Genomic DNA, 51,720 nt, shown 5'->3' with positions numbered 1-51,720 from the left:
GGCTCAGGGGAGACCCAAGGAACTCCACGTGTAAGGATCAACCTGAGGGAGAAGGCCAGCAAGACTTAAGAAAGGGGACAGAGGGAAATCCTGAGAGCATAGTGTTTTGGAAACAGCAATAAGTGTTCAAGAAGGAAGAACAGTCAGAAATATCAAATGCCAGAGCGAGGAAAAGTAAGATAAGTGTCCCTTGGACTTGGTAACAAGGGAGTTAGTGCCCTTGATAAGAACGGTTTCAATGAGTAATGAGGGCAGAAGCCAGGTGCACTGTGTTGAAGAATGAAAGGGAAACACAGAACAACAAAACCAGACCAACTGAAGTTACACATACCGGGGGTGCCAAAAGAAATGTATACAAGTGAACACTTCGGTCAATGTTGCTCAAGCAGTAGTTTCCCATAATCAGAAGCATCTGGACCCTGATGGTAACCACTTTGAGCACCTCTAGTCATTGCAGAAGTCACACGTGACTTTTTTTTAATCTTTTGTTATCAGTATATATTGAGTATTACAATTTTAATAGTTTTTTCCTTTCTTAAAATGTGTATACTTTTTTTTGGCACCCTCTGTATATATAGCAAAAGTTCACAGAAATGCATAGAAATGATACCACACTCAGGAAAGTGGTTGCCTCTGGGGAGAAAGGAGAAGGGTGTGATCAGAGACAGGTGCCAGAGGCCTCAGCTACAGGGTAAGTTTTCATTTCTTAAGCGGGGTGGTGGAGACACGGGTGTTCATTATATTAATCTTTAAACTTTTTGTATGGTTGAAATACTACACAATATTACATTTAAAATAACTTAACAAGAGTGAATGATGGAGATACACAGGATATTTGCAAAATGCAAAAATCACCACATACTAACTGTAAAGAGAAAAAAAATGTGTCTTTTCAATGGATAGATTTGGTAGTCCCCCCTTAACTAACAGTCAAACTCAGCCATCACTAATATGGGCCAACCTCCCAGTGTAATGCTTTTAAAGCAGCACCTCTAAACTATTCTTCTCTAGAATATTTACACTCTAAAAAAACCACTGGAACCAGGTTGTCCAGTTTGGGAGCCACTAGGTACTGTGGCTATTAAACAATTAAAACGTGTGTGTGTGTGTGTGTGTGTGAGAGAGAGAGAGAGAGAGAGAGAGAGAGAGAGAGAGAGAGAGAACAAAAGCAAATTTAGCGAAATATTATAGAATCTAGAAACTTTGGAGTATTCATTGTACCAAGCTTTCAACATTTCTACGTTTGAAATTTTTCATGACGAGAAGTTGGGGAAACAAGACAAAATAAAAAAGGAATGAATGGAAGGTGAGGCAATTGAGACAGTAAGTGGAGCCAACTCTTTGAAGAAGTTTGGTTATGAACTGAAGTGAGAGAGGGGACAGTAGCTAGAGCAGGCATGTGGGGAATAAGGAAAGTGTTTTTAAAAATAGAGACTCGAGAAGGTTTAAATGCTAAATGGGAAATAGCCAGTAGAGAGGGAGAGAATGGAAGATGCAAGTTATTCTGATCAAATTTCTGGCTCATGCCTGGGGACAGACTCTCCCAAAGAGATTCAAGAGATCCCCAAGAAATGCTCTAACACCCTCTCCCTGTCCCACACCTCCTCCCTATTCCCAAGCTTGGTGAGGAAGTAATCTTGGTGGTGACACCTAGTGGATGAATAGGGCACTGCTTCAATTCTTCACTCTCCTCTCTTCAGGCACCTGCTCAACAGGGCATCTTAACTAATTTGCTGGTCAAAGGATTGTCACCCCTTTGTTCATTGCTAGACCAGCCTAAGAGGTACAATGCTACTAAATAAGGTCATCTTCTCCCCACCCAGCCCACAGAACCCTTGAACCATTTCTTGTGTCTCTCGGCCACGCTCTACACAAGAGGAAGACTACAGGTGGGGGGGGGGGGAGGGGACCGGAAAGGATAGTCCTCCCAGGTACAGTCAAGCTGCCACTGCAGCCTGGTAAGCACAGGGTGGACGTTTCTCAGCTATTCAAGATTCCAGGATTGTGCAGAACTTAAACTGTGGCTCCAGAGTCAGAAAACTGGATTCAAATCCCTGCGAGCTGTGAGACTCAGGGCTGGAAACTTGGCCTCTCTGTGCCTCTGATAAGCAATCTCTCAAGGCCTCAATTCTCATCTGGAAAGTAGAGCTTATGGAGCCAAAATCTTGGATTCGTTGGGAATCCAAGAGAATGCACATAAAGCCCAACATAGTGAGTGACAACACTCTTCCAAATGTCATCTCTTTATCATCACCCCTAAAAGACGACGGATGGGTCTAACGATGCTGAGCAGGGGACAAGCAGAATAACCCATAGCCCTTTTTCTGCCCTACCTAACTCCCCACTTCCACACGTTTGCCATCAAACCCTACATTGCTTCAAGACCTGGGTCACCTCTTCCAAAAAGTTTTCTTTTATTGTGCCCCATCCACCATCCCCAGACTGGTAAAGAATCTCCTTGGCTTAATTCCCAGAGCACTTATCATCTTATGTCTTGTCCCACTCTACAGCTCCTATTTCAACCAACCTAATTTATTAATTCAGCAAATATGTATTGAGTGTCTTCTCTGTGCCAGGTATTGTTCTAATTACCAAATAGTGAACAGGACAGACTTGGAGCTAACATTCTGGTGGGAGAGTAACCATGAAGCAAATACACAAAGAAGTATCTATAATGTCAGGTAGTGATGAGAGCCTTGAAGGAAATACAGGATAAGGGGATAGAGAGTGAAGGGTGGGGTGGGGTGGGGTGGATCAGAGTGGTCAGGAAAGGCTCAGGGAAGAGCAAAGGTAAAAATCCCTGAGACAAGAATGGACAGTAAAGTGATGAGCGTGGCTGGAGTGGAGTGAGGGGAGAGGGGGTAGGAGATGGGGGCGGAGAGAGAGGAGTTTGATTTTTAACCGAAGTGTTATCAAAAACAGGGGAGTGTTATAATCTGAACTGTTTTAGTTGAGGTATAAAATAACTCCAGTGAAATCTATAAATCTCACATGAACTACTCAGTGACCACACACGTGTAACCACCCCCCAGGTCAACCTACAGAACATCTCTATCACCACAGAGGGCTTCTCCATACCCCTCCCCAATCAATACTCTCTCCCATCCCATTGAGTATCTACTATTTTTACTTCTAACCCCATAGATTAATTTTGCCTGATCTTGAACTTCTCTTAAATGGAATAATACAGTATGTAAGTCTTATGTGTCTGGCTTCTTTTCCTCGGTATTATGTCTGTGAGAGTCATTCATGCAGGTAGTCGTCATTGGTTCTTTTGTGTTGCTAGGTGGTATTGCACTATAAGAATATTCCACAATCGATTTATCCATTCCCTTGTGGAAGGATTCTTGGGTTTTTTCCAAATTCTTTATCGTGAATAAAATGGCTATGATCATTGGTGTACGTGTCTTTTAGTGGACATAGTTACTAATTTCTCTTGGGCATACACCTAGGAGTGGAAATGCTAGGTCAGAATTGAGGTATACATTTAGTTGTAGTAGATTCTACCAGACACTTTGCCAAAGTGGTTGTACCACTTTACACTCCCACCAGTGGTATATAAAAGTCCCAGTTGCTCCACATCCTCACTGACACTTGGCATTGCCTCTCTTTTTAATTTTATCCATACATGATCTGATTTAGGTTTTTAGAAGAGTACCCTGGCTGCAGTGTGGAGAACTCCCTGGTGGAGTTAGGGGTGGGTTGGAGAGAGGCAGCTGAGAGCCCAGGTAGGAGACTCAGGTAATCATCCATGGAAGACATGAGAGTGGTTTGGACTCCGTGATAATAAAAGAATCATAGAGAAGTGGAGCAATCCAGGATATATATAGGATATATCCAGGATATATTCTGGAATTGCAGCCAAAAGGACTGGACAATGCGATGAGGGAGGGATGAGAGAAAGAACCATTAAGGGTGACTCCTATATTCTCGCCTAGAAAACCTGGGTAGATGAGACGGTCATTTCCTGAGATGCAGAAGATTGAGGAAATAACGGCTATAGGACGAGGGAAGGTCACGGGCTCGTGTGCAGCTGTGTGAGTACACGATATCGCCTGGAGCTTAGATGCCCCACACCTTAGTACAACTGGTAAATATTGGTTGTGTGAATAGTGCTTGCTGTCTGTAGTGGATGGATCTGGGTTAGAGGCCCACGTCCAACCCCTCATTTTCCCTGTAACTTGGACCTTATGTTAGGACTGCCCAGCCTCCATCTTCCTCCTTACAGTGTTAGAATTAAACAAGATCACATATCTATGGCACCTGGAACATGTAAGAACTAAAATGTGTACTCTTCCAAGTTCCAAGTGACCTGTCTCATGAGGTTGGCACCTTTCCCTCTCATCCACATTTTCAAAGTCACTCCAGAACCATCCTGCTGAGGGGCCCAGTACACTGAGAGGAAGTCCCCTCTCCCTCCATCCGCTCTTCCCCAGCCTCAAAGAAACAGAATGGAGAACAGCAGGTGGGTTGATTCATAGACTTTATCGGCTTTTTCTCCACCCAGCAGTTTCTGCAATGACAACTGAGCCTGTACAGTACACACGGTTCACTCTGTTAAAGCTATGGGCACAGGGACGGGGCGGGGAGGCCCCTGGGAGGGAGGCAGCAGGGCAGGTGTCAAGGCCATGGGCAGGCAGCAGCCAAGACTGGACCAGTGGGCCCCAGTGTCCAGGATGGTCGTGGGAGCTGGAATAAGAAGGCTGCTGAGAGGGGTCAGGGCTGCAGGGAGAGGAGGGCACATCTGCTATTGCAAGGAGGACGCAGGAAGCATGAGGGGGGCCTTGGTCACTGTCTGTAAGGGATGGAAGGGGGTGGGACACAGCGTCTGTGTATGTGGGGCTGGGGGTGGGGAGGAACAAGACAGGCCGCTGTATAAAAGGGACTGTACAACATAACCTATGATACATTGTTTACATATGATACAAGGCTCTTTCCCTCTTTGAGTTTTAAAAAATAAATTTACAATTCCAGAGCTTTTGGTAAAAAATATATACACCCTCAATGCAGGAGTAACAGCTGCTTTTGCTGCTGCTGCTGCTGCTGCCTCTTCAAAAGGGAAAGAGGTGGTGCCAGAAAGGAGGGTGAGGCTGTGCCAGGAAACCTCACCCAGTAGCTGCCAGGAGCCCCTGCAACCCCTCAGCCCTAGAGGCCCTGATGGGAGAGGGAGGGGAGACAGAGAGGTAATGAAGGCATCGCTAGAGTCTAGTCTTCCTTTACAGTCTCCGCCGTTCCCTCCTCCCACTTTGGGGGTCTACCTGCCCCAGATACAGGGGTCCACCCCACCCTAACTCTGATGAGGGGGACCAAGGGGGTGTCAAGACTGGGAAAGGATAAAGATCATGTTCTTGGTGTCAGACATAGAGCCAGAAGGGGGACCATAACTCCCTTCTTAGCAGGGAGACACCCCAGAAGCAGGAGTGTGGGCAGCAGGCGCCCCTAACTCCTGATTCGGCCACACCCCAGCCCACTGTAACACAGAAGGAGGGCCCTATAGGCAGCTTAGGCCTGTGTTTCCCTGAGCATCTTTTACCCTCTCACTGGAGCCCACCCAGGGACCTTCGGAAGGCCTGACTGGGGGACTGCCAAGGGCTGGTGGGTCACCCCTCCCACCTGCTTCTACTCCCTGTCCTCCTGAGCAGCTTTGCCCACAAGCCTGGGGATGCAGGGCAGCATGAGGAACCGAGAAGGGAGGTGGGGGTGCAGAAAGCACCGACCCAGGGGCAGAGTCAGTCGACTAGGGTAGCACCAAACAGAAGGACCACCCCCAGCACACACAACACCCTCCCTCAATTACCCGATGCACTCCTGCTCCTTCAAGAGCAACACATGCACACGCACGCACGCACACAGACACGAGGGCAATATAATATGGGGGGGTACGTCCAGGGGTCCCAGCACTGACGAGGAAGAAGGCGGACAGGTGGTGGAGAGGAAGGCTGCCAGTCCCTCCCCCAATTCCGTTCTGCGAGATGGGGGGTGGGGTGGGCTTTGCTTCCTGCTTGGGAAGAGGAGGTTGGAAACTCCTATCTCAGAAACAGACCTCGATGGGAGGGGACAGAGGAAGGAACTCTCTGCCCCCTTTCCCTGCCAGGGCAGAAAGCAGCAGAGTGTGGTTTGGGCTTGCAGGAGCAATGGGGAGAAGACTTCAGCAGGATGAACAGGCTTATGCGTCCAGAGGGAAAGTCCATCCAACTCCTTCCTGTGGGGCGGGAAGTTGCTCCAGGGGAAAGATGTCAGAGGTGGGGTGGGACATCGTGCAAAGTGCTTGAGTGCCAGGTGCCCGAGAACCCTGGTGGGGGCCGACTAAAACCTGTGTTCTCACTGACTATTCGCCTCCAGCTTGTAGGAAAGCTCGAAGAGGAGGTTCTGGTTGTCGATGACTTGGAACTGGCGCACGTAGGCCTTGGTCTGTAGGTGATGGGGGGACGCCTCCATATCCAGGCCTGGGGTATAATGAGAGACTGGTGGTCAGGCTGCCAGCCTCCTTCTTCCTCTACACACACACACACCAGCTGGAGGAGAAGGGTGCAGACTGGGAAAAGTGTTGGGCAGAAGGGCCCCCGGGGAGGTCGAAGGAGAGAATGGAGAACTGACAAGTAGCAGGAAGTAAACATTTGAACAGGGAGTTCTCCCTGAACCCTCCCGCTGAGGCAAAGCTCTACCTGTAATACTCTCGGAACTCTGGGTACTCACACAGGGGCCGGCTCCGGTATTTGCGGACTGTCCTCACTTTTTCAGCCACTGAATGCTGGGAGAGGACAAGGAATGAGCCCTGAAAAGGGCACAGAAAGACACTCCCCCCCTCTTATGCTCGCCTTCCTCCAACCTCCAACTCTGTTGGTTTTACTTTCTCCAGTCCCCAATTCTGGAGGGTCTCTGAAAGACCAAAGAAGTGGGTGTAACAGGGTGCCAGATGAGGCGGAGGTAGCAGAGTTGCCCCCCAAGCTGCCTGCCAGATCTGCCACCCGTGGGCGGGTTGCCACAGCGATGCCACCAGGGAGATAGTCGGGAGTCTGTCAGGCAAGCTGGGCACCATGGAGAAAGGCTGCTGTCTTTAGGGGGGTGCCAGGAGAGGGGGAGGATGCCAGTCCCCCACTTACAGGACTGGGGTTGGCAGTGCCACTCACCAGCTTCTCAATGTTCACCAAACCATCCACAAGGGTCTTACTCCCCTCATGTAGGAAAGTCAGGTCTAGGGGACAGGGAAAGAAGCAAGTGAGTAAAAGAGAAGGTCCCCTGGACTCCACCCAATCTTGGGGCTCCTCTCCTCTGGGCACTCAGAGCTGCGCAGGGAGGGGGCTGAGAGTCAGAACTCGGGCATGAAAAATGTGGATGAGGAGCATAATTTGGGAAGACTCACCTTTGAGAATCAGAGGCACAAAAGGAATCACAGGGGCTTTCATCTTGGAGATCACTTCTCGGTAGCTTTTGTGGTTCCTGCAAGGGTCCTGGCATTCCACAGCAGAGGGAGAAAGGGACAGATAGGCCCAGTGTACCCAAAGGCATGAAGGATTCCCTCCTTCATGCCACTGCGCTAGCTACATCTCCAATCGATAGGGGTGTGAATGGGCATCTAGCTGGGGGTGTGCTGGGGAGAAGCTTGACTGCTCTCTCTGCAACTCCAGGGAAAACAGGGTAGCAATCCTCCAGCATGGTGGGGAGGAGGGGCGGGGGTCCAAAGCACTAAAACCCTTGAAAGGGAAGCTTGAGAAAGGTTTATGGGAACAGAGAGACTCTGAGGTGCAAGTCCAGGGGCAGAAAAAAGAGCCAAACCCACTCACTGTCAGGTTCTCAAATTTGCGGAACAAGTTCTTGAATTTCCCTGGCAGCTTCTGCAGAGTTTGAAGGAAGGAGAAGAAATGTCAGAGTGGAGCTCCTAGGGTTTCATGGGAGCTTCTGACTAATCCCCAGGTGTTAGAGGGGGAAAGCGCCTGAGTGTCTCGCAGGGGACTGGGAAGCTGGTGGATGGGGCAGTGGAGTCACCCTTGGCTGGATCTGGGGAGCTGGAAGCAGCCCAGAGGAATGAATTATTCTGGGGAAACGGAAGCCTCTGCTTATGCATATGGCATGCACAAAGGCGCCTCACTGAGTGCTGGATGAAATCCGGCAGCCAAGTCGGTGACCTGGCCTGGGATGCCTGCCCTCCCACTCGGGCGGGATTCCGAAGACGAATCCGCACCAGGACAGGGTCCATTAGCCGAGCTGTGTGCCCTGGACTGTATCTGCCAGAAGAGGGCGCCTCCTTCCAACCGGGACGAGCCCGGGATGTCAAGACTGAGGCTGGAGGCCAAGGTCCCCAGGTGGGCCAGCAAAGGTGGGAGGAGAGGAAAGGGAAGAGGTCGCATCACCTCCCAGGTGAGCCGCAGGCGGCTGACCGCGGCGTTGTCCAGCCCCATGACCACGGCGTAGAAGGACAGCAGGTCCTGGTTTTGCTTGCAGCTGCGGGGGTGGGAGGCGGGTCAGGGGGCGGCCAGGGGGCGGTGGCCACGCCCCGACGCTCCGGCTTCCCCTCTCCCGCCCGCCGCACTCACATGGCTGCGATCTTGATGAACTTCTTGAGCAGCTGCGCGCGCTTGCCCGCGGCCTCGCAGAGCAGAACCTCGGTGGCCACCCAGTGGGTGACTTCGCTGCAACGCTGCAGCAGAAGCTCCAGGTTGGCCGTCTCCCGGCGGCCGCGCTCCCCGTGGAACACGTAGTCCACGAACTCCAGCTGCACCCAAGTGGCGGAGGGGCGGCCAAGGCGGAGGGGGTGTGGGTGGGAAGATGGCAGTGCCAAGCGGTGAGGAGGGAATAGCAGGAGGGCGGGGGTGGGAGGGGTGGAAAATAGAAGAAGAAAAAAGCGGGGACAGGACAGGATGCAACAGAGATGGGGGGGGGAAACAGCCAATATGAATAATACTCTCCCATCTATTGAGCATTTACTAGGTGCCAAACGCTTGAACCATCTGATAGACATTATTGTCACTGCTTGATTTTATTTCCTTAATAGAGAATATTTTTTAAACACTAACGGTGAGTCGGGTTCTGTGTAAGCAGCGCTTGGGCCCTGAACCTCCCTGCGAGGGGGTCTCTGTTATTTTTCAGATGAGGGCCCAAAGGCTTAGGGAGGTTCTGGCAACGCCCTGACAGAGGGCAGACTGCAAAGTGGACATTCTCACCAGGGGCTGCAGCTGCACACACTGCCACCCTCCAGCCCCCCCCCCTCCCCGCCCAGCCGCAGCCTCAGCCCCCACCTCGTGCACACATCGGAACAGCTCCCAGTGGAAGGCAGTAAGATGGTTGGCAATGTCCTCGGGCTCCACGCGGTGAATCTCTGTGTCTCCAGGGGAGACCTGGATTTCCTCCGGGAGAGGCACCTGACGGCAAGCAGGGGCACAGGGCTGGGCTCCCGCGTGGGCGGGTGAGTTTCTGCTCCCAGCCCCTCCCAGCCCTCACTCCCAGCCAAGGCCTTGCGAAGGCCTTCTTACCAGGGCCTCATAGCTGTCCCGGGTGCAGGCAAACAGGTGGCTGTTGATGCCCAGCGTGGTGAAGACACAGTCTTCAGTCGGCTGGAGAAGGACCTTCTCTGCAGAAGAACGAGCTGCTCTGCCTCAGCCCTGGCCACCGGCCCCCTCACATACCCCAGCCACTGTCACCACCCCATCCAGAAACTCCTCACCCCGCACGGACATATTCGAGACTAATGGGTCTCATATTATCACCAGTTTACGCCATATTTTTCTGAAATTTTTCAAATAATGATTTCTTTTGCATTTTTAACCTCTTTTTTGCTCCCAATGTTTTTCACAGCTCTCCTCTCATCCTTTCATCCCTGTGACACTGGAAAAGCAGGATTTTTGTCCCCATCTTAGAGTGAAATAAGGCTATGTCTACTACATTGCAGGCTTTTTGCCTTCCCACAGGGATTGGAGGCCCACCCTGTGTCTTCAGCCTCAAAAACATAGATCCCGTGGTACTCAATGGGGTTAAAGGACTAGATCCCAAGGTGAGTAAGAGGCAAGCATCCAGATCAGCATCCAAGTGTCCTGGACCAGTGCTTCCCAAATTTTAATGTGCATAGAATAGCCTGGGGATCTTGTTAAAAGGTACCTTCCAATTCAGCAGGTGTGGAGTGGGGTCTGAAATACTGCATTTGTAATAAGCTCCCAGGTGATGCTCAGGCGTGGTCCCAGTATCACACTCGTAGGAGCCAGAGCCTAGAGGTCAGTCTTTACCCTGCCCCAGGGCACCGGGCTTGTTTCTCTCCCCAGCCCAGCTTTTCCTGACCCTCACCTCCAGAGGAGGCCACAGCTACCAGGATGAGGGAGTCCTCACGGCCCGCAGGCTCCTCTGAGTACTGCAGTTTCTCCGTCACAGAGCCCAGAATGTCCTGCACAGACGCTGACAGGCGGCTTCGTATGGTCACATAAGAGTGGTCAGGCATGTAGACCCGGCAGAAGACTGGATAGAGACAGGAAGGTCGCTGTTTGTCAGATGGCAGAATGGCAACACTGGCACAGTCTCCTCTAGGGCACGTGTGTTCCCCACCCCATCCCACCCCTAACCTTAAATTGGGGGGTTAGCCTCTGAAAAAGGTGCTGTGAAAGGAGTGGTTCTACTACCCGGGGAGATTCCACGGAAGGTGCCCAAGAGCCAGAGACCCTGCAGGGACCCCTGAACCACTCAGGAAGCCCTGCCCCTCCTAATGCCCACACTCACTCTCATCGGAGCCCCGGAAGGCCACTCGGGTCTGCAGACAGGAGTCTATCCGACGGAAGTGGCGGAAGAGTGGCTTCACCTGCTTGCTGGGTGGCTGGGTCTCCTCTGGGATCCTGGCATGGACACAACTGGGCATCAGGAAGCTCTGCCAGGCATATGGAGTTCCAGGCAGGCAACATTAAGCAGGAATGCCAGAACTGGGTCAAGGATGCACTGGCATCAGGTTCATTCAGAGAGTGGTGAAAGAGGTCAGAAGAGAGGACAATGGCTAGCAGGGGACAACTGTCCAAGTGACCCAAATCCAATGCCACCTCTTCCATGAATTCTTCTTTGATTCACCCCACCCACCAGGAAAGTTCACGTTTTCCCCCTCAACTGCTATAGGACATTGGGCTAATTTGTTTATGTTCGTTCACATCTTATCTCTCCTACAAGATTGAGAGCTTTTGAGGGCTGCGATTAGTTTTTTCTGATTTTTCTTTTTTCATCCTCCAGGTCTAGCACATTGCTTAGTACACGGCAGGTGTAGGTCATCAGCTGTTTGCTGAATTTTGCCAACAAGGACTTTGCAGTCTGGGAGGGAGAGCGATGTGCATCCAGCTACTTCTAACACAAGGCAGGAGGTGTTAGGTGATATAACAAAGGTACAAGGAGAGTTATGGTGGTATGGGGGAGGGAGAAAGCTACTCCTAAAAGGAGTATCTGGGAAACTTTCATTGAGAAGACAGCATTTGACCTGGCCCTGGAAAGACAAGAAGAGAAGGGGGTGGGAGGAGGTCCTTCTGGAATAGACCGTATAAATGACAGCAGGAAGTTGGGAAAGCGTAAGAATTCAAGGAATGGGGTGTACAAAGAGAGTGTCATGGGTATAGGAGGATGTGGGAGAGGAAATGGGAAGGATTATTTAGAAGGCAGAACGGGAAGGGTGTTGAATGCTGTGTTAGGATGTTGCAACTTTGTCTTGGGGAGCCCTGGATGTTTTTGGAACAGGAGCATGATGTCTTCAAGTTGGAAAGATCTCTCTGGTGTCAGCATAAGAAGGGAGAGGACACAAGACCATACATTGAGACTCTGGATAGAAAGCTGTGACAATAATCCAGGTGAGAGATCATGAGACCTAAACAAGGGTTGTGGTGTTGGGGACGGAGCGGAGAGAAACTGAAAGGGCCGAAGAGATGGATGGATGGATTGATGGATGGTTGGATGCAGTGGTGTCCTGAAGCTGGCTCACACTGGCTCATGTGAGCAAATGGTTAAAGTTGGGGGTATTTTGCCAACTGGTTTTTAAATAAAGCCATTAAAAAATATATGAGCATGTGTGTTTCTAATCTTACAGTCAAAATATCACCAAAAAAATTAGTTTCCTAATTGTTTTACTACATTTTACTATTATCTCTGCTCTTCAGGATATTTACATCTATGATACTTGTAACGGTGAAAATACTCCATAATGGCCTGGTACTGCACATCTCTTCCCAACTGCACATTCAGTGATGTCATGTCATGTTGGTAGCTTGAAATCAGCCATGGTGACAGAATTTACACCATTGAAATCATCAAAAGCTATAAATCAGGGCTCTTTTTCCTGAAGTGCGCATTGTTACACATTTATCAGTACACCATTGGATCGACAAGTAAGTGGATGGGAGAATGGACAAAAAAATGCCTGAGACAGTGCTTTGTGCTACTCTCCAGTAAGAGAAAGGGACTGAAATAAAGCCATATTGGAGCCAAAAGGCCAGAGGCAGCCCCCGTAAGAAAGGAACCTAGGGGACTTCTTTCCTGTCCCCTTCCCCAACCCATTCCCCTCACTTTAGCTCCACGGTTTCCACAAGCTGGTGCAGCCTCAGTGTGTCATCTCGGAGGTCCTGGTAAAGGGACTCATCCTTCATAATCAGCAGGTACAGATCCTGGGGAGAGGAGGAGAAACGTGAGGGCAGGGCTCTCATCCCAAGCATCACTCTCTGTAAGGGCTGGAGCAGGGTCTCCATGCCTTCGAGTATAGAAGAACCATATAAGTTAAGGCCCACTGGCATCTTTTTCTTCCAGCGTCCAGCTTGATGGTATGGCTCCTTCAATGGGGCCCCCTTCCAGACTTAATAGCCTGCTCACCCGCCTTCTCTTCCCAGGCCCACCTTGATGATGCGGCCAGCCCCCTCTTCCTCCTGCAGCAGTCCCTGGTAGGTGTCCAAGAAATGAAGGAGCATGGCTAGACAGGCCTGCTTCCGGCCCAGCCCCTCAGGGCCCTCCATGCCTCCTGCCCAAACAAAGCTGACCCCCAAGTTAAGAAAAAGCCCTGGGCAGGCAGACCTGAGGAAACTGGGAAGGAAGATGGGAGGCTAAGCTACTTCCAAATATTCTATAGGTTTGGGGCCAGGGAGAAAGGAGATCCAGGGGTCCTTGGAACCAAGATCCCCTCATGACCCAGCCCAGGTTTTTGCTGAGTAGGCAGGGATGGCACCCACTTGACCACATCCAAGCTCCTGCTTCTTTGAATTTCACTTGAGGATATCCTGGCTGGACCCACCCAACCTCTGACCAGCCCATGCCTGGAGCTCATAGCAGGCTAATAAAAGCCAATGGTGCTTACAACAAACCTGACCATACCCCAGTGTAAGGCCTGGTGTTTCGAAGAGAGCCTATGATATTCTACTCAGCCTGACATTTATAATTAGGTCTTAAAATAACTCAGTGAGAGGCCCTGTGCTTACACGAGACCCTATGAATAGCCCAGCCAGTGACTTGTCTCTAGTAGACCCTAATGAAGCCCAGCCATGACCCGATGTTTACATCAGACCCTGTAATAACTCACTGGGCAACCAGATGTTTAGAGCAACAATTCAGGGGGGAGAAAAGCACTCTTAATAGAATAATAACACCTTACATTTATATAAGGCTTTGCAATCTCCAATGCACTCCCATACCTATCAGATCCATCTCCACAGCAGCCCCGCAGGTAGGCAGAGCAGGTGCTATTCACCCCCATTTTACAGAAGAGGAAACTGAGGCCTTGGAAGTTAAGATGATCTGCCCAAAATTGGTGAGTACAAAAATTGGGGCTGAAACCTAACTGTGTCTTCTACGGGAGAGCTTAGGCCCTGACATCACATGAGGGATGGGGGTAGTGGCTCCCTCCTGACCTCCCCTTTTGCTAGCTCCACAAAAGGATATTACTGGTGTAGCTCCTGCAGAAATTTCTCCGTGGGGAGGAAGAGAGAATGGGTGAGGACGATATCATCCAGCAAGATATCTGTAGAGATCAATTGGCACCACCGATGTCAGGAGGGCACTTCCAGGACCCAGCTTGACACTCACCACTCCCTTCTCTTGACTCCAAGGGTGAGTTTTCGTTAGCTAGGCTGGAGCTCCAGCCACCTGCCCCATCATGCTCTACACAAGCGTGCACACACACACATGTGTGAAGGTTCTGGGCAGCCGCTGCGGGGGTGGGTTTGGCAGCTGCCAAGGCAGCTGGAGGGAAGGAGGGGGCACCCTTTGATGACCACGCCCACTTCAAGCTGGTCAGCTATTACACCAAGCTTGATATCTGCCCCACAAAAGAGGTAGCCCACAGAAGGGTCTCTAGACAAAGAGAACTTCTCAACAGAGGTCGGGGTCAGCAGGGTGCGCGCGCGTGTGTGTGTGTGTGTGTGTGTGTGTGTGTGTGTGTGTGTGTCCCTCCTCCCCTCCCCACTCCCTACCTAACAGCTTTGAGTTCCAACTAGGCAGGTGAGAACCAGCCCCATTAAAAGGGGGAGGGAGGACTGCCATCTCTTTGATCCTAAAGAGAAACCCTGTGTCTTCTGGATGCCCAGAGATGGAAGGGTTAATGATGGAAGGGTGGAGGGGCGTGGCTCCTCCCACCACACTTTTCCCCCTCCACACCCCCATCTGGGCCTGGCTCAGCCAGTCAGCCAGGTATAAGGTCGCCCTGACTTGCAGCCAGCCCTGGGGTGGGGCAGGGCAGCCTGGCACACACAGACAGGCTGGGTGCAGCGAGGGAGCCAGGAGTCCTCACAAGGACAGGTTAGGGCCAGGTCCCCAGGCACTGCCCCAGGACAAAACCACCAGCCCCTGGCCTCCAATTCTAGCCAGGAAGGTGGAGGAAGAAAACCAACAGGAGACCCTTTACTTCAAGTCTTTCATCTCACAAATGAGAAACCAAGGCCCAGGGACTTGCCTAGAGCTAGACTAGAACCTATACTCCTGAGACTTTGTCCTTTTCTCAATATGCCTGAGGTGAGCAGAGTGTCAGGATAGAGCCAGTGGTCAGATGGGGCTACTTAGATGTTTGAGAGACTGGCTACTTTGGGGTAGCTTCTGTCAGTCCTCTGCTCCCACACACCCTGGGAGGGAACCAAGATGGCTTGAGAACATTGGTTATATCAGAGAATATCAGAGTGGCAGGTTAAGCTGATTCTCATTCACTCTGGGACTGGTTTGGGGTTCCCCAAACCAGTTACTCTGGGAATCCAGCCGCCCAGGCCAGATAATACAGGTGACAGTCAATTCAGGAGTCCCTCCCCAGATAGACTGAACAGAGTCTGTCTGTGGCACCAGGCACCAGAAAGATAGTTTCTCCTTTTTCCTCCTGCCCAGCTATCCCGCTGTGTTCTTAAAGTGATCCCGAGAGCCGCTCCCCCAACCCTGACACCCAGCTCCAGGGATGGGGACTAGGAATAGGGATGCCCCACATCCTTCCTATACCCTTTATCTCACAGGAGAGCTAAGCCAGAGCAAAGGAAGAGGAGCACAGGGCAGAGTGGGGGAGATGCTGCTGTGGGGGTTACAGTTTGGCGTCTGTCTCTTCCAAGACAGGCTCAGGTCCAATGCACAGCCTCCCCAGGGAATGTGTCATAGAGACACAGGGTGTGTGGTGTAGGCGGGAAGTTATGGTTAGGAGAGCTGTGTGTGTCTGATATTTTTCTAATTAAATCCAAAAGGTGTCAGCTCCCCAGGGCAGCTACAGCCTGAGCCAAAGGAAAGGACCTGGGTCTTGAGGAAAATCTAGAGGAGTGGAGCCCCCTTCCACACATCTAGGCTAGGGCTCCCTGCAGAGGTCTGAGAGGAAAGTGTGAAACCCCCAACCAGAACTCCCAGTCCCCAGACCCTGCTGGGCTTAGTGACATTCTGAGAGGCAGACCTAAAGACCAGCTAGTCTTCTACCTCACCCACTAACCAGCAATTTGGGGCCTCAATTTCCTCCAAGTTTCCTTAGGAAGGGTGCTGGTGGGGAGTGGTGAAATAGCATCATCGGTTAGGGAATAAGCCTCTCAGGGTGTGGTTATTATTTCTGAAAGAGGCCGTGTGCTGAGGCCTGCCACTGGAAGGGCGGGAGTTGGAGAGGCTCAGAACCCCCTGGGTGCTGCAAGGGCCTGATGTCTGCTCAGCCACCTCTCCCCCAACAATACCTCTGAGTCAGCCCCCCAACCAGAATGCCTCCCTCGCCACAAGCTGCTAAGGACAATGCATCCCTTTGCCAGAGCCCAAAAGGCAGCTCAGGCCTTGTGCCTGTCTGGCACTGCCCCACTGAGTGGGCCAGCCCTTTGCTCTAGGCTTCTAAACAGAATCGGGGACTCCTGGAAGGTCTTGCAGGGTTGGGCACCTCTGGGGGTGGAGGGGTAGTGGCTCGGGCTGCTCTGGGCAGCTTCCATCTTAGTGTGTCAGGCTCTAATTTTGGGCCCCAGAAGGAGATCATCAACATCAGGGACTGTGGATAAAATGAATCTGTGGATAAAATGTCCAGGGGAAAGGAAGGGTGGCTTAAAGAGAGAAAGGTTTAGCTTCTCCAGCTGTGGGTGAGGCTGCTACAGGGAGGAAGGTGGCACTGGCATCTCTCTTCTGCAGAAGGGTCTGTTCCTCTGATGGGCCCCTACCCCGCTTCAGCTGACCACTCAACCCCGCGTCGAGTCTCCGGCATGGAGCCACCCCTACTCTCCAAGGGCAAGTAAGAGGAACCAGGTGGCGACCCCCTACTCCGGGAGGGATGAGCCGACTCCTTACCTGAGGCGGCGCTGTCCCTGGTGGCCCCTCCCGCCAGTCGCTCCAGAACCCGGTTCAGAAGATGCTCCGGCCGCTCGGGGGCGCCCAGAGGAGCCCAGGGCGGGGAAGTCAGGGGCTCGCCGGGGGAAAGCTCGTCCGAGGAGTACGAGGATGGGGAACGCAGGGGCCCCCCGCCCCCGAGCGGCCCGGGCCCCGGCACCTCCTCTAGCTGCAGCCAACAGGGTCCCCCGCTGCCGAGTTCCTCCGCGACCCCCGCTGGCTCTCCCCCTTCCTCCTCGAGGGGCGGCTCCAGCCCCGGCTCAGCGGGGGGCTCCCGAAGGAAAGCTGGGAGCAGCAGGCGAGACACACTCTGACGCCGCTGCAGCGGCCGCGGTCCCCCGGCTGGACCGCCGCCCCCACCAGGTCCCCCACCCCCTCCAGGCCCGCCGCAGCAACCCTGACCCCCGCCGGGACCTCCCGCCACGGTTCGCCCCGCCAGCTGCGACGTCTGTTTCTTCAGAAATTTCTCCAGTGGCTTCATGCCTCCCCCCCCCCCCCGCCCCTCTCCTAGGGGCTGCCGGGGGACCCAGGTGTCCCAGGCGCGGGGGGGGGGGGCGGGGACAGGATGCTTAAAGCCGAAGGGGCAGAGCGGAGGGCCGTGCCAGGCGTTAGTCTGGGGGCCAGAAGTGCCCGAGGCTCGCTGGCTGCAGTCCAGTGGCCAGTGGCCGGGGGAGGTGCCGGAGGGAAGGGGTGCCCGTTCTTAGAGGACCCCCATGCCGGCTGCAGGCGGAACGCGGCCCGAAGGGTAGGAAGGCTGCAGGGCCAGTGCCCCGGCTCTGCGCTCCAGGGCCGGGCTGCGGCGACAGAGACAGCGGGCGGAGCGCAAAGCTGAGAGGACGCGGCAGCAGCGGCGGCGGCAGCGGCGGCTGCGCTCCTGACGGGGGGAAGGTGGCAGAACTGAGACCGCACCCCCTCCTCAAGTCCCCGCCCAGTCCCCGCCCCTGCCCTTACTGGGCCCACCCCCTGGGCAGCGCAAGGCTTGAATTTGGGCGTTGGGGCTGATCACGAGAGCAACAGTTAGGGCCTGAGTGGGACTGGGTGGAGAGTTCAGAGCAGATGCAGAAATTAAGGGCGAAGGTAAGGGAGTGATACACCAACTGAGAGGGATTCCTGGCTCAGGGGCTTACAGGGACTTTCTAGGGTCATTTCAAGGAACCAGATCTGCAGTCTGCACACCTTGAGTCACTTACCTGTACTCAGATGAGGCCTACAGATTGCTGATTGGGTGTCTGTCACTCTCTACCCGATAGCGTGCTCTTTTGCCATACTCACAGGACCATGTGGTCTTTATCTCTTCTTGCAATAAGGCCTGGGAAGGCCTTGGTGGATTGGCATTGGCCCTGGGGGCAGCACCCGTCTGCCCTTTCTCGTTGGGCACAATGGATGGTGCCTGGCCTGTGAGAGGCAGGTCCTGGCAGGCAGGTAGGAGCCGGGCGGGAGCAGCAGGTTGTGGCAGGTCTAGTTGGGGTGAGGAGAAGAGACAGTAGGTGGGGGGAGGAGACCAGGAGGACCAGGGCAACTAAGCCCAGCTGGCAGCAGGAAGCAGGGCCATGGAGATGGATGACAAGTTCCAGAACTGCCGACTGACACCAAGCAGAGCGCCCCCCAGAGTTGACACAACCATGGAGTGGGGAAAGTGATGTCAGATTCGCATTCCAAATAATCCTTATTCCTGATGCCTATACCAGGAGCATTCGGTCCCTAAGGGTACACTGCCCCAGGAGGAGGGGAGAGGGATAAAGAGACACACTCAGTGTAAGCACATCAAGATTAAGGTAACAAGGTGGGGAGTGGCACCAGGTTCCAGATGGGCTGAGTCTCTTTGGCCAATGCCCCACCTGTTTACTGAGCACCGACCAGGCAGAGACAGGAATGCTCAGGGCTGGGAGTGGTGGTGGAACTAACCAGGGTGTGCACCACACGTGTCAGTGTGTGCACAGCTGGTCCTGTGTGCTAGAGCATCGTTCACAGAAATAAAGCTTGCACACCCATCTGTTTGTGGATTTGGAAAGGGAACAGTAAACAAGGGAGAGCACAATTTTGACTAACAAGCTGGAATAGAGACCCAAGTACCAGCTTCCTGGGCTCCCTTTATTAGATACCCCAATATCCCTGAGGTTAAGGGAAGGAAACTGGCTGGAGTGGCTTGGAGCTCTCCAGACATTTTATGAACCAAATAAGAAGAGGGGAGGGCTCCACTCCCAGCACATGCCACAGTTACCAGATTAAGCTGGTTGCCTTGGTAACCTTCTCTCTGGGCAGGATTTGGGATTGTCAGGAAGGGGAAGAATTGGGGGGTGTGGAGGGTGTGGGAGCTGGAAATAAAAGGGTCAGGAAGACTTCTGGAAACTGGAAGCTTTGGGTGCAGGACTCCAGGACCTCTCCCACTACTCAGGGGTATCAGGCAGAAATTAATTCAAGACCTTAAATCAGGGAGGAAAGCCAGCATCAAGTCACGGTCCGTCTTGAGCAGCGGTGGTATTTGCCCCAACTGCACACTGAAATCCAGGGGAACTTTTCAAAAATACTGATGCCCAGGCCACACCCCAAACCAATAAGTGCTATCTCTGAGATGGGGCCAAGGTATATGGTATTTTTTGGAAGATCCCCAAGTGATTCAAATAGCCCGTGTTGAAAATCATTGCCCTAGAGGGACATCCCCATCCAAGTGGGCTGCAGATGCTGGGAGACAGCTTTGAGATTGTTGTCTTTGCTGTTCTGAATCACTCAAAAAGTAACTGATCTGTGTGCTGACTCCAAGGGGGAGGAGGGCTAGCAGGGCACCTACACTCTATCATGGAAGAAACTGAAATTGAGGGAGAGATGGAGGCAAAGAACTTTTGAGAAATCAGCCCATGGATTCTAGAAGGGGATGCGGCAAGGCTGATCTGTCTGCCCCTTATACTCTTTCTGCCCACTGAGGCAGGCTGGGAGGGCAGAGAACCTGGGGCCTTTGCTGAGCTTGAGTTTCTTCTTGCTGAGCCAGTTACCAGGGCAACAGAGAGCCATGGGATCTGAGGAAGCAAGAGGCAGGGGTGAGGGGGAAGCATCTGAACATGCTCAATCCTCCTGCCAGTAATCCAATGCCAAGGGTGTGTGGCATTCTTTGCATGACCCCAGATCAGGCCCATGGATACCCATCACCCTGTAGGGGAGAAAGGAAGCAAACCGACATGATTTAAACAGGAATTAGGGATGGGGGTCATGAGAGTCATAACCCTCCAGCCATAGAAGCAGCACCAAAGGTCATAGGGAGAGTCCCAACTGTCATTTTAAGATGTGCCACGATGCCCATGTCCCCAGTGCACAAGGATTTGTGGGACTCAAGAATAGATGCTGTCAGCTGCATATTCAATTCAATTGCTCCCCCCACTGTGGACTGTCCCCACAGCACCCAGGATCGGGAGGAAATAGTCAATTCCAAGTTACAAACTGCCCTGTGCTCATCAGAGGCCAAGTGGCCGAGGTAACTGACAGCATGAGCTGCAGCTGGTGGTCTTTCACTTGCCCCTCCTCTCTCCCTGTACTAAGACTGACAGAGCCTCTCTCAGACTGTGGTCCTTGGCACTTCAATGTCAGCATGAGTCTTCACTTTTCAAGAAGCTAGCTAGCTACCTGCACCTCCCTCAGCGAGGACCTCGTACAGTAGTACTGCCGTGTGGCACATTACCTTGGGAAACTTCCATGCCTAGCACAAAAGGAGGCAATAGGGATACTATGTGCATGTGGGTAAGCAGCAGCTCACTACTTTTTGTCCCTGACACTTCCAAACTAAGGTACTGCATGATATCCTGGTGTCTCTGTGGCAATGTGGCTAGGAGATAGTGGATGGGAGTACAGACACACAGGGCCTCACAGGCGCTCACAGGGGCTCCTCACCTCTCTGGGCTTCCATTTCACAAGTCTGAGCCAGCTCAAGTTGTGACTGTGACTCGGAGGAGTCAAGGAGTCCTCTTCCCTCCCTCCAAAATCAAAACTCATGCAAAACACTGGCAAAAAAGCCAACTTTACAGTCTAAATTTTATTCAAGTCACAACGCTGATCACAAATATGCACCCTTTAAAACTGTAACAAAAACAACACACACGGAGAAATTCTTGCAACGAAACACAGCAAACCAACAGAGACAACTGTCACAGTGTCTTAAGGTCTGGGAATCCGGGCATGCTGCCCACAGGCTTGAAGAGAGACATATTCAGGTTTAAGGCAAAGGGAACAGCCTACAAAAGGCACAACCACCAGCTACCCTTGGAAGAATCTCTTAAAGTTATTTCCTCCTTGAGGGTTACAGCTTGAGTGCCTCTCCCACCTCCCCACCACACACCTGTGACTCAGAGTGGGCAGGCCAGCTGCTAAAGAGAAGGAAGAGAAATAGTGACATTACTTGGAGAGAGACACAGTTGTCACCTTCTCCCTCAGGTTCTATAGAAAGACAGGGACAGCGGCCAAGTTACCCCTGGCAGACAGAAGTGCTGCAATAGGACTCTCTTCCACAGAGGCAGCAGAGGAGTGGTTCAGCGTCATGGACAGGGAAGAAAGGAGAAGGGAGCCCTTGCCCCCAAAGTGACTGGCTTCCTTAGGCCTTAAGCCCAGGTGCGGTATCTTGTATTTGCAAGGACAGTAGAACTTGAGGAAAATAAGGTAGTAACATCTAAACACCTATAGCAGGAGAGACATGGAGAAGACCTATTACGAAGGACAGGGTAGACTGCTTGCTGTATACTATTTGCCTCCAGAGATGCATTGGTCCACAGCAACTGGAAATGGGGTGTGATAGGAGGGATGGAGAAAACAAAGGCAGGGCCCTCTAATTCCACTTACCTCAAAGACTGAGCCCTGAGGACTGTGTGAATACATATCCCTAAGGTGCAAAGGCTCTCACTGCAACCTCCCTTTCTCACAAAAACGTCTGGTTTGCCATCCTTCCCTACTGCAAAGACTCTGTCTTCAGTAGAGGCCTGAAGCCTATCAGTGTACAGGAACTGATGGAGGCTCAGACTCCTAAAAACCGAAATCAAGTAGGGCTCCTGCCACACACTTTGAGCTTTCCTCCATAATGGGACACTCTGTGCAGTCAGCTATTTCCATAGAGTTAGAGGAGTTAAGAGAATCCAAGTATATAATAACAAAAGCCAACCAAAAATGAAAGGCCAGCTCTTTGCAGACTTGGTGGGAAAAGAGTAGCTGTGCAGGAAAGAACGAAAAGCAAACCAGAAAAATGAACTTACTCATTTAAAAGGAGCAGGGGAGGGAGGAAAGGAGAGGGAGAACGGAGATATTGATTGAGATTAAAAGAACATTAATTTAAGAATGGCAAGCCAGGCTTTAAAAACAAACATCCTAGAAAACAAAACAAATAAGAAGGAGCCTCCTTCCCTGGGAGCTGAAGACACTTGAATTTCCAAAGAGAAAGTGAAGAAAAGTCAAAGACCTGGGCTTCCAGATGAGGACTCAGAAGCTTGGGCTGTCTGCATCTCTGCTCCTCTGAGCACAGCCAATTCAAAGAGTGGAGATGAGAGGAAGTCCACGTGTTTGTCCCTTTGTCTAACAGAGCCTGTCCTCAGAGGAACACAGGGGTCCTCTTCATTCAGCTGCTTGCTGGCAGGAGCCACCCTCTACCTTTGAAGCGTTCCTGGTAGTAGACAGCCAGTTGTATTTCTCTTCTTCCCTCGTTTCTCACCTCTTCTGTTCTGACTGGGGTGGAGAAAAGGGAAGAACCACCAAAGTGTTAGTGGACCTTCTGGGTATTTACAAGCTGTTTTCAAAAAGCCACATTCTATATAATGTTTGAAAATAATGTCGCTAAAAAAACCAAAACAAAACCCCCATGGTGTTTCTCCTTCATGACCTTTAGAATTGGCTCTGCTCTAACACGTCAAATTTAGATTTCCTCTTTCCTTAATAAAAAAATGCAGCTTCCCAAATGAAATTCTGCCAAGTTAACAACAGTTTCTACTTCAACCCTGATCAATGCATTTATGATTCAAAGAAACCGGCAAATTTTGGACTTCTTTAAGCCTCCCCTAAAGATAACCCATGATTACACCTTAAAGCATTAATTGGACAATGGTTTGTTAAGCAAGTAAGCATGAGCATTAGTTTTAAGAATGTTGTAGGAGTCATAGTAAGTTGTGCACTTACTTTTATATCATGTTAGATTTAACTGGAACCCCTGCTTACAACCTGAAATAATAAAGTTGGAATTTGTTACCAGGTCATTAAAAAAATTTTAAAAGACCGTTTTCCATAGAAACACATCCAGAAAAGGAGGAACATCTTATGGAGAAAAGGCAAGCTCACTGACGTAGGCGGTGCCCTAAGCATGGGAAGAAGCTCTCATACCTCAGGTGGTGGGGGCTTGATGGTGACTGGCTGGGGAGTCCTCCGGGGTGGGGAGGGCTTTGGCTGCACTTGCTGCTGGGCGGGGTTATAGTAAGTCACGCCTCCATATACCTGCGATGGGGCCTGGACACCCCAATAAGCCAGAAAAAAAAGTTAGGAATTAATCGAAACTATAATGAACAGAATACGTTATTCAGGCACAAAAATAAGAGTATTGGGGAATTTATAATTTTTAATTCTCTAAGCTGCCCCCCTTTCAAGTAAAATGATTAACTTCAGCCTTAGTATGTCCTAATTATGCTCTGGTTCCTACTTCTTCAAAATACTGCCCAGCTTTCTCTAATTCCTAGCATCAGCTGACAAACGGAAGACACTGAGCTCAGTAGTGACACTCCAGATACCACATGGTGTCAACCTGCTGGGAGTTCAGCACTACAGGGAGGGGTAGGGCTGGTAAGTAGAATAGTTTCTTTATGCAGATGAATAAATGGCCACCTAAGATGAACTAAAACACTTGAATAAAATACCATTAAAGAAATGAAAATGAATAAACAGATGATGGGCATTACATAAGCTGCATTTCCAGCTTTTGACCACTAAGAGGCGTCCTGGCACCACATGCAAATCAGTGGCACTGAAATAAAATGTTTTCTCAAATTTCTTGAACATTCTCACCATACCATATTCTGTCTGATTTAAAGGATGTGTCTAGAAAAATCTGCTCACCAGCCATCTCACCTGCGTATTGGGATACAGATGAGGAGGTGGTGGGGGAGGCAGTGCCCCTGGAGCATAAGGATAACTGGGATTACCAAAGTTCACGACGCCTGGAGCAGAGAAGTAAGTAGGAGCAAGCAACTGCTGAGGTGGTGGCTGTCCTGGAGACATGGACACGGGTGGGGGGTAGAGGCCTGGGTTGGGCAGAGGTGCTGGTGTCTGATGGGGATGTAAACCTGGACGAGGAGAAGAAAACAGAAACTGAAAGATAAGCTATAACACCATTTCCACGGGGCGGCCTGGCTGGACTGCTCAGCAGAAACAGGCTCAGGATGGCAGTCCTCAGGATGGACCCAAGAGGAGTTTGTTGCCCAAGCAGCCGGAGTGGCCAGCCTCATACGGAAGCAGCATAGAGCTCAGGAGGACGGGCTTTGTAAGCCCCCAACACACATCCTCATGTACTGGAAGCATACAAGCAAAGGTGTAATGCTTACCTGGGTGGGGAAGGTGCATTTCTGGCTGCACAATCATGCCCTGAGGAGGCAGTGGGGCAGGGCTGTCACCATGGGTATAGATTGGTCCCTGGAACTGCACTGTAAGATATCACATTGGGACTCTCATAAACCCTCACTCTTCCACTCTTCATATCACATGGACAAGTCTCCTTGTCCCCCAAACCCTTTAAAAGATGTTCTCAATTTTTCATGTGTAGAGAACAGCAACCAGACAACGACAACCACTGTGAGAGGTCAGAAAGGAATTCAGGAGGCAGGAGGCTGGTCTCCTTAGCTCACTTCACCCTGTCAAAAAAAGTACCCCGACAATAAGAAAAAAACTCACGTGGATCATAGTAATGTCCTTCCATGATACTGATATGCACGGGAGGGGCAGGCGGCTCCGGCACAGGTCTTTGCCGCTGAGATGAATAGCGTTTGGCTCGCCCACCCTGGACACCCTGAAATAAATAAAGAGGGCTGAGCAAGACTTCCAGAAGCTGACTCTCATATCAAGTTCCATCCTCCTTTAGGTGCAAAACACTTTGTACATGGCAAGTGTTTATAAAAAACATTTGCAAAACAAATTGAAAAAAATCAAGATTTGAACCTAAACCCTCACTCTACATTTGTAGAGATCCAAATTAAAAGAGTCATGGGTCAATCAATAGAAAAACTGACTTCAAGACCTTATCTTGGTTGAAACAATGAACAAGCTATTACATCCAGCCCCCTTCCCATCCTCCATCTACCCCTCTTCCCCTTCTGTACCATTTCTTCCATCCGGTTAAACTGAGGTGGAGGTCCTGCTCCCATGTGTATATGGTTGTGCATACCTGTAATATACAAAAAAAAAAAAAAAAAAATCACTGCTGCAGAGTAGACAGATGTGTGGGACTCAAAGATACTATCAAGAAAATGACAGAGTGAAGAACCCAACGTGAATGGCTTTCTGCTTTTAAACCAAAAAACTTCCTTTTAAAACATTTGTTTCCTGTCAACACCAACATTTGGAAATTTGCCCCCACTGCCCACCATTTTAATATAGCAATAAAGCTTTTGAACATGAAAAAAATTTACTTCAGTGAGAAAATACAAGTTCAAATTTTCTCCACCAAATATTTCCCTGTACAGAACCCCTGGGAGGTTACAAGTAGCTCATTACATTATCAAACATAGTGAAAAATCTCAGCCCAAAAGTTTCTGAGCAACAAGTAGACAGGGGAGGGATGTTCTGTAAATCTCCCTGGTTATTTCTGGCCACAGGGTCTGAGCTGGAAGTTTGGGAAGAGATTCCCCTCTGGGTGAAAATGGCTCAGGACAAAAAAAAGGACTACATCCTAGAGACTGTCTTCCAATGGTAACAAGACTGGTAGGACGGTGTACTCCTCTATCCAAAGATAAACTCCCGATTCCAGTTTAGGCTACTTTGGTTTTGGTGTTCAAAAACCATGTGCACCAGAGAAAGATGCTGAAACTCCCAGTCTGTATGAGGATTTCCAATCTTTGTTCAAATTAGGTTTCAGAAACGAAGGAAAGAGAGCCTTTGATCGATCTGGTTGGAGGAAGACAAAAGGACGGACAAAAGGGGTGACACCTAGATAGGTCCTAGTCTCTAGAACTATGCTGTCTAATGTATTTGCTAGCCACATATCACTATTATTTCAATTAATTAAAATGAAAAGTTCAGTTCCTTAGTCACTCTGGCCACGCTGCAAGTATTCAAAAGCACCATCATTATGGAAAGGTCTATTGGGCAGCCTGGCTCTAGAGATTAAGGAAATCAGAGAGGCTTTCCTTTCAAAGAGATTAGAAGACACTCATCCAAATTCAAATGAATAGGTTTCTGCCTTCAAATTTTAACCATTAGCTTAAATAACAACAACACTGCTTTCTCAACTCAGGAGCTCATGATTGATGATTGATCAGTTAATAGCAGGCAAAGTAGTGGGGTAGTCTTGGGTAACATATAAAACTGCTGAGATCCTTGCATGAGTATACATAGGAATCCATCTGTTTCTTATAGTTAATGAAAACACAGGTATTTGTCACACACCACATCCCTGAGAGATGTAAGCCCCATGCCCCTAAACCCAACGATGCAAAGGAAAAAAACCTAGTTACTAACCCTAAGGTACCTACCCCGAAGTTCACGTGGTTGCAGAAATGAAGGCTGCCCTGGACTCCAATTCTGTTCTGTTATATTTAGTTGTGCCACATCTTGCTCAAGTCCACCTGTAGTAGAATCCACTGGAGTCTCCCAGTTCCCAGTCTTAGCAGGTGGAGGAGGAGCAGTTTCTGGAACTGGAGGTGCTGGGGTCAGGCCTTCGGGTGCAGGGGGCACCTCCTCTGCAACCTTCACTGCATCTCCAGCTTTGATTCTGGTTCTTCTCACCCGGGAATAGGATTTCTTCTCAATAGGCCTGTCAGGGGCTGGTGGCGTAGTGTCAGGAGCAGGAGCTGGTATCTCTGAGGCCGCCTCTTCCTTCTCAGGACTGCCAAGCACTTGAGCATCTGCTTCTGGAGATGGATCCCTCACCGGAGTCTGTTCTAGGCGTCGTGACCGGTAACTAGTCTCATCAGAACGGCCACCATGCTGCCCACCAGCGTCCACAGGCCTAAAACCAGCACGACCTTCCTTGAAGCCCCCAGATCGAGAGTAATTCCTGGGAGCAGACATGCGGCCAGTACCTGCAGCATTCCTATTGATAAATGTCCTTGGTGGTAGGGTGCCCCCAGGACCCTGGTGGCGATGGGACTTGTTTGACCGCTCACCAATCCAGCTTGGATCTCTTTGTGGAGGACTCCCAAACCTGAATAAATGGAATGGAGAAAGCCTTAAGAAATAACCAAAGGGACCACGAGAGATATAAACTGAGGAACAGGGAGACTTCCCACATTCCTCACCCATTCAATTATGGGCTAGAATGGTATTTTCAAAAGCAGAGTTCTTTGTACAATACCAATAGTCTAGGCTCCAAAATTTCCTCACCTGGGTTTCCGGATTCTTCGGGGTTTGATGTCATCAGGATTGTGAGCTGAACGGATGTCATAGCCGTAAAGAGCAATGAGTTCCTGTCGGGACTTTGGAGCCTGCTCATCTTCCCGGAACTTGTCATGCTCCCAGCGACCCTCATCTTTCCAGAGTTTTCGCTGACGCCCCTTGGGTCTGATAAAACCAGGGGAAAGTGTCTAACTAAAGATGTTAATGAAACAAACAGGGTTGAGCAGGGAAACAGGAGCTTCGTGTAGTCTCCCCATCTCACCAGACAGATTCTACAAAGTGGGCCTCCCAAAAGCAGGAGTGAATCACAGCCCCTCGGGGCCTGCTGGGCTCAACTGCAACAGGAATAGAAATGAGGCAAGACTTCACTTCCAAGTACGCAGCACCTTGGAAACCTCTCCCCGATAAGGCAGCCTATGCCAGTACTTCATGTTCCAGAGGCCTTGAGCCTCAGATTAAGGCAGGCAGTGGAAGTGTGGGTCTGGGTCCTAGCTGCTCCATCAAGACTTGCCCAATATTCTAATACTCACTTTCCTCATTTGTATAAGACAAACAATAATACTTACCTTAAAGTGTTGTGAGGAGTAAGTGAAATAATACAGGTAAAGCACTTTGCAAAGTGCCGAGGGCAGGGCAAACACTAAGTATGTACTAAACAGTAGCAAGTGGCCGTTACCTGACTTCCTCCTCCTGAGTTTGCCCTCGAAGATCATGCTCAAAGAAGAGCCCTTTCCGAGGGATGTATGCGGGGTTCTTCCGATCTTCATCATCATCCAAATGCTTGGGGCCCTTCTTACCCGCTTTGTTCTCCACAGGCTCTGTGCTCTCCTGGAGGACAGACAAAGGCCTCGTACGCCCTCCGCAGCTGACAGCCCCTCTTCCAGCCCCCAAATGGAAGTCTTTGGGAGGTACTGACCTGTCCATCCCCGCTCTGCCTCTCTCCTGTCACAGTGCCTTTGCTGTCAGGCTTTTCTTCTCCCTTCTCTTCTTTTGCTGACGAATTAACAGCATCATTGGCTTCTGATTTCAACTCCACTTTGGAGTTTTCCTCTTCACTGTATTCCCCTTCTTCACCCTGAAAAAAGTTTTCCTGTCAGCTGTGGAAATAGGATCTAAAAGGTGCGTATTTTTATTTTCCATTCTTTAGAAAACATTTTCTAACAAAATTAAGAATTAAAAGCAAGCATGTCAATATTCTTACTAGAATTTCTAGAGGATAGGGGTACTGTACAAATAAAATCACATAAAAATGTACCCAAAGAGATAACCTATATATCCACATATACACACGCTAATATTGATCCATATAAGCTTTCTAGGAAGATATGCAAGCAACTGTTAACAGTGGCAGCCTTGGGAGAAGAAGCCTAAGGGACATTGATGGGAGGCTTTAAAGTGCCTCGCACACAGAAGGGGCTTCATCTTTGTTAAATTCTCTCTCCATGAATTGTCTTTTACACATGCAGTGTCTCATAACTATACTCCAGTTCTGAATTCTCTCATCTCAAAATGACTTAGAGCATATTCCCAACCTTTTAGATTACATGGACCCCTTTTTAGGATCTAAAAATTTCATGGATCTCCATGAGACAGCAGCTCAGTAGTGTATCCACTGAGAAAACAAGACAATTTTCAATAATACTTTCAAAGAAATTTGTTTTATTAATTTATATATTCAAAATAGTAGTATGTAAAGGTGAGAGAGATATATTTAGTCTATAGATAATGAGAGCTGAGCTGATGGATTTGCAAGCCCCTCATATAACCCCATCATTTAACAAGACACCATTATCTTCAAGTTGGAAAATAGTGGCTTACATTTATGTTTATGATATGAGTACCCAATTTTCTGCAGCATGAGATCCCCTTAGCCAACAACTCTATCCAGAATTATATAATTATAAAATTTAACCTGGGATACCTTAGAGAACAGCTTAGAAATCGCATCTTAGAAATGAAAAAACATGAAAGCTTAAGTGCTCTCTCTCCTCCCCACCATCTTTTTCCCTTTCTTGTCAAATCAAGATTAGATAATCCTGCTCGTGACAAAGAAAGCGTTTCTGTCCACTCAAAGGAGCGTCCTTAAGCCATTCTCTAAATAGAGGCCACTAGGGTCAGTTGTGGCTAGTTCTAGGCAAGAACAGGAGCAGCTCAGGCTCACACTAAGGGGGAATGGCTTTAGACTAGAGTTACTCTCATCTCCTGTCCCCCAGGACAAGGACCTAAGGTTAGCCTAGGGAGGACGGTTTAGACCTGTGAGAACACAAACAAATGGGTTCGAGGGAAGGTGGTCTAGTCCCCACTGCTGAGTGAACATGGCAGGACACCAGTACATCTTTGCCACCTGGTAGACACATGTATAACTGGTCTCTTATTCTCCTTCTGGGTCTGACACTTGACCTGAACCACGTACCCTAGCACAACTCCACTCTTAGACCAGCCTCAGGAATCTTGTCAGAGACTCATTGTAAGATTCCTGATGAAGCAAGATCTCCAGCTCTAAGTTTCTGCCTTTTCTTCAAATACAGCTGAGTCGGTCTGATTGGTCCACACAAGCTGATTATTATAATTTCCCTTCCCCATTCTTCCCTTTTCATCACCTGGGTATTTTGGCCTATAAGTGCTTTGGGTTAGGATTCCCAGAAAGGTGATACTGGTATCAGTTTTCCCTCCTGAGACGGGGATAAGTGGGTGGTAATTATTCAGTTCTTTCCTTGATCCTATAATTCCCTGCAGGTTCTGAAGCAGAAATTGCAAGAATCTTGCTTGGTGTGTATGTGTGACCTTAATTCATTACAACCCACCCCCCACACACACACAGTGAATGAATTCAAACATCTTAAACTAATATCAACATGATTAATGAGGGAACTTTGTTTTATGCTCTATCTCCTGTGGTCCGTGGTGGAATATCAAATGCGGCAACTCTTTTAATTCCAAATGAGAAACTAATTTTGTATCCAGGGCAGGACAGAAAAATACAAATAGCACAGTGCTAAGGAGATTCCAAATTAGAGTCCAAGTCTGGTCTAACTAAAGCCAAAGTGCTACTCTAGGAACATGCTGCTTTGGCGAAGGGCTGACATCAAACTCCTTACTGCTAGTTCCACCTTTTTAGTGAACACTCTTCTCAGCTCGACTCCTTCCCTGGCAGAATTCTCACTACAGAGGGTTTAGCTCATTCTCCCACTTCCCACATATCTCAGAGGAAGGGGTGGAGATGGTGTCTTCCTAGTTTCTCAATGTCTCTTCCAGATCTAACACCTCTTCCAGATCCAGCCTCATTTTAACCTGCTCCTCTGGGCTCCTATCACCTGGCTATACCTCTATGCCTCTGCCTGGGCCCACCCTGCCAATGCCTTGAAGACTTCAGCAATGAGTTCACAGTCTTCACCTGCACTTCAGTCATCCGTTTCCATGGCCACACTTCAGACCACTCTTACCTGTGTGGATGAAAAAACGGGTTCTATGGAAAGTAACCTCACAGCGTGATCTGATCATAAATTCCTAACTGGGCAGGTCATGGTGGGTAGTCACACCTCAGGCATATAACTTCTTTAGTAAAAGGTTTATCTTTGCCTTAATTAAGCCCTGTTCATTGCTTCTGTGCATCTAGGTTAACACAACTTTGAAATAAGCCACACTCAGGAGAGCACATAATCTTGTTAACTATCCTATAATCCAATCCTTGCCTTGCTTTCTCCTACCTCTCTTATCTACTCTAATGTTACTGCAGCATTATTCGTAATAACAAAAAAATAGAAACAATTCAAATGTCTATAATGGATGAACGGATGAACAAAACGGGGTACATCCATACAATGAAATATTATTCAGCCATAAAAAGGAATGAAGTACAGATATATACTTCAACTCGGAAAACTATGCTAAGTTAAAGAAGCCAGTCACAAGAGTCCACGTATTACATGATTCCATTCATATGATAGGCCAGAATAGGGAAATCTCTAGACACAGAAAGTAGATCTGTGGCTGCTTGGGGCTGGGTGGGATGAGGATGGAGGAACAGGGGCAGAGGGTGATAACTAAAGGGTACAGGGTTTCTTTCTGAGGTGATGAAAATGCTCTGAAACTGTAGTAAGGGCCGCATATATTCGTGAATATGCTAAAAACCATAGAATTGTACGCTTTAAAGGGATAAATTGTACGGCACGTACATGTCAATAAAGGTTTTTTAAAAACCCTGTCTATTATTCCTGTTCCTACAGAGTTTTTCCCTTACCCTTTCATCTGCAACTTAAGATATCAACTTCCTTGACCTCCCAATCTTCTCCCTCTCAGTCCTTTCCCACATTCACTTCCCTCTCTCTCTCGAGTCCATTCATTTCAATCACTACTAATAGCACTCTCCATTCTCTTACCTCTCCCATGTGCCCAAGACTGGATCAGCTCAAATGTCTCCCCTCTCTAGGCCTATAAGCAGACTACTGGCCACCACTGAGTTAGGATAACTTCACATATCAGTGCCACCTCCAACCTCAGCTACTCAAACCTCCTTTAGTCTTACCACTCCTACCTCGCTCCTCCACCCACTCCCTTCTCCAAGTCTTTCCTTCTATTTCACAAAAAAGGGAACACCAGCTTCTCCCCCCCACCCCCACCCCATGCCTTTCCTTCCCACCTCTCTGTCATTACAACGGGAGATGTTTCCCTTGTCTGGTTCCTATTTCTCCCATATTCAGTCAAGAACACCAGTACATGCATTATCTACTCCCTCCCATTTCTTTCCCTTTCTACTCATTCCTTCAATCTTTATTCGCCAACTTTAAAAAATAACCACCAAACTGTCTCTTAACCTCATAGGCTTCCTTCCAGCTACCATCTCTCTAGCCTCCCCTTCACATAGTCAAGTTTCTTTAAAATTTTTTCTTGAAAGATTCTGGAAAAGGGTAGTAGCATAGTTTTTGACGTCTTCAAATCTCCACATGAAATGGGAGCTTTTAGACAGCAAAATCAAAACCCTTCTGACAACATTTACAAAACTACGTCATAAGGTATCCCTAAGACCCCAAAATATAAGCACATAAGAATAAAGCACCAACAGCCATAAGACCTGCATCTGATTGTGTCAGTGACAGAGAAATCAGAGCGAAGTAAATGGATCTGAGAACAGGAGAACCCTGAAATAATCAACAGGGAGTCAACAAAAAGCAAAACTGAGAACAGCTGAAACTAGGAGGGAGATTACTGTCTCTTACAGCATGAAGATCCTGCAGTAAGAAGGTCTGAATGGGGCTAGTCTAACCCCTCTGAAATATTGAAAACTGACCTGGTTACCAAGGATCCTTTCTAGGATAGGGTCCCACACTGAAGAGAAACTGTCGAGAGGAAGAGGGATAAAAGGAATGAAGGAAAGAGAAGGTACAAAACAAGTTAGGGAGGGGAACAAAAGCAGGAAATCTCAGAAAGCAAGCCACTATATATTCTTAACATTACTAGAAAACAACAGGAGAGCTCTGTGAAGTTAGAAAAAGCTATTCTGAGTTACTTCTAGAAGATTAGGAAAACTAATTTTACAGAAAAATACCGAGGTCAAATACCATATAAACGTATTATAAAGAAAAAAAAGTAGAATAGTATTTCTACAGACAATGGAAGCGTGCCAAAAAGACATGCATACAGGGCCGGCCCAGTGGCTCAGGCGGTTGGAGCACGTCCTCTCAACCACAAGGCTGCCGGTTCGACTCCCACAAGGGATGGTGGGCTGCGCCCCCTGCAACTAAGACTGAAGGACAACGACTGGACTTGGAGCTGAGCTGCACCCTCCACAACTAGATTGAAGGACAATGACTTGGAGCTGATGGGCCCTGGAGAAACACACTGTTCCCCAATATTCCCCAATTAAAAACAAAAATCAAAATGGAATAAAGAAAAAGATAAAAAATATTACAAAGGAAGGGTTAAATACTGAAGACAAAGAATATTTAGGAATTCTATGATATATACCGTGGAGCACATCTATCTATGAACGCTGACCTACAATGACCAACACCAAGACAAATTCTAATAGAATTACCGGACCTTAAAGAAAATATCCTGAGTGTATCTAAAAACAGCAAGTGATTTGTAAGGGAAAGAAAATTAGGTGATCATCAATTTGGCTCAAGATAAAATCTTTGGTTCACACTGTCTTTCCATGAATCTGAAAATACCAATTTGCAGGAAATACAAAGGACAGAGGGAATGCATTGAATTGAGTGAGCAACCATCAAAATATTTTCAACAGATAAATTGTAAGAAAAAGGATGAAAAACTAACCTGTAGACTAAGAGACAAATTTTAAAAAATAGGCAAGACTAAACTGTAGTGTCTAAGTATACACAGTTAGTAACCAAGAAGAAATGCAAGCAAATAACAGATTACTAAAAGTCAGGATAGCAAATCTTTTTCTCTACTCTAGACCAGCACAATCCCATAGTGTTTTTGTCTGTGCTGTCCAACACAGCAGCCACTAGCCATATGTGGTATAGAGTATGTAAAATGTAGCTATTCCAACTGAGAAACTCAAGTTTTACCTTAGCTTTAATGAATTTAAATTTAAATAGCCACTTTTGGCTGGGAGCTAGCACAGGTTCCTCAATCTCAAAACATCCAAAGTTTAACCCACTACTGTCCTTCCTGAAACCTTCTCCTCCTGCGGTCCCATCTTAGTGAATAACACCCTTCACCAACCTGGGCGTGCCTTTGACTCCTTAGTGTAGGCTTCACATCCAATCAACTGAGAAGTTCTGTTAGTACCACCTAAATCTCTCAAATCTGTCTACATCTTGCCAGTCCCACTGCCATGTCCCTTCAGGTTCCTTGGACTATCCTAACAACCTCTGAACAGCTCTTCCTGCCTCCAGTCTTGCCTCATCCACAATTCAGCCACCACACTTAAGCCTTCAGAAGCCTTTCTTTCCTCTCTATTAGGATAACACCCAAACTCCTGTATATACACAATGTTAAGTTGCTATGAATTCAATCTCCACACCTCACTGAACACTCCAAACTGCATGGCAGTCTTTCCAGTGTTTCTGTCCTCTATTGACTACTCCCAACATTCCGTGCCCCAAGCCCTCTCATCTCCCTTTTACTCTTTGCAGATAACGTCACTGACTTCAGAGAAAATAAAAGTCATCACATTCTGTCACTTCCGAAACCTAAATAACTTTCAGTTCTGTCCACTTCTATTTTCACTGCCACCATTCCACTCCACGCCAAACTTACTGCTGGCCTAGACTTCCACAATAGCTTCTTAACTAGCATTTGTCTCCAATCTTGCTGTCCTCAAATCAACTCTCCCCACTGCAGATAAAATAATTACTATAAAAATTCGCAAATTTTACTGTGCATAAGCATCAACCTAGAATCTTGTTAACACATGTCTCAGTCTTCCCTCCCTCTGAAGATTGTTTCAGGAGGACTGGCCAACTGAATTTTCTCATGCGTGGCTTCCTTAGATCTGAGAAAAACTGCTTTAAAAATTAAGTCTAATCATATCACACTCTTGCTTAAAACCCTGTCATATTTTTTCACTTCCTTGGGATAAAATTCAAATACTTTTTAACCTGTCTTACTTATAAGTTACTTTCAGACTTGGACTCGAACTCATCACTTCCCACCCAGTCATACTAAACTTTTCACATCCTCCAATTCATCATGCAGTGCATTCCTTCTAGAGCTTCCCAGACAGTGTTCCCTCTGCTTAGAAAACTATGCCTGGCTGTCTTGTATTCATCCTCTAGGTCTCTATTTTAACACCCTAGACTCTAAGCGTTTCCAAAAACCCTAAACCCAGTTAGTTGCCCCTGCTCTGTGCTCCCAAAGCATCCTATGTTTCCAAACCGGATCATGGCACTTACCAAACGTTATTAAAATTACTTAGCTGTTTTCCTCTTCTGACCAAAAAATGTACATTTCACGAGGGTAGAACCACGTCTGTCTTGTATTCCAGTGCCTAGGACAGCTCCTGGCACAGAACACGTACTTAATGAACAGAACAAGTAAGCCTCTTCGTGATCTGGCCCCTGCTCTCTAATTTGCCTTTATTTCTGGTATCCATCCTGTCCCAACCATGTTCCAGTCACACGTTCAAGTTCTCAATCTTCTCTCATGTCTCTGGGCTTTCACACCCATTGTTTCCTCTGCCTAGAACATGGTTTACCTGGCTAAGTCCAATTTATTCTTTCCTGACTGCCTAAGATGTAGTCAGTATCCAGCCATTAGCACCCTATTTAATCCTATCCTCCAACAGTTGTCACCAATTCCTATCACTTCCTGAATGTTTGTCTGACTTCCTTACAGTCTTAAAATTTCTAAATTTAGGAACCCTAAATTTAGGAATTTTGTTAGTGTTCCCTGTTGCATCACCAGGGCTTAATGAAAACTCTAATATGTAGTGACAGTTCTTTAAAATTTATAGAATAAACTTTTGATCCAGTTCCTCTTGTACATAACCCCATGACCCAATCCAGAACTCAGGACTCTATTCAACCCTAGGAAACAGCCCATTCTGATGGCATCTCTAGTAGTTTATCCAATCAAAGCAAGTAAACTCACAAAAGCTTTGGCTTAAGGAAACTTAAGCCCCATCTATAAACTGAAGGATGTTTCTAACAAAAACCACTCTGAATCCTGCCCTTTCACTTAAAAAAAGAAAACAAACCAAAAACCCAACTGGCTGGCTTCACAACCTAGGCAACATAAAATGACTGTCAAATGTCCTGTGAAAGGCTTCACAATGTTCTCATTTTCTTATTTAGAACTTTATTTTCTTCAGATAATGTGTGAAAAGCCAACAACTAATAATGTAATACGTGTGGCCTAAAGAGGCTTGTACCAAGTTTCCTTCACTCTTACTGAACAAGAACTTCACCAGTTTTTCAAAAGCATAAATGAAGAGTGCACGAAAAAGTAACAAGTAGGTCACAGTACTTTTGAATCACAGGTGTGTACACGTTTTCAAAATACATTTTCCAACCTACACCAAAGGAAAAAAAACCTATCATACTCACTTCTGAGTCTTCTGCACTTTCATAATCTGAGAGAACAGCTGAAACGAAACAGAAATATGTAAAGAAAAATGCAGCAGAAATTATATTTCTTGACTGTTTGCTGTGGTTCAGGCTAAAAATCTCATTTAATTCTGACATCAACCTATGAGATAGATAAAATTATAGTTCCCTATCCAGATAGGAAACAGGCTCAAAGAGTGACTTGCCCAAGATCATACTGCTAAAACATACGCTCTTAAGCACTCCGCTACAAAGAGCCACTCTGTGTCCAACTCCCCCAAATCTGTAAGAGGATGTCAATTGCTGGAAAAAGGTGACCTGAGTTTTTGGGCACAAAACTCATGTTACTCACCATCGCCTTCGATGCCATCTTCACTCTCCTAAAAGAAAGAAGTTATAGGTTAGTTCTGTGATTTCCAGAGGGCGGAGGGGCGACTCAACGCAAAATGGTTGAAAAGGGTGATGAGGCATTGCACATCTTCAACAAGTAGCATCCGAAGGAGGGCCGGTCTCTTCACCTCCAGCCCCAATTTCTGAATAAACATTTGCTGTCCATCTGCAGCGCTCTGCCCCGCCCCCCGCAGAAATCCCCAGCCCCCGCCCCGCCCCTCCCTTAGGGCTCCGGATGCAAACCGCACTCAGCTAGCTGTCCTCTATCCCAACACAATATGCCCCAGCACCTACCCCCAACTCCCAGCCTCCCATCACCACCTACACCCCGCCCCCAGGCCGGGACGCCACCTGCCCCGGCCCGCCCCGCCGTGCGCACTCACACACTCCGACTCCTCAGCGCTCTTGGCACCCCCGCTCTCCACCCGCCGCAGATGAAGGGCCCCGGCTCGGCCTCCGCGCTGGGAAGGCAGCGAGCCGCTGCCGCCGCCTCCAGCGCTACCGCTGCAGCTCCCGCCGCCCCGCGCCGGGGAACCTCCGCTGTCTGAGCCGGAAGCACCAGACTCTTCGTCTTCGGTATCCTGCGAAGCGCGCTGCCGCCGCCGGTCCGCCATCTTACGGAGAACGGCCGTCGCCAGTCTGCTCCTTACGTACGCCCGTCGCAGGGACTGCCGGGAGGCTAGAGAGCTACTCCCAGCATGCTTTACGTGCGGCGCTGACCGCCCCGCTTTTAGAGCGGGGCTGGCGCTCTGCGGCACGTTTGCGGGGAGCGGGATTACGTATGTCGATGACGTGAGGGGGCGTGGCGCGTCCCCTGACTTCCCCTGGATAGGCCCCGGGCGAGGGGTGCTGTTTGGCAGCGTCCTTCGGCTCCTCACCCGGCCATCTTGAGCTTTCCCGGTGGAAGGCGTCGACCTGTCATAGCTTCACTGCGCCATTGGAGCTGTTTCATGGTTTCCTTTTTCCATTTCCTTTTTCACATATGAAGCAAATCATTTTACTTCATTTATTTGTTTTGTAAAATCACGAGTCAAGGTAAACCTCTAAAGCCCCTGTGCTGCATCAGATTTGCCGCACCATCCCGTTTTAAGCTAAAGGGTGAAGGAGAAACCAGTTGTCTGCAGTGAAGCCCGAGGACTTAGTGCTGCAGCATTTTCCCCGAGGTCTCATTTTTCTCGTCCCTTTTCCTGTGTCTTCCCACCCCAGCCATCCCCTCTCCCAAAGTGCTGGTATGATGCTAGTCTGAAGATTTTAGAACCCGCTTACAAAGAGATGATCATAGGAACCCGTTGGTTCAGTATATTGACATGATTTCCTTCTTGTTAAGGGTTCCCAGACGGGTAGATGAGGGAAAGCCTTGATTTTGACAAGGCATTTATCAGCAATGAAATCACTGTATTTTCTTTGGACCATAATGACATACAAGATGTGTGAGCTAAGTTACCAGTGCACCTACAAGAGTGCACATTAATATATTGAACAGAAAGGTCACTATAGCACAGTACAGGATTCTGTTGTGTGAAACATTTTTACAAATTACGTATGGTTAAGGATCCTGATGCTTATCAAATTTATAGACAATATGAAACTAGAAGACATTCGGAATGCCTTCAAAGATAGAATCAGAATCCAGATCTCAACTGGTTAAACAAGTGGCCAAATGTGACAACTTGTAAATCCAGCTCCAAAAATCAACCGCCCCAGTTCAAAATGGAGGATGTATGATTTAGTGTCTAAAAAGACAAAAAAAAAAAAAGACCTGAAGGATCTTATTGATCACAAGGTAAATTGATGTAAATAAAGCTGCCAAATTGAGTGTCTAAATAAGGAAAGTGATAATCGGCCACTTTGCCTTTCAGTTGTTTGGTCTGGGTTCAATTTTTAAATGGACATGAGCAAATTGTTCACTCAGCCAGAAGGAACTGAAAACTTCAAAATCCCTTCTTTTGAGGAACAAGTGTAATATCTCTGAGTGATCACCATGAAGAATTGGGATAGCCACAGGAATCTTTAATCAGGGGACTAGGAGGAAAAGGAAGAGTTGATCTTTTCATCACTCTGGAAGGCAAAGGCAGAACTGATGGGTTTGAGTTATAAGAAGTTAGATTTTGTCAATGCGGAAGAATTTTCTAACATTTAGAAAAAAATGTATAGGAAAAAAAACCCCCGAACTGTTGCAACAGAATCTGGACTTCATTTGCCTGGAATGTTGTCAAGGGGAAATCATGTATTAGAGGTCAGACTAGATGACCTCTAAGGTCTTTCCAACTTTGAGGTTTTATTAATTTAGACACCAGGCACCAAGAATCCTATCCTATAATCTCATTTTTAAAGTTGCCAATTATGTGTAAGGAAGAACACAAGACAAAGGGATGAAACGTACGAGTACATTGTGCTCATACACAAATGTAGATGCATTCTTTATATAAAAGGGAAAATTGTGTGTTTTTCTATTTTGTGAAATGGATCTTTTTCTAATCTTTTAATATCTACAAGCAGAATTGTTTGATGCTTCCTGATAAAATAAATTGAAGCAGCAGTTCAAAAATTAACAGCCACAATAGTTTATTTACAATTGAACTCTTTATAAGATATTTACAAGACAACCAATTTTACACATCAGAAATGGTATCAAAAGTATGAATTACAACACAGACAACAATATGAAATGGGCTTAAAACAAAGCTGAAGTGGACAGACAAGCAATTTCTCTTTTTAATTTATTAACACTAGCTTAAACTTTGTTAAAGAAAGAAACAAAGAACTATGTTTTAGGAGAACTGCAGGGCTTTCAGTTGAAGATTGAATTTCACAGTGTTGTACCCCATGTAGGGAAAAAAATAAAACTAATTTTCCCCCCACACTCTAACACACTGTAATTTCACTCTTGGAATTTTTCTAATCTACTCTCCAACCTCCTTCTCAACAAACCTCAACATATCCAAATCAAAGGAGAATTTATCTAGAAGAGGGGACAACAAGGGTCCTAGGTAGAGGGAGAACCAAGGAAATAGAATCCACTTAAGTCTGGCCAGATAGCACCTCATGGATTCCTTTTAGTCTAGCTGAAGTTCAGAATCTGGAGAGTCCCCTGGGTAGGGCACAAACAAAAGGTTAATTTGCTAACCCATATCCAAATTCGGAATCCAACAAATGCTGAAAATCAAGAAGAAACTGAGGAATCAAGGAACAAAGAAGTAAAGAGACACTGGTCTTTTTTTTTTTCTTGGACACATTATAAAGAAACATAACATAGGTCAGAGCAGGAAAGCCAAACAGCTTGCCATATTAAAATGATGGAGAACAAAGAAAATCTGGCCCAGTTTTTCTAGAATTCTCCTTCCTCTCCTTAAGGTGTGAGATGAGAGCCCCTAGTGGAATAAGTCCTATTTCTCTACATTCTTGCTGCAGTGAAGTTCACAGCAGGTTCCCTTGTGGAGAGCCCACTCTCCTAAGCAGATGGAGTTACAAATGAAAACCCATAGCCACACACACACACACAGAAGGAGAAATAAGAGCAGCAAGATCACCCAAGAACACTACATGTGCTGCCGGAATAATTCCTTTAAAAGTCAAACCCAGGGAGCACAGATCAACATCTCACAAAAAGCTGTAGCAGTGGGAGGCCCCTGAGGAACTTTTCTTTTCTTCCCACAATGGTATCCCATTCTCTCACGCTCCACTGATGGGCCGGCCACACACCCTACATACCTTGGCTTCTCCTCTAAAAGTGCTAATAATCTGGGGACATATTCTCTTCAAGGATAAAAGCCCCTATCTTCTAGGAGATTAGACCCCTACTTTGTTTTCACACAATAGTCCTGAAGACTAAAGAAAGGCAATTCCTATATATTTAAGACCAGAGGTCTTGGCTCTATTTTCCTTCCAGATAGTTACAGGGATCTTAGCTGAGACCAGAGTGGCCTGGAGTGCTGTCTTGACGTTTTTTAACAAAAGGGGTGGGGTGGGGGGACCGAGATGGTACACATACAAATCTATTTTTACAAAGTGAATGGAGAAGCTCATTAGGTACATCTGTTTGTTTCAAGATGTAGACATTTGCCAGCCAAAGGAAGCACAGATTTCCACATGAACCCCCCACCCTCCCTAAATCTCTATCCCACCACCAAGAGCTCAGCTAAAAGGATAAAGCCCAATTAAGGAATACTTGCAAAGTGATGCGACACAATGACATCTATACAGGTTCTGGCATGCCATCCCCAAATGTTAACTGCTTTCGTTTAGAGCCATAATTTGTCCAAAAGTAACCTTTCCCCATTCTCTTTTCCAAAGGTTTTATTTTTTGAGGGGTGGGGTTAAGAAATTCAGTTATTCGTTAACTAAGAAAGTAAGTCACAGCCAACACCCCTTCTCACATGGCTATATCACAGAATGGTTTTAAGAGAACAACTGTCTTTTAAGACATTTATCTACCAACTCTCCAATCTATTTGCTACCCTGTGAAGATGACTTGCTTCATCACTTCACTTGTTATTCCTCATCTGGTCCTTAAGCTCATGGTGAGGTTTTTTTTGTTTTGTTTTAGGGTAAAAACCACTACACTCAAACTATATGGAAGGGTATACCAGGGCGAGAAGAGTGCCATGCAGGCACAGGTCTAAAGGCAGGGGTTGCTTTATCTTCCACAAGTCTAATGAAAGAACGCTTTTACCCCTTTAACAGGCAAATGTATAGAAGCAGACCCCTGAAGCTTCCAAATCTGCCATCCTAGAGATTTGGCTTGAGAGCTCATTTCCCCAAAACGGGAAAAGATATCCCAATCACCCTCTATAATTCACAATTCGCCCAATGAAAGAGTTTTCTGTGAAGTCAGAGCAACGAAAACAAAACAAAGATCAAGGGAGTATGGAAGGGTATTATCAGCGAATGACAACATACATGAGAACATAGGTCACATATACAGGTCTCTGCCACTCTCTGAGAATGGCATGCTACAACTATCTGAAGACAGAAGGTTCTTGCCAGCACAGCTATTTCCTACACGTCCGGTGAGGTGTTTGCTTCTTCTGGATCTCCAACCTACATCGGCTACGCTCATCCAACCAGGGCAGCTCAAAATTCCTGGCAAAAAAGGATAAGGAAATGAACTTCCAAGACTAGCAGGGATTCAGTGTGGACATGAGAGTAACTCGGAAAAAGACACTATGCCCCTCACCACTCCCAGCCCTGACTCTCATGTCCCAAGTTTGGAATGTCTTTCCTGCCTCAAAGCCAGAGCACTAGTGTGCTATTAAATTGACTGAATGATCTATTTCCACCATGTTTCCCCAAAAATAAGACTGGGTCTTGTACTATTTTTTGCTCCAAAAGACGCATTAGGGCTTATGTTCAGGGGATGTCATCCTGAAAAATCATGCTAGGGCTTGTTTTCCGGTTAGGTCTTATTTTCCGGGAAACACGGTCACTCAAAGAGCAATCTTCCTAATCCCTGACTTGGGAATCTTATCACTGCAAAAGCTAGTTGCCCAGGTAACCTCACTTCCGTCAAAGAACCATGGCTATCCCTCAGCCACCTGTTCCACCTTATATCTAGGCTTTCATAAAGTCTGAAAGGGAGGTGAAGTACAGGCTACCTGAGAGGGTAGAGGGGGAAAAAAACCCTTTATACTTACTGTGGAGTTAATTTTGGTAATGGTCGTCCAAATGCTACAACAGGCAAGAAGGGAGTAATCATCAAACTTTCAACTATGGAAGAAAGCCAGATGTGACCTTGTTAGTGACATAAATGGGAAATGTCTAGCAACTATACCTGCTCCAACATACTGTTCATTCATTCAAAGCAAGTTGTATCCTGGAGACTTGTACCCTTTTTCTTCTTTGAATAATCTACTCTTTTAGATAGATAAAACTTACCATCATCTGGCTCAGGGAAAAATGAGGTAACCTCAGGCTCAGATTCCTGAATTCCTTTCTTTTTATACATTCTGAGCTGTAGTCGCTGTAAAATTCTTTGTTCCCTGATCCTCTGAATATCCCATCTGGGAAAAACAAACCAGACAAACAAAACAAACAAACCCAACATTACTAAAAACCTGCTCTATAAAAGCAAATTCACAACCCAGATTCTAGGGAGATCTTTGCTGACTCTTCTTGATTGGGGGTGGGGGGTATAGGGGTGGGAGGTGTTAAAGAGAACTGCCTGCCTGTTTAGGGAAGAGCTGTTTAGGTCTAGCAGTCCAAACCACGTGTTAGTGTTCCAGACAGAGTAGAACTGAGGAAGGGCATACACTAAGAAAAAGAAGCCAAACATCTTTACCTATAATAGCTACCACTTCAAACTAAGACACTCAACACTGGGAAGCCAGTAATTGAGGAATGTTTAGAGATCCAGGACTCTCCAAGCATGGATGAGAGAGGTCAGGGTCCTAGGGCTCAGTTGTTCCCAGAATGAATCCTTCTAGCCTCACCTTTTCCTTCTCTTCTCATCCAGCTCCAGTTTTGCATGTCGCTTGGAAAACACACTGTCATCCAGGTTCTGTGTAAAGAATAGCAGCTGATAAGCTATTTGTCACCATATGGTATCATATGGTATACTAATGCATTTCCAGCTTCCAGGAAGGTAAAATCTCACCTTCAGGTCCCACCTGAGTCTGTGAGTTCTATGGATATTATGGGAACCTCCTGGTGACAGAATCAACAAAACACATACTCCACCCCCTACCCCCACCCTTGTAGAATCTCCAAATTTCAAAATCATTTCCATAACTTTTCAAAGTGAAAGTCACGTCAAACTGAAGCACCCCTTGAGACTGCTATAAATGGCCCTCACCTCCATACTTTGTAAGAGTCCGAGTTTAAAATAAGTATCAAACTTTTAAGAGTCAACTGAGTTTGGAATACATAATTTTGTTGCTGAGGGATACATGCCACCTTTTCTAACAAGAAGTCTAGCTTCGAACACTCCCAAGCTATTTATTTTTCAATAAATCACTTAACCACTCTGGACCTCAGTTTTCTCATCTATACAACAAAGTTTGACTAGATAATCTCTCAAATACCCTTCTGGCTTTAAAGTTTTATTTAACCCATCCATACAATTATGACATTTCAAGTTTACTCCCATATTTCTACTTTGTCTCTCACTCCCTTCCACTGACAGGTCTTGGATACCTACCTCCAAAAGGTCTGAAGGATTTGGGTCCCTTAGAGGCTCTACTGAATGGTCCCTCCAAGAAGGAACTGGAAAAAAAAAAAGAAAAAGAAAAAGAAAGGGAGGAGGGGTGGAACCACCCTTAAATCCAAGGTCACACAATGCTACTATTCACTAGGATAAGAGGTCTCTCCCCAGATAAGACAAAGTTACCAAGTGATAGGAATCCATTCTATGGCCTCACCTGAAGCCATATTCAGTGTCCTTGCTATGGTATAAAAGAACCTAAAATGCCATTGCAGTCTGCCAAACACAGATCACAAAAAAACCCTAAGCCAATACCTGACAATTCATATAATGGATGCTACTGCAGTTCCTGAAAAACAACTGAAATTTGTAGTCATTTTGAAGTCTACAGTGTAATCACACACCAAGGAATCTCACTCTCCCACATCCAGCTGATGGGGAATGCAGCTCCCAACCATCCACCGTCCCTCCAACCCCCACCCCAGGCCCAGCCAGCACAATTCCTATTCTACTCACCAGCCAAGACTGAAGTTTCTCCTGCAACACTTGATGGCATCAGACACCCTAAATAATGCAGGAAAGAAGAATCATCTCAGTGTAAAAAGAAAAAAAGCCCATACCCAAAATGGAGGAAAGGATCATCACTGAAGTTCTCACTAGGAAGCCATTTTGGTTTTTTTGAGTTGTTCTTTTGAGAATTTCTCTCTGGGGGAGGGGAAGAGGGAACAACAGACAAAAGAAAAGAAAATAAGCCCACCACTTTTTTTTTTACACTGAGACGACTTCTTTTCTTCATTATTTAGGGTGGTTTCCCTGCAACAGTTGATGGCCAAGGGTATCAAACCTTAAACTCAGAACATGGCAGGTGAGTAAAAGTTGACCCTATTTTTCAAATAAAAGATCAGTGTTCTCAAAACGTACACATGTAGTCTTCTTAAACAGCTCCCTCCTCCCTCCAAACAAACTACCTTGCTGGTCCAGCCTGAACAACATGCACAAAGACTTTGGCTTCCTTAGAACAAGCCATTGAGACTTCTCTTGAGATAGGGCGTCAAGAATAAGGATTCACACGTTATTCACAACTCAGGCTCCTCAAAGGGCTGGGATCCCCTCAGTCAGACTCCTTCTGTACTGCTATGCCCACAATCTCAGAGGTGTTTGGAATTTTCTGTACTAGAGCAGACAGGGTTTTCAAAAACAGCCAGTCACACAGAACAGCTCTGGACCAAGCCATTTCCCAATCCCGGATGGGAAGTTGCTTCACGGTTTCTCTTAAGTTGTTACACAGCGTTACTATGGCAGCAAGAAGGTTGACCATTAAGGATGAACCTGTTCAACTGACTGAGCCAACAAAAAACCTGAACCTCGATCAGGATCCTGGTCTATTGCATGGACGCAAGTGTGAGACCTAATGAATTTTAGATAATTAAGAAGAGTAATCTATCTTCCCCACTTCATTTTGTCACCAGAACAGCCAAACAAAGCCTGGAGAATGCTTTTGTCTTATTGGAATGGATTCCCATCCCCATCCCTGCTGGGGCAAGACACAGTGGTAGAAATTCGGGGCTGCAGCTCTATCCAAGAAAGCTTCCCCCACCGTCACCCTTGAGCATCCACAGTGACTGTCACAGACTAACATTACACGATTGAAGACACATTGCAGTTACTGGTTGATGTAGGAGACAGGGGAGCATCTCGGTGTGGAAGCCATAAAGAAAAACAAGGGAATGAAGACCAAGGTCCCACACCACACACCCTCCCGAAGCAGCTCAGATATCCCAAGATAGTCCTTATTGTTTGAAAAATAGTTTGTAGACCATTTTATTTAAATATATGAACAACCAATGGGCTACTGCAATCCAAGTAAACTCTTCACATTTAGAACCTTTGTGAAGTATAGTAAGATAAAATAAGACTGTTGGTCTTTGGCAGATTCCTCCTGCCCCCCAGACCGGGACACAGAGATACAGATAAATGTTTATATAGTTAGAGCGGAGGCCCAGGTGAAATTCCCCACCCCAAGCTGGCTCCCCAACCCAAAAATTACCATTGGCCCCTGAGAATACCCAAAGACCACCCTCCCAGGTTTCACACAATATCAATTGCAGGAACAGTCGTGCATGGCAAAGTATAAGTTCTATGCATTTCACAGCACAGAAAACCCTTCTTTCAGAGGGCATGCAAGTTGCCAGAGATTACACCCCCAAGTCTGGTGCTCTTGTGATGAGCAACTTACTGGCAAACACATCTCCCAGTGTTGTAAGCAGGCAAATACATTGAGCACATTTTGCTGTAATTCCATCTATTTGCAATGCCTGCACAGTGTCTGTCTCTGGCTGTTAACTTACTCATTCTTGACAGAACTCTGCTTTATTGATTGCACTTTTTTAAAAATGCCAAAGGCATTTTCACACTTGTTAGCTTGACCGCCACCACTAGGGTATAAGAGCAAGTGTTCTCTATGCCTTACTTGCTACAGTCTCCTCCTTCTTTGGAGAGGATTCCCGTAATGGTAACGGTGATGGGGGAGGCTGGTGCCAACGACACAAATACATTTCTGTGGTGGAAAGGTACGGCAAATAATCTTCTATCTCACTTAAGAAGGCTTTCTCCTTGGGATGGGTGCTGGGTCCCTTCTGGGGAGTGGAGAGTCTTGGCGGGGTGTCCACTGAAGACCGGGGCTTTTCTGGAGTTTCTTGGCTCCTCAATTCACGTTTACAAACAGTTTCAGATAAGGAACCACAGGGTTCCTCTTTAACGGGAGAGTGCTTAGGAGTTTTTGTTTTGACTTTTGAAAATTCAGGAGCCAGCTTTTTAACAGGAATCTTTCTTTCTGTACTTCCAAATGGGGATTTCCTATTAGATTGGGAAGAAAACATTATACAATTTATTGATTCTTAAATAAAATCTGACTTGATTTCATTTTGGGGCACGAGAACTAGCTTGTATTCAGGGATCTAAATATCTGGGTTTATCTGGCAGTTATAAGCAGAAACAACTTCATGCTTACCAGTACATATAATAGGCCCCCTTAATAAATGTTTGTTGAATAAGTCAGTTTCCATGCTTAAGATCTTTTAGCTAACATCAGGTGCCACTACCCTATGGCCTATTTCATTCCTATCAACCAGAGACCAATCTCTTATTTTTTCCCCCAATCCTATACCATGTTAGTTACAATCTCTATTTCTTTCTTTTCTTTTCTTTTTTTTTTTGGCTATCTGCTGGCTTTTCTTTCTCCCACCAAACCCACCCATCTCACATTCCTAGAATGCCATGTCCTTTCCTTTTTACCAACCTAAATTCTATACTTCTTTTTAAAGATCCATCTCCTCCTTAAAGTTTCACAATTCTAACTCAGAATAATCTTCACTATCCATGAATCTTACAAAACTTAGTTTGTTTCACTGTTGTCTATCTGCATTATTTTATTGCAGCTGAATTCTTAGTTTTTAAAATTTATGCCATCCTCACAGCTAGATTAATCTCTTTGAGTCCAAGGACAGTTAGATCTTACTTTTTTATGTCTACCAGTGCCTAGCACAATGAAGGAATTTTAACACTTCTTAACTTGAGTGAACTGCTATAGTTTTCTTTAAGAAACTCAGCTGTCACATTTGTTGCTCATTCTCTTTATGATGTACTCTGCATTCTGTAATTACTACAGTGGCCAAAATGTTCCTAACAGACTTTTATAGTCTGCGCAAGAATATTTCAAGATAGTTTCTCAGTACCTAAGACCTCATAATTCAGGATATGGTTGTATTAGAACTAATTCATAAATCCCAACCCCCTACTCTTGGTCACTGGAAACAACTGTCCTTATCATGTTTAGAAAGTGTAACAAAGTTATCAGCACACCTTTTGTGTCCCTTTCCACTCCGCCCACATGAAAAAGGCTTGGAAGGCAGAGTCTGGGATGTCTCAGAAAGCTCCGGCTGGCAGTCCAGTTTAATTTTCTCAGATAGCTCCGTTTCCTCTCTTTCTTCAGTTTCATAGCCCTGAAACAGCTTATGCCTTTCTTTCTCGTTATCCTTCTTTACCAACTGCATCCGCCTTTCCATACGTTCAATCCGAGCAAGGAGCTAAAAGAGATTGGCAAAATGTAGATTTAAAACACAAAATTAAATGCAGGTACTTAGCCCCATTTAGGAATCAGTATGGTCCTCTAACTCTTTCAATGGACTACAGCAATTCAACTTATTTTTAATAGGTAGACATTAACCTAAATAGTTTTTCCTTAAACACAATAGAGAAGGTAAGGTACACTGCTTAATTTTAGGGGCTAACCTAGTTGGGGAGGGAAGTGGGGGAATTTGTAATTCATTTTTCTGAAAGAAGATCCTCTTTACTGAGAGGGGGCACAACATGCCTTTTAAATGGCATGGTCTCTGCTACTGCTAACCACGTGGCTCCAAGTCAGTTTGGGAGTTTCCAAAATTAACCTTAGGTTCTTTTAGGAGGGCCTAGGGTTCTCCAAATCCTATCCTTTCTACTTCCACTCCTAAACACTATACACAAGGGCAAAGTCCAAACAGTACATTGAGAAGGAATTAAACACTCACAGTCACAGTGCCACTAGGGATTGCAGTGTTATTTGAAAGGGGTGTGTGAGGTGAGGGGTTGGGGTGGGTACCACTTAAGCAATGAACACTCAATTAGGAAGAATTATAATAGAAACCAGTACCCATAAATCCCATCAATGATGAAATATGCATACTGCTTTGCACTTGAGATAACAGAAGAAAATTATACGTATTTATTTAAATGTGGATTAAAAACAGTCTTAACTCTAAAGGGAAAACTACATAATCAAACAGAAAATGGAAGTCTATTATCATTGAAAACTTCATGTTAAAATGTTCTGAGAAAAGGTACCAACTATGCCACTTATACCCTATAATAAGAATTTTATTTGAGTTAGACAGTAATATTAATGTTTCCTTCATTACATCTACTTAGCTGCATAGATTTCAGTACAGGCCAAACAACAACTGCAATAAGAGAAACAAGCTTAAGCAACACTAAGACTCCAAAACACAACAGAAACAGTGAATGCCAAGTTGAGACTGACACTCTATCCTTAACTCACCCCACTTTTCCTGCCTAGGAAAGTCTGCAGAGGGGCCATTACCTCAGGAACTGAGCAGAAACCTCCACCATCAGCAGAGAGCCCCCCTGTCAGCCATACTCTCATTTCATTTCCTTCTGTTTTGATTCACAGCCTTAACATTACTTAACCACGGTTTGTGGGTGACATTTCCTTGATTTCTTTTCCTTCACTGGTCCTTCTCTTCCCACCCCCCCATGTAAGGATATAATGTGTTGTAATTACAGTACCATCACACCCTTAGACTGCAGTACAGTAGCTGAGCAGTGCCACCTCCATGTTGAGTAACTTCCACAAATCAACACTATGAGATATTTTAATGAGACCTGCCCCAGCTCCCATTCCACCTTGCAGAAATGTATTCTCCAATAAAACAGCCGCTGCCTGATGCGATTCATTTGGAAAGCAAACAAAATGAATAGCCTTCTGCTCTCCTGCTCAGCCCTTGGCACACACAATGAGAGAGAGAGAGAGAGAGAGAGAGAGAGAGAGAGAGAGAGAGACACTGCTGCAGCCTGAACACAATTGTAGAAACCATGTTTATTTTTAGGCAGCTGTAAGGTATGCTAGCACAGTAATACTCCATCACCAGCTTTCCTGAAGGAATATGTTTCAATACATAAGGTGCCCTTAACTACTGCAGCAATAAAAAACAAGCTTATATAGTCATGCTCCTCAGAAGTACAAAGAAATAATAAATGACTTCCCTATTACCTTAAGATTCTAAAATAGATTTTTTTTGGGGTGTCTACTCAACACATTTAATAAGCTTACTTTCCCCTGATGCCTTAAAACCTTTCAGCGTCTGAACACCATGTTTATATTATACAAGGGAGCTGGTCAGTGGGTCAGGTTTTAGAACAGATTCCTATTAAAAACTGTCTGAAATCAAAAGCAGTGATCCTCTTAATATAATTTAAGAAAATTAAAATATGATTCCTCTGTGAATCACCTCTACCCCTCTGCCAATTAAAAGGCCTCCTACCCTCCTATCTAAAGATGCTACAGCAGTGGTTAGAGCAACAGCTGCTATGTCTCCCTCCTCCAGAATGCATTTCTAACGCAAAAGCTCTTTAATTTAACCCCTTCCATAAAGCCACCACATATGCATCCCACCTTTTCATTTTCAACCCCTCATAAATCAGGTCTTTTCCCACTCTAAACGTCTTTCCCACAAGTCTGGGGCTGTCATTTTAAATTAACCCTTTGGCACCTGAAACCTCCCCTCCCCCTCCGCCTGGGAGGTTGCCCTTTAACCCTTCCCTCCAACCCAACGTGTCTGAGAGCCAGGATCCCAAGGACCCGTCACCTAACATACTCCTTTGCTGGTGGCCAACCTCCTTACCCCTAACCAAGGGATACCTTAACCTCCTACAGCCCCCCTTCCCGTGAGCATGCGCACAACTCGCTCCTCGTCCCGAACGCAGATTAACCTCTCCCGTACCGTGTCTCTCTCTGACTTCAGCTCCTCGATCTCCTTTTCCTTGGCCTGCAGCTGCTGCTGCTGCTGCTCGATGAGGTCCAATTGCAGCAGAAGGATCTGTTTGAGGCAGGCGGCCTGACTGGAGGCTCCCGAGCCGCCGCCACCCCCGAGAGGGCTCTTCCTTATACTCTTCCATCTGCCCTCGCTGGCCGCCAGGGTCCCGGCGGTAGCGGTGGGCGCGAGGGGTGGCGGCCCGGGCAGAGGTAGTGGTGGGGGTCCCGCAGAGTCCGAGGCTGTGGCAGCTGGGGGAGCCGCCCCAACCTTGTCCCCAGCCCAGGGCGTAGGCTCTTTGGCCGCCGCCACGAGAGAGCCCGTCTGAATGGGCAGCACCGCCTGATACTTGGGTCGAGGGCTGCAGCCAGCCCCGGCTGCCGCTGGCTCCCCCCCAATGCCCGCTTGTTTGGTGGCCGGGGGCGGACAGGGCAAGGGCACCGAGCCGCCCCAGCTCTCTTCCTGCTGCCCGGGGGCCGCCCCGGCTGGGAGTAACAAGCCCCGGCCCTTGCCGCCGCAGCCGGCTGGGGAGGGCGCGGGACTCCCGCCCTGGGAAGAGGCCAGCGGGGGCCCCGGCTCCTTGAGCTTACGGTGCCGGGGGAGGAAGTGGGCTTCAGCCGCCCCGGGTTCGTCCTCGGGCCCGCCCAGCGCCGCAGCCCGCTCGTAGTCCAGTCGCTGCTCAGGGTTGCCGCCGGCAGGGGCCGCGGCCGCCTTGAACACTGCGGATCTCATGGTCATAGTGGTCCGGAGCAGCGGCGGGGACCGAGACAGAGGAGGGGGTGGGGAAGGGGCGAGGTGCGGGGGGTCGAGGACGGAGGAGGGGGAGGGGAGTTTGGCGGGCTCGCCTTAGCAGCGCGGCAGCAGGCCTAGGCTAGCGCGGCTCCTCCGGGGCCCCGGCGCCATCCCGCCGGCGTGCGGAGAAGTGGAGGCCGCGGCTGAGGCCCGCCGCAGGCCCATGGGGGCCTCGCCGCCGCCTCTGCTGCCGCCGCCGCCGCCTTCGCCTCAGAGGCAGGAGCTCGTACCCAGCCGCCCCCGAGCTCATCCCCGGAGCTCGCTTCGGCCCCCCCTGGCCCGGCCGGGCCCGCCTCGTCTCCCCACCCCACACCCCCCCTTCCCCGCCCCGGCCCCCCGCCCCGGAGCTCGCCTCAGCCGCCCCGAGCCTCCATTTCCCCCCGCTCCTCCTCAGAAGGGGGTGAGAGGGATGGGTCCGCCCAAAGCCCTCCTTCTCCGGGAGGGGATCTGTCTCTTCCCCCGGGGGTCTCCGCGGCTCGGGGTCCCCCTCCCCCACAGTCAC

The 51,720-nt window shown here is 47.5% G+C and overlaps 3 protein-coding genes across 4 annotated transcripts; all 3 read right to left on the bottom strand.

The window, feature by feature from the left end:
* Nucleotides 1-4,466: 4,466 nt before the first annotated feature.
* On the bottom strand, nt 4,467-17,642 carry RAPGEFL1 (Rap guanine nucleotide exchange factor like 1). Its single transcript, XM_074319660.1, has 15 exons — nt 16,705-17,642; nt 13,873-13,951; nt 12,837-12,972; nt 12,514-12,611; nt 10,702-10,814; nt 10,276-10,443; nt 9,471-9,568; nt 9,237-9,359; nt 8,535-8,713; nt 8,352-8,442; nt 7,785-7,835; nt 7,364-7,451; nt 7,131-7,195; nt 6,697-6,751; nt 4,467-6,446 (listed from the first exon to the last, which is right to left on the bottom strand). The coding sequence occupies exons 1-15, from the start codon at nt 17,222-17,224 to the stop codon at nt 6,322-6,324; spliced, it is 1,989 nt and encodes a 662-aa protein (XP_074175761.1). The 5' UTR covers nt 17,225-17,642; the 3' UTR covers nt 4,467-6,321.
* A 3,103-nt stretch (nt 17,643-20,745) lies between these two features.
* CASC3 (CASC3 exon junction complex subunit) lies at nt 20,746-37,417 on the bottom strand. The gene is made up of 14 exons (XM_074320269.1): nt 37,088-37,417; nt 36,667-36,694; nt 36,315-36,352; nt 28,217-28,375; nt 27,977-28,128; nt 27,289-27,465; nt 26,439-27,109; nt 25,068-25,132; nt 24,643-24,757; nt 24,297-24,395; nt 23,824-24,038; nt 23,086-23,208; nt 22,885-22,926; nt 20,746-22,437 (listed from the first exon to the last, which is right to left on the bottom strand). The coding sequence occupies exons 1-13, from the start codon at nt 37,316-37,318 to the stop codon at nt 22,903-22,905; spliced, it is 2,097 nt and encodes a 698-aa protein (XP_074176370.1). The 5' UTR covers nt 37,319-37,417; the 3' UTR covers nt 20,746-22,437; nt 22,885-22,902.
* A 1,835-nt stretch (nt 37,418-39,252) lies between these two features.
* MSL1 (MSL complex subunit 1) lies at nt 39,253-51,514 on the bottom strand. 2 transcript variants are annotated; one of them, XM_019747656.2, is made up of 9 exons: nt 50,397-51,514; nt 47,704-47,927; nt 46,313-46,698; nt 44,359-44,406; nt 43,840-43,904; nt 43,133-43,200; nt 42,579-42,703; nt 42,338-42,410; nt 39,253-41,786 (listed from the first exon to the last, which is right to left on the bottom strand). In XM_019747656.2, exons 1-9 carry the CDS (start codon nt 51,162-51,164, stop codon nt 41,696-41,698), a joined length of 1,848 nt encoding a protein of 615 aa, XP_019603215.2. In that variant the 5' UTR covers nt 51,165-51,514; the 3' UTR covers nt 39,253-41,695. The 2 variants fall into 2 exon arrangements, with proteins under 2 accessions (XP_019603215.2, XP_019603216.2); XM_019747657.2 differs by lacking the exon at nt 44,359-44,406 and having other exon boundaries at nt 50,397-51,490.
* Between the last annotated feature and the right edge of the window lie 206 nt (nt 51,515-51,720).

The sequence above is a fragment of the Rhinolophus sinicus genome, linkage group LG15 (genome assembly GCF_036562045.2).
Source record: "Rhinolophus sinicus isolate RSC01 linkage group LG15, ASM3656204v1, whole genome shotgun sequence".
In the NCBI taxonomy this organism is placed as follows: domain Eukaryota; kingdom Metazoa; phylum Chordata; class Mammalia; order Chiroptera; family Rhinolophidae; genus Rhinolophus; species Rhinolophus sinicus.
Note: the sequence above shows the minus strand (reverse complement) of the source record. Positions and strands in the feature narration are given on the sequence as shown.

Coding starts and splice junctions, on each gene's coding strand:
- MSL1 (XM_019747656.2), bottom strand. CDS start 51,164: ATGACCATGAGATCCGCAGTGTTCAAGGCGGCCGCGGCCCCTGCCGGC. Junction 47,928..50,396: donor TGAAGTCAGAGAGAGACACG/GTACGGGAGAGG, acceptor AATCTCTTTTAG/CTCCTTGCTCGGATTGAACG. Junction 44,407..46,312: donor GAAGGAGGAGACTGTAGCAA/GTAAGGCATAGA, acceptor TGCATTATTTAG/GGTGTCTGATGCCATCAAGT.
- RAPGEFL1 (XM_074319660.1), bottom strand. CDS start 17,224: ATGAAGCCACTGGAGAAATTTCTGAAGAAACAGACGTCGCAGCTGGCG. Junction 6,752..7,130: donor TGGTGAACATTGAGAAGCTG/GTGAGTGGCACT, acceptor GTCCTCTCCCAG/CATTCAGTGGCTGAAAAAGT. Junction 6,447..6,696: donor ATACCGGAGCCGGCCCCTGT/GTGAGTACCCAG, acceptor ATTATACCCCAG/GCCTGGATATGGAGGCGTCC.
- CASC3 (XM_074320269.1), bottom strand. CDS start 37,318: ATGGCGGACCGGCGGCGGCAGCGCGCTTCGCAGGATACCGAAGACGAA. Junction 36,353..36,666: donor AGATGGCATCGAAGGCGATG/GTGAGTAACATG, acceptor GTTTCGTTTCAG/CTGTTCTCTCAGATTATGAA. Junction 23,209..23,823: donor ATCTGTATCCCAATACGCAG/GTGAGATGGCTG, acceptor TGGGGTGTCCAG/GCCCCATCGCAGGTATATGG.